The 72,089-nt window shown below is 36.2% G+C and overlaps 3 protein-coding genes across 3 annotated transcripts; all 3 read left to right on the top strand.

Annotated features, from left to right (window-relative positions):
• The first annotated feature begins 4,898 nt into the window (after window positions 1–4,898).
• On the top strand, window positions 4,899–5,945 carry LOC132560722 (uncharacterized). The gene has a single exon (XM_060225400.1). It carries the CDS (start codon window positions 4,899–4,901, stop codon window positions 5,943–5,945), a length of 1,047 nt encoding a protein of 348 aa, XP_060081383.1.
• A 13,047-nt stretch (window positions 5,946–18,992) lies between these two features.
• Window positions 18,993–37,176, top strand: LOC132560732 (calcium-activated chloride channel regulator 1-like). The gene is made up of 13 exons (XM_060225409.1): window positions 18,993–19,151; window positions 24,771–25,059; window positions 26,237–26,366; window positions 26,957–27,119; window positions 27,341–27,479; window positions 28,560–28,684; window positions 29,948–30,172; window positions 30,374–30,652; window positions 34,645–34,866; window positions 35,025–35,295; window positions 35,407–35,574; window positions 35,999–36,208; window positions 36,482–37,176. Exons 1-13 carry the CDS (start codon window positions 18,993–18,995, stop codon window positions 37,174–37,176), a joined length of 3,075 nt encoding a protein of 1,024 aa, XP_060081392.1.
• A 13,805-nt stretch (window positions 37,177–50,981) lies between these two features.
• On the top strand, window positions 50,982–68,038 carry LOC132560712 (sodium-dependent proline transporter-like). Its single transcript, XM_060225387.1, has 17 exons — window positions 50,982–51,012; window positions 51,812–51,946; window positions 54,550–54,678; window positions 55,131–55,440; window positions 56,084–56,227; window positions 57,995–58,154; window positions 58,309–58,441; window positions 58,879–59,013; window positions 60,282–60,385; window positions 61,759–61,883; window positions 62,206–62,318; window positions 62,564–62,692; window positions 65,149–65,248; window positions 65,745–65,845; window positions 66,970–67,143; window positions 67,303–67,473; window positions 67,913–68,038. Exons 1-17 carry the CDS (start codon window positions 50,992–50,994, stop codon window positions 68,036–68,038), a joined length of 2,310 nt encoding a protein of 769 aa, XP_060081370.1. The 5' UTR covers window positions 50,982–50,991.
• The last annotated feature ends 4,051 nt before the right edge of the window (window positions 68,039–72,089 follow it).

The following is a 72,089-nucleotide window of genomic DNA, read 5'->3' as shown; positions in this document are numbered from 1 at the left end:
GTAGCTTACCTGTTGTTCTTGGACATAGTTCAGTGGTTTTCCAAAACTGACAGCCACCATATGCGATATTCTGAAGATGTTAAACAGTTTTGGCGCGTTGGTATGAAACTCTTTAAAGGCAAGTTTCTACGTTTCATGGGCGGATGGAAAAACCAAGGCCAAGAACCTCAAGGAAGACTTGACCCACAGGCATCAAATGTAAACTTTGCAGTTCCTCACAGAAATCAAATCGATGCCAAAAACACACCGGAAGTGCTCAAGAATATTAAACCAAGAATCATACAGGAAATGATAGACTTGGTTAATGCTGATGATGTTGCCCAAAGACAAACATATAAACTGTGCGTCGACGGAAAGAAAATCAATGCCGGGGTCCAAAATCAGTCAATGGGCGATATAAATCTATTTCGAAGGATGGTTACAAAATTTTTCACATCGTGCAGGTCCTTACGGTGAAATTAAAACTTTGAAAGAATCGACAATCAGGGGACCAAGTGAACGAAAAAAACGTTGCTACCCGTACATAAAACAAATAATTGAAATATACTACCGGTACAGTTTCCAATTTAAACAGTGTGAATGAAAATGTCACTTTTTAGCAAAAATATAACCTCTGAAAACACAGTCTATACATATAAGTAAATATTGAATGTTCTGCCACTAATAAACAGTGGTAATCTAGCAGATATACTGAAACAAACTATGTTTTTTCGAGAAACAAAAGTTAACCAACTCGCCCTTTCTGTCGATTCAAGGTGTTTGACAACGATTTTCTCTTACATTTAGATTCTTCAATGAGTGAACGTACACATCATTTGCGTATTACATACTTAAGATTTGATATATAGACGAATATTTCTCCATTAGTTTAAAGCGAACGAGATATAACACACGGGGACTTACCTTGCGTGCGTACCTCGACCTAGTCTCGCTTCGTAAAACATTGACTAGGTTTACGCGTACACTTCCGTTCAGACACTGTGTATTCACGAAATTCAAATCTACACACTTTCTTAGAGATCGTCGTCGCATACAGACCTACACATTATAGCTTACCTGAATTTGATCAGAGATCCATATAGATTGTTGATTATTATAGCTTCATACTTCAAGTATCAAGATGTAGCTAGCCACCACATCAGACGTGATGGTTTGAGTTTCGAACTTGCTTAATAAATACTGACAGAATCCAGAAAGATTGTTGTTTAATCTGTGAAATCTGGGACTGTTACATGTACACAAAAGGAATTTCTTATTGCCTCAGAATATAATTGGTATGGCGTAAGAGGGAAGAAAGAGCTGGATAGGGACCGAAAATCGACGATAGAAAGATGTGTACAACTTTATTACCCCGAGACGACTGAAAAGGCATCCTTTCACGAGAGAGTGGTCCCCAATGAAGGACTTAAACGGCCACAATGGGCGGAGAGGAGGAATAGTTCAACTTCAGGTCAAAGTTCGAACACGATTCTACAGGACATTTTGAACGATATCCCATCGTCAGCTTGGGCGAGATGAGTTCAGAAGCAACTTCAGTTAATTTCATGGAGTTCTCGTGTGTGTTTTTAGGAGGGCGGGGGGGGGGGGGGGGGGGTGAATTTTTTAAAGCCAGTCATTTTTTATGATTCTAATGGACTCCTTCCATATTTGCTGTTTGAAAAATTCAGAATGCTAGTTTTTGTTTCGCCATATAGGTATCATGTTGTCGGCGGCGGCGATGTCCGCGCATAAGTTTTTTTCGCAATAACTTGAGTTCCCTTTGACTTCAAACTTCAGGCAGTGGTACAGGCTTTCTTGGGATTGTTTTTCAGGTCAAAAGGTCAAAGGTATCGTATGCGATAAAAAGCAAGGCTATATATAATGAAAACAAACGAATTAGTACGAAGTCCTTTACACAACCATAATAGAATCTATATAAGTTAGCGTAGAATCAGGCAGAAGGATTTGAACTTGGGATTTCGCAGATCAAAATGCAGGTCCTGTAACCTTTACACCTCAAAAATTATATTATATCATAGCACAATTCCCGCCACCTAGAATCATTTTACTACTGCTTTTGTTTGAATTCATATTGTTTCTTTACATTTCTGATGTCTAAATGCTATTAAGGTCCAGTTTCACTTCTGTAACAATCTAAACCACCTTACAAGTTTATGTCTTCAAATTCTGGTAGACGTCATAATATTATGTATTTGTTATCAATTTTATCTGCGTCATTAAGCCTAATTCACTTTAAAATTAAACATTTCTCTAGACATTGCGATCCCAAATATTTTCTTTCTTTTTTTTCTACATTTTACATAATACGAAAGCATATATACAAGATTAACTAAACATGCTTACATTTACATTGGATTGTCCATATTTTCCCCGCAATTTGCCCACAAAATCGCCGCTGTCTCCGTATCGACTATTAGAATTGGAAATCGGCCTATTACGCACACGAAGAAACAAAGAATTTCTTACTTTAGAAAACCTGCCCATGCAGATACTAGAAAAATACTCAAGCTGGGATGCTTTTGTAGTGCAAGCATGCGCACAGTTTACAAAGTTTCAAACCCGATGTTAGTAGATCAAATTGCCAATTTTTGGTATATGCCGATGCACCATGAGAAATGCAGAAGGCATATCAGCCAATAATTATTTTGTGTCTTAAAATTAATACTTATGTTTTCTACATAAAATTCTTTATGAACGAGATGGATGCACGTTTCAAAATATTACATCGACGGCATGCGCAATACTGTGGCGGTTGTCGACTGAAATGAAAAAATAGGGCAGTACATGTAACTCGGTAAGTAGCCATTTCGCTGCCGTACGCATTGGCTTTACAGAGTAATTTCCCTTTGCGCTAGACATACGTGTGTCTGAAATGTGGAAAACGAAAATATTCCTCACAAACCGAACTTTCCTCGAAACGTTGGTCTAAAATCACATGAAATTCCTCGCATGTCTTACATCTAGGGTACTCTCTCTCTCTCTCTCTCTCTCTCTATCTCTCTCTCTCTCTCTCTCTCTCTCTCTCTCTCTCTCTCTCTCTCTCTCTCTCTCTCTCTCTCTCTCTCTCTCTCTCTCTCTCTCTCTCTCTCTCTCTCTCTCTAAACTTGTTCATTATTGTTTGTTATTATATCATACTGTCACCTTATAAATATAATATGCGTGTATTAATATATTTGGAAAGGGCTTTATATAAGTTGTAAAACTTGTGCCCAATCCTATTTCTACTTATGTGCAATACAATAAGTTTAAATCAAATCAAAATACCATTATGCTGAGATCTCGGTTTAGATCTGTTTAATAAGTCCTATGTACTTCCAAGATCTATGTATTGGACACAAGTTATCACCTTTATTATACAGTCAACTTTCTTTAATCATCCTGATTCTATCGACTCGTCGGTTTAGAACAAAAAACATCAGTTTAATAGTAGTTACAATACATTCATACATGTACATAATCAATACTATTGATTACTTTATACAATACTTAATACAAAATATACCCGGAGAAAGTAACCAATCAGATTAATTGGTTTCTCGTAACATTAGCTGATTTTATGTAGTTGATATTTTTTCTATTTCGTTTGAGGTTCTTAACATTAAATAAACCTATCGTTTTAAACAAACTCGGTTTTTAAAAATAACGTTTTTTTATCTTTCATTTCGCAACGAACCTCATCTTCAACATTATCTAAATACCAACGGTACAAACGCTGAATTTTCTCCGTACATTTTGGTATCGGCATTTTTCTACGGTTACGTTATGGGCTGATAGTCTAATGTTTGTAATTTGTAAAGTAATAAGGAGACTTCAAAGAAAAACGGAAAGAGAAATATAGAAAAACAAAAGAAAAAAGGCATAACTTTAAATCTTTTATCACACAATGATGTGGTACATGTTTTGAGATGTTTACAACGGGTCAGCATTCACGTGGAAACGTCACACGTGATCGATCTTAATTTCTTGTGACGAGTTGTGAAATATCGAGTTTTATATCAACATTGATGCGTTAAACAGTTTGTGATTTGACTTCGGGAGCAATCATCGCGAAAATGAAAAAAAAAAAAATGTAGAATATCCTCTCCAGACCAGATCGCGAAATTCTAATTTATTGAAATCGAATTCTTCCGTTTTAAATGAATGACCTCGACATTGTTGACCTCCAAAAAAACCGTTTATGCAGTATTATCATAGACATGTGTATCTAAATGTAAGTAGGACTGCCTGGCACTTACTTCACGCTCGTGTCATAGCATCTTATCAAAGTTCAGTCAGTCCGGATGATGCAATTATTTTAGTTTCGTAAAAATTGAAATGTATCTAATTTTAACAATTATAATATCATGTACTTTACAAGTCGTTACTCCGAATATAAGATTTCCATTCTAAGGAAACAAACCGTGCAAATGGACACGATCAGCGTATAATTAATGTTAAGTTAAACTCTTACCATAAAAATCAAAGACAAATAACGACGAAGGTCGACCTTGTCTGAGGCCTTAATGAGTGTAAATCGATGTGAAATGTATTATATTCACTTTAATTGACAAATAACTACGTAGAAAGGAAATGTTATCTGGCCTATAACTTACTTCATTTTAACGTTGGGATGCGACCGTTGAGGATCGCTAATTAAACTCATATTTGAGCCGTAAGGCAATGGTCAGAGCGCGCACGGCACAGACCCCCCCCCAACCGCGAGATCGCTGACGAGAAGTTGCTACTTAAAATTTATGGCTGTAGAATTACCTCACACAAAACAATAGACAGGGGCTATCCGAAGGTCACTAAATCCCCAGATTTCGGCCAATCGCTGCCACTTGACCATCCTAGACAGACAGTGAAGCATCTCTCAGTAGCATTGGTCAAAATCTGAAACTTTTGAAGAGTTTACCAAAATGGAGATGGAGCGTGTGAGTCAGGAAGTAAAAAGGGACATTGAGAATGTAAAAATTCCGTTAGAGAAAGACGATTTATCAGATGAAAGTAACGATGACGAGCCTATTGACTTAACGATAGAGTGTATAGGTGTCAAAGAGGAACCAAACTCGGACTCACAGGAAAAGACAGAGAACACGGCTACCCGATACATGAGGAAGAAAGCACGTCAGCTCCGAACTTCTCATCAAAGGTGTATGGTGAGTGAAGAAACCAAGAGGCGGACGGCCAATATCCAGGAACGACATCGTATGCAGAAAATGAGCTCGGCACTTCAACAACTCAAAGACTGTCTACCGGACGAATTCAAATTGTACAATAAGAAACTGTCAAAGATTCGTACACTGCGTGTGGCAATTGGATACATCCGAGCTTTGGAATCCATGTTAAAGTCAGCCCCAACACCTGTAAAACGTGATCACTTTCCTATTGGTACCCCCGGGGTCCCTGGGCCAAATGCAGCCTACCTAGCTGCCCTCGGAACGTGTACCCCGCAACACTGTCCGACTCCCGGAACAAATAGCTCCATGGAAACTCTGAACACCAATCCGGTCATGTACCCGGCCTACTTTCCTGGTTCGCCATATTGGATTACAAATGGTCCACAGACTCCGGCTTCCCGGATAATGTCTCTGCCCTCGTGCTACGAAACGCCTATCTGCCCGACCCCAGGGGTAACACCGGGACCCATCACACCTAAGTTCACACCTATATACGACAAACACACGGTTAATAAACTGGATTCCAGGTTTCATCGACTGTCAAGTGTTGCTAAGAGTCTTGTCCGCTCATCCGTATATTCATCGCCATTAGGGGACAGACGTAATGCTAATGAACTTAACTCGAGTTTCCTCAGTGCCGGAAGTGAGGAGGTGGTGGAACCGGAAGACGATGGTGGTAGGGAGCGGTTTTCCAGCGACTGCTGTTTCGCTATGGACGGTGTGTACCCTCTACCCTCGGACGATAACACACCAGACCAACACCAAATTGGATACGCTGGACATTGAACAGGTAATATAATTGTCTTAGTGTTTATTGAGATAGACACGTCAATATATTAGTATGAATTTGAATAACCTGTCAATTCTACCTTCATTTTTCCAAAAGATGTTACATTTCATACCAGTTTAAATATCTATTATTTTTATCCGTGAATAGGTAGGCGTATTTTTTTTACTTACACTTCCGCATTCTTCATCTGTTCCGAGCATCCGCCCAAACATGCAATTGTTTCACATTCGTTTTTCTGTTACGTTGTGGATGAAAGTTTTCCAACTATTATTAATTGACAGGTTCATTACATCATACATATGTATGTATAATGACCCAACCCATCCCCACGGGTCAACAATTCCCGCAAACCGATATAACTTTTAATTTTCCTTAAACATTTGATTAGATTAAAAAAAAAATGCGTAACAAGCAATCTGTTTTTATTAATCACTCTTAATGGCCTGGTAGGAAGCTCGCGGTCTTACTTAGGTAGGATACATCAGCACTCGGTGGAAAACGCACTTCTTTTGCGGGAATCGAACCGGACGGTTAGGTGATAGACGAGTGCTTTACCATTGCGCCGCTCGATCACGTACACTGTTTTCACGTCAGTGTTTATAATCTTATCCAAAACAGTTTATCAGTATTCTCCTCATTACCTCCAAAAGGAAGAGTACAAAAGAAATGAAACGTGTAATACAAACATTCCGAACATATCACCACGATTACATAATAGACAATACATTTGTACCTTACATACACGTACATACAAAGTATCAGGTTATATAGCATATTTGTTCGCAATAGTCTCCATAAAGTCTTATCTTATTATAATGAGAGTATTAAATCATCTGTTAAGTAGAATATATCTAGAGTACACGCATAGTACGTAGTAAAGATACATCACATTGTAATGTGACTCTGACACCAACTATGTAATTAAACTTAAGCTTGTATCAAAGAGGTGTACTGTTAACAAATCCATGCATATTAATGTATACATCAGATATTGTTTCTTATTTGATAGCATTCTAATCATTATTATCATTCACAAGTTGATGATCGAATTCACTGACCCAAATAATCATAAAGATATGTCACTGACGGTATTAGAATTAAATAGATTAAATATCGACACGATTATTTTATTTATATGGTATTATCGGGACAAAATTTAGAATATATGACAAGTCGTTAATTTAATTATTAATTAATAAAACTTTATATGATACACGAATGTTTTAATTAGACTACAAGTGTATACTACGAGGTGTACATTACCATCAGTTTCGGATGTCAGGTCTGCTTTCCCGCGAGAAATATTCCGCTTGGTGTTTAGTTCCGATTTATGGTACCCAACAAATTTTACACTTGTCCATCTAACTTGGCAACATTTCAGGCAGTGATAGAAAGTGGAGTAGATAACATAAGTATATACATACCTAACTACACATATCATGGAAGGACATTATTTTTAAATCAATAGTATCTCTCCAGATAAATAGAAATTACTTATACTACTTCAGTAATAAAACATATTTTCATTTTACTATGTTTACAAATTATTTAAGTCTTTTCAAATCTGTATTTGGATGATGTTACATGCTAGAGTAGAACACCGATGATTATCCCCAGATATCACTGTTGGTGACAAAATCCTCCCTATTCCTCCTACGCCGACAAGTTCACGTGTCATCCTCTTCTCTTAGTCATGATAACAGCAAATAAAATTCATTTATCATATGACAAACTAGCGGGATTAACTGACGAAATGTGAAAGGTATTCGTCTCATTTGCATTCCATTTCATGGCATATTTATTCACAATACTATAGACAGAATTATCAGGTTATCTTCAAGTTATCAAATTTAAACTTTCTTTATTTTTACAACCTTTGCGAAACAAGCTTTAAACGCCTATGAAATGTGAGTACGTCACCACTGCGCCACCCGACCACTAATAATAGTCAAGTTAGAAGCGTATGTGTTACCGAACAAACAAAAAGAAAGTAAAAAAAAACAATGAAAATACGGGAATATGTTTTATACCATCCTTATCCAATAACGTCTAGGGCTGTCATCTTTTTACCGAGTCAATTCTGGAAAGTGCTTTGTTATTTATCCCGTCAGGTTTTGTGTTATGTTTTTTTCTCTTTATCCAGTTTAGTGTTGTTTGTTTTCTATCCGGTCGTGTGTAGAGTTGTTTATAATTTATCCAGTCAAGTTTAGTGTAGATTACTCTTTATCCGGTCGTGTGTAGAGTTGTTTATAATTTATCCAGTCAAGTTGAATGTAGATTACTCTTTATCCAGTCGTGTGTAGAGTTGTTTATAATTTATCCAGTCAAGTTGAGTGTAGATTAATCTTTATCCAGTCGTGTGTAGAGTTGTTTATAATTTATCCAGTCAAGTTGAGTGTAGATTACTCTTTATCCAGTCGTGTGTAGAGTTGTTTATAATTTATCCAGTCTAGTTGAGTGTAGATTATTCTTTATCCAGTCGTGTGTAGAGTTGTTTATAATTTATCCAGTCAAGTTGTGTGTTGATTACTCTTTATCCAGTCGTGTGTAGAGTTGTTTATAATTTATCCAGTCAAGTTGTGTGTAGATTACTCTTTATCCAGTCGTGTGTAGAGTTGTTTATAATTTATCCAGTCAAGTTGAGTGTAGATTACTCTTTATCCAGTCGTGTGTAGAGTTGTTTATAATTTATCCAGTCAAGTTGAGTGTAGATTATTCTTTATCCAGTCGTGTGTTGAGTTGTTTATAATTTATCCAGTCAAGTTGAGTGTTGTTTGTTTTCTATCCAGTCGTGTGTAGAGTTGTTTATAATTTATCCAGTCAAGTTGAGTGTAGATTACTCTTTATCCAGTCGTGTGTAGAGTTGTTTATAATTTATCCAGTCAAGTTTAGTGTAGATTACTCTTTATCCAGTCGTGTGTAGAGTTGTTTATAATTTATCCAGTCAAGTTGTGTGTAGATTACTCTTTATCCAGTCGTGTGTTGAGTTGTTTATAATTTATCCAGTCAAGTTGAGTGTTGTTTGTTTTCTATCCAGTCGTGTGTAGAGTTGTGTTTTTACAGTCAGGTGTAGAGATTGTTTAATCATTTATGCTATTAATTACACCATGTAGTCCAACGATAAGAAATTTTGTATAAAGTAAATTCTGGCGTTTACTTGGATTAATTTATTTGCAGTGATTTAGCGAAAAAACTAGAAATGAACATTAATTCAAAATGGTCAGAGGATATAAAGTTTTCCAACACAGTATTGTTTAAATTACATCACAATATTGTTTAAATTACAACACAATATTGTTTAAATTACAACACAATATTGTTTAAATTACATCACAATATTGTTTAAATTACATCACAATATTGTTTAAATTACAACACAATATTGTTTAAATTACATCACAATATTGTTTAAATTACATCACAATATTGTTTAAATTACAACACAATATTGTTTAAATTACATCACAATATTGTTTAAATTACATCACAATATTGTTTAAATTACATCACAATATTGTTTAAATTACATCACAATATTGTTTAAATTACATCACAATATTGTTTAAATTACATCACAATATTGTTTAAATTACATCACAATATTGTTTAAATTACATCACAATATTGTTTAAATTACAACACAATATTATTTAAATTACAACACAATATTATTTAAATTACAACACAAAAATATTTTGTTGATAAGTTTAAAATAAAATAGTATTTAAATTACACTGTACCACACAATAGTATTTCAGCTACAACTCAGAAGCATTAGATTACAAAATTATAGTGTTTAAATACATCACAGTAATATTTATATTACAACACAATATTTGAATTACAACTCAACAGAGTTTAGATTACAACACAGTAGTATTTAGATTTTACATTAAGTAAAACTTTTATATTCCCTTTCTATTTTTCGATCTCAATCTATCTTAAATGTTTGTAAGCTCGATGATCCATACCTTATGTATTGCGACAATGAAATATGTATTCATCGAAGTAAAAATAATTTATATAATGTACATGTATCGTTTGTTGGCGTGTCTGGTTATTTATCACTAAAACCTTACGTTGACAAGAGGTCTGTCATTGCGAAATAACACAAATATTTGTATAGTTATTTAGTAATTACACAGTGTGTACTTGACGGACCTTTAAAAAAATACAAAACCAGATCATTTATCAAAAAAAATGAAATTATAACAAAAATCAGTTGGTACCAGAATTCTCCATTATTGATTCATCAAAATAGATTAATTATTTACCTAGAGTCACAGGTATATACTCCAGGTAGGAAATGACAACAGACATCAACATTGTGTCATTACATAATAATGCCGCGTGGGCACGTGTTAACATGGTGTATACCGCCCATGTCATTATATTAATTGTACAATTAAAATGCCGGATTCTAAAAACTGACATGAAGGTAATTGAAATATCCGTTTTTCACTTCTCATCGATATATTTGGTTAAACATATAAAATGGCATGTTGTTGTACACCTGTAATAAAGTTACAATATTAAGTAATATAATATCGATTTTGATTGTCGTAATGTCTCACTGTTGCGTTATACAATGTAACTAACGATGGTATTTGAGAAATTGTGGGTAAATTTTTATTTGATTTTCCTCGAATGATTCTGTGGAATTGTTAACGCAGAGATCTGTACTTATATATTGTGGTTTTCACAGTAATGTGTTCTTAATTCCACAAGCTCTTAAGTAGCTAGATTTAATAGCTTAATTTAATGTAAAGCTTCAACTTATTGTCAAATTAAGGTCTAATCAACAGGACGTCTTGTTTGTCGATAACAGATTTCTCCCCCTCGCCCCTCCCCCTTAAGGTTCCGGCGATATCATTCACACGTACACAAGTGGCGATTAATTAGCGATTTCACGCTAATGGCTCTCCTCACACTACTTTGTGACTATTTCAATCACTGAAGTGAATCCACCCATCTAACCTCCGGTCCCCTGAGATGTCAGGTCTCCTGATTCCGGAATCCTGAAATGATTGTTTAATTAGGGTCATAAAATGATTAAGTTCTCCCCTGTGGGACGGGACGTGTGAGAGATGTTATCCGGTTGTATGACGGTGTGAGAATACACCTAATGAGGGATGATAGACGACAGACAGAAACTTTCAGATCCTTTCTTTACATCCCTTGTCTATATAAATTAGCGAATCGGCGAAAAGAAATGGATTTCTGCTGTCTTTTGTATCAGTGTTCTTTAAAGATTATATCAAACACACCTTTGATAAAACACCGAACCGTTAAACCGTTCTTAGACGTAAAAGCCATTCACTTTCTATTGTTTAAGAATTTAAGAGGGAAGCGAGTTCTTGTATTATTTATAGTTTTATTACACATGTCAAACACATGGCACGGAAAATTTAACACTCTCGTATGCTCTTTGCTTGTCGCTCGTTGCCACCGTGGATGAAATTGTGAGAACGTTCTGCTTCTGACTTTGTCATCGGTAAGCGCCATTCATTTTTGAAAATGGAATGCTTTCTTTGGATAGAATATGTTCCGTTCTTACTTCTCTTATAAAATATATGGCTTAATCCAAAAAACTACGAGTTACCTCCCCTGAACCCCTCAGTGATGACTGCACTATCCGACCCTCAACAATTTCTTATATATTTTCCCAATACCATGGTTACATAAACAATGCATTTGATATATGTTTGAATGTACGTTAATCAATTATCCTTTTCATGGTTTTGTTTACTAGAGTGAGATGTTGGAGACAAGACCATACATGTAGTAAAGTCCTAATGCCATTTCCTATCGGACAAGACATGAACTGATGTACAAAGATTTTGTGACCGGAAGCTGTAGGGTCATTTTCTCCTCCTGAGACGGCAACGTGTTGGAGACCATTTTCCTTTCACATGATCAGCAGCTGTTGTGGTCATTGCTTTTTTTTTCTTTTTTTTTCGACCGGAAGCTATTGGAGAACATTTTTCTGGTCGGAAGTTATTGGAGACCATTCCTGATGACGCAAAGTTGTTGAGGAACATTGCAACAGCATACCGTATCTGTGGCAATGCTATATTTTAGTATACGAGGAGCTGCTAATCAGACTACATCAGGCTACACGAGAAGTCGTTCCTAATGTTAATGTTAATGAATATAAGCTGAACCAAGAGAAATGTTGTTTCTTGTATGTAAAACATTTCATAAGTAATAAAATGTATATGATAATATTGGAAGATCCTCTGTTGCATTTAGAAGCCTTAATGTGTTTAAACCTGATCAATTAGCGTCCTGACGTTGATAGTTAGCAACAATTAGAGTTATTGAAAGTTCGTGTATATTTTATGACACCATTTCGTTTCGTACGACGAAAATTTACAAAACTTTAATATTCATTTACAATTCTCTTATGATATTAGATTTCAAAGTTCATTCCTGTTCATTTCCATAAAAAAAAACACACACACACACAAAATTCTTTGAGTGCAGCAAGTCAGTTTATGACGCATAGTGAAAAAAAACATAGAGACGATGGAGATTACAAACAGATAAAACTGAGATATATAGCTAAAGGCGGTGTTACATTTGAATTACTTCGTTAAACTAACAGTAACATAAAACCTAGGTCTTAAATCTGCAGAGTCAAATTCCTTGTTATAATCTTTATATTCACTAACGACAGAGAAACTGTTTTCTATCTGTGAATCATATGTACATGTATATACATATGTACAATACCTGTTCGCTGTGCCCAATGCCATCAGATAAACTGTTCTTTTAACTTAGTGGTATAGGAAACATGGAACTCTTCAATTGAAGCAATTTCCATTAAAAAGTTAGTCGGGTTCAGTCGTGTCGAGGTTGGAATTTAACTTCCTCAGTGTAATACAGAGCATGTTAATAATATATAATATGTATAGATATTCTTGTGAATTAGCGTGTCCTAGTTCTATAATCTAGCAGGTTTATATTTCCATAACAATGGGCGGTACGGCTTTGACGTCACTATGTCTTGATAAGGCTGGACTATCAAATCAGAGAAAGAAATGCGTGGACATAATTTCAGTGGGAAAAAGTAATGATGTAAAGATCATTTACAATTATATATATATTTTATAATGTTGATAGGTAGAAAATGTGAAAACTTTTAAAAGTATCTCTGGTGTTCGTTTTAAGGAGAGTATAATATAAGACGGTAAGGAGTTATCTCCCTTCCCATGCATGACAAAGTTGTTCTACTTAAACCGGCTATTTCAAATGATCAGCAGTTATAATAAATAGAAAAACGTGTCCAAGACACTTATATATAAATCTAACATCATATTATCAACAGTTAAGATGTATTCAGAATTGCACTTAATGACCTATGTAACCTAATTCAATGGTAAAGTTTCATGTAACGTCACAAAAATCGTACGTAATGTCTATTATTAGGATGGGGCAAGGAAAACCATGACTACACAAACGTGATATATAGAGAATACACGGTCTGTGTCTTAAAATCTAAGCTGTATTTTGGCGAGGATGAAGAAAGACAGAAGTGGCGAGTCAATTTTGTCTTTCTGTCCCGAGTCAAAATACAGCTTATTTTTTAAGACACAGACCATGTACTTTGGTGGAAATTACTACTGTTTGTTTACTTGATTATCTCGCCGGGTTGGGGTGAAGGTTCTATGATGTTACATAAACACGGCTAGTCATCTCCATAAAGTCATATTAGGTATACATTTTTTTTTATTCAAATATATTTTATTTGTCAATCAACAAAAAGGATTGGGCACAAGTTATCGCAACTTAAAAACGCCTTCTCCATAAGATTTCATTATACACAAATGGCATGACAACAATAACAATAACATTTACAAAAGTATATATATATGAGTATAGAAAATAAGTGAAGAAAGGAATGGGGGAGAAAGGAAGAAAAGGGAACGATAGAGACTAAATGGGGTAAGATATGATATAATATACAAAAATGCTACTGATCTTAAAACCTTTACTATTTTTTATGTATGTTTGAACGACAAGAAAAATACTTTCATTATCTTCATCAGACAGGTTTGGAGAACCAGAAAGAATAACATTAAGAGAAACGTTACAGTAACGTGTGATACTGTCAAACATGATTTGTCGTTGTTGTGTATACAGCACACAATCAAAAAAATAATGTATTACATTTTCACACCTATTACCACATGCACATGTAGGATCACTTACAATATTAACTCTATACAAATCATATTTTAAAATACTACAAGAATGACGCAATCGTGTGTGTAAAATATTCAGTTTACGATTTCCAACATCAACATTGTTCATAATGTCCTGGCATACCTTTACAACTGATGTTTTGATATCAAATGATGTGATACAAGACGTCATTATAGCGTCAAAATATAACGTAAATATTATCCAATGAAAGGCCGTCATAAATTTGAATGCACTCGATGGTAAGGACCTCATGATTAACCAGATGGCATTCATATTGACAATGAATACAATCGGATCACCGTCTAAATGTTATATCAACATTTCAGATACTATTCTAAGATATTAACGTGAATTTATATTGAGTGTTATCTGAGGCGACGTGACAAGCGCTGACGTAACAGGTTTACGTGACGCCACCATGACGTCATGTCTACGTTCCAGTGAATACAATCCTAATTAACACAGAGTGATGTGGAAATGTAAGTTACATGTATTATTAAACACAACACACGTCCCTAATGATACACAGTGCGTCAAACAATACACAAGGAGAAAACTAGCTTATATTGTTTTAGTATTCAAGTATTTAATGGTAAACCATTTCCAACCTTTTAAAATTGATCATGGGTTCTATGTTTACTGGTGTATCTAAGCAGTAGGAAATGGGCGAACCAAGGTTCTGGCATTAATTACGTGCATACACTCTCATACAGAACTTCTTTCTTTTGTATGAGATATACTCTTTTGCTATTTCCCCTAAGACTATAGGTTAGAATTTCGATACACAGACTGGAACAAGGCGTTAGTGAGGCAGAACTAACAAGGGGACATAACCAATGTAACACTGACCACATACTGTGAGTGACCTTGAAAAACACAAAGGGTATTATCGTATTGTAGTGAGTTCTCAGCGGATATAAAGCCGAGCTTCGCTTAGGGTGTTATTAAATAAAAAGGTGTTTTTGCTGTATCAGTCGTAACCCTGTTATGACTTGTATAAATTGTAAATAAAGAGGCGATACACGACACAGTTCAATGAAGAGATAATTCCATACCATTGTCAGGAAAATAATATTCATTTATCATAAATAAAAATATTAAACATTTCTTAACCAGTTTGAACCAAATAATAAGTTGTTTGAATAACTCAGGTCCTATACCGATATTTTTCCTCTGCAGAACTTCCGGTCATGGATGGATGAACTTTTAGATTTGTCAAAGACCATAGACGGACGGGAGGTACACACTGGTTTACAATTTTCAAAATTCTTCGGCACGCGCTCTCACAATCCGACCGTTTACATGCTGGATACATTGTCCTACCATTGAATACGTCGTTCAGTAACATGTCTACCATCAAGTATTAATCACACAAATACAAAGATGTACATGTACCAGTTCTGTTGTGATACGATATATAGATCAAATTATTATAGTACTGTTTTCACTGGCGACCTTGTGATAAGGTTGTCCCTATTCTAAGGCATTTATTAAAACAGGCATAAACATGATATATCGCCGGTTTGTGCATTATTTCTAGGTTAATTTGTTATTGTTCCTGTGGTCTTGAATTCTGTCGGTGTCTGTCGGAGTCACTAATGTGGCTGGCAACCACCAATCGGATTCAATATTCAAATGAGAAATTTGCGAATGATATGAATTATATGTACCGTCATATCAGGCTACCATCGAGGTTGTCCAAATTATCAGTAAATAACTGTATAGGCTGTGCGATAATGGGGATATGTTTGGTCTGTTTAGTAAATATTAACCAGCCTGCACGTGAAAGGTGAATACTGTATCTTATTATCACTTGTAAATAATGAGACCTTGGGAAGAGAAAGAGTAAAATTCAGTGCAAAATCAAAATTGGCAAAAAGATACGAATACATACATTTTAAATGACATTTTGACATAAACTAAAATCAAATAGCATGCTATATATAGACATTTACTTTTGTGATCCCCGCCAAGGAATCGGGTGACTAGAACAGGTGTCGCACGATAGTGACACGAAATACGACTGTTCGTGACGTACACCATCAGCTCGTGCACCCTTACCCTAACATCAGAGGGAGGACACTGTTCACAGATGGCGTACATCGCTCTTACCAAACCCTCAGGGTGAGGGTCGGCTAGTACAGGTCACCCCTAACGTGACATCAGAGGGGGGGGGAGACACTATTATCAGATGGCGTACATCGCTTCTACCAAACCCCCTGGGTGAGGGTCGGCTAGTACAGGTCACCCCTAACGTGACATCAGAGGGGAAACACTGTTCACAGATGGTGAACATCGCTCCTACCAAACCCCCAGGGTGAGGGTCGGCTAGTACAGGTCACCCCTAACGTGACATCAGAGGGGGGGGGAGACACTATTCACATATGGCGTACATCGCTCCTACCAAACCCCCAGGGTGAGGGTCGGCTAGTACAGGTCACCCCTAACGTGACATCAGAGGGGAAACACTGTTCACAGATGGTGAACATCGCTCCTACCAAACCCCCAGGGTGAGGGTCGGCTAGTACAGGTCACCCCTAACGTGACATCAGAGGGGGGGAGACACTATTATCAGATGGCGTACATCGCTCCTACCAAACCCCCAGGATGAGGATCGGCTAGTACAGCTCACCCCTAACGTGACATCAGAGGGAGGACACTGTTCACAGATGGCGTACATCGCTCCTACCAAACCCCCTGGGTGAGGATCGGCTAGTACAGGTCACCCCTAACGTGACATCAGAGGGAGGACACTGTTCACAGATGGCGTACATCGCTCCTACCAAACCCCCAGGATGAGGATCGGCTAGTACAGGTCACCCCTAACGTGACATCAGAGGGAGGACACTGTTCACAGATGGCGTACATCGCTCCTACCAAACCCCAAGGATGAGGATCGGCTAGTACAGGTCACCCCTAACGTGACATCAGAGGGGGGACACTGTTCACAGATGGCGTACATCGCTCCTACCAAACCCCAAGGATGAGGATCGGCTAGTACAGGTCACCCCTAACGTGACATCAGAGGGGGGGCACTGTTCACAGATGGCGTACATCGCTCCTACCAAACCCCAAGGATGAGGATCGGCTAGTACAGGTCACCCCTAACGTGACATCAGAGGGGGGACAGTGTTCACAGATGGCGTACATCGCTCCTACCAAACCCACAGGATGAGGGTCGGCTAGTACAGGTCACCCCGAACGTGACATCAGAGGGAGGACACTGTTCACAGATGGCGCACATCGCTCCTACCAAACCCCCTGGGTGAGGGTTGGCTAGTACAGGTCACCCCGAACGTGACATCAGAGTGGGGACACTGTTCACACTGTTGACACTGCTGTGGGGATAGAAGTGACTCGCTGCTATTTGCCAGGACTTGTTAGCTCTGTTGTGACATTTAGTGTGTTATAATCATAAAGCATCACTGAAAGCCTGGTGAAGACCTTAACAAGATAATTTTACGAGTTATTGGATATATAAATGAATATACAGTTATGTGTTGATTATAAAGATAATATAATAAGCAAAATCCTCCATTTTTTCTATAAGGCAGGCAAGTCGACTTTCGGGTAGATGTCGTGACGTCATGGTACGTGTGAATTACGATATTTATTATAGAGATGTGTTACAAATCACTTTTAATAGCGGAAATCTTATGTGAACATATAGATCTAAAAGTGTTTTTTGGTTTAGAAATACATTAAATAGTCTAAGGACTGGAAAACATAGCCCGTGATTTACCTGAATACGTAAACCCGATACGACGGATGGAAGAATAGTTGTTTATCTGTTTAAGTGAAACTATTGACGTTTGTAGTCTTTCACAAAGTTGCGTGTAAGTAACTAGTCCATGTGTATATTTAGGATAATGTTTATAAATTGTACACACATCACCTGTGCCGACTTGGATAAATATAGTTTATTACCAGTAATCGCTTTGCTTAGTTCACCGGCATGAATGACTTCTACTTGATTAACTTTACAACAATACACAATCACAGCTGCATGACGTCCTGTACTATTACCTACACTTTTTTTATGAAGTGAACAATATTCCGAACACTTTCTAAGCCCTGTAACCTAATCAACACATATTGACAGCTCCCCTAAATGACATAGCGTGGCAGTTTTACATTAACTTCCACAGGATGAGTCAACCGATATCTCTCAATTTAGGTTTTTTGTTAAGTTTTATGTTTCAGCCTTACACACTCTACTGTCATCTCCGACCCCTCCCCACACTGGGTGTACGGTCGAACAGAAGATCATGTTGAGCGACCTGCGGTGTCCGCACACCGACCTAGAAGCAGTGAGGCATGTTGGCACGCAATTACGGTACAGGGGCGGAGGGGGCGGTGAGAGCGACCAGGGACTTAGTTCACGTTGCTCGTCATAGAGCTCCAACACGGAATCCGATTTCTGCTATTTAAAGCTCTGGCTCCAATCTGGACAGTCCGATTTCTGTGGACAGAGCAAAAATGTGTCTATATTCAGAAATAATCCGGCGTACGCAGCGAGCCTCCTGTTCAAGTTGAAAAGTGTAAGCTGGATTAAAATGGTTTTGTCATCCGAGAGTATAGAAAACCGCTGAGTTAGCCTCAATTTAATCCAAAGGACTTTTGTCTACATTCTTTCATACACATGTTTGTAAACGGTTGAGATAATGTAAACAAACGTAGCAATAAAGAGATACCCACCTCATACATGGGTGTGACAATCGCCGGGTACTAACTCGGAGGACTGGTAGAACGTGGACAACGAAGGAACAAATAGAAACTTTCGAATAATATGCTGTCAGTAGCTCTTTTAATTTCGTGAACTTTCGTCATTCGAGATGCATGTTATTTCATTATGGATACTGTGTTTACTTTTGGTGTCTCCGGTAATTTCCAAGAAACATGAGATCCAACTCGTGGACAATGGATACACGGGACTGAAGGTAGTAATTTCTGACAAGGTTCCGGAGACTGCTGGACTGGTCGATAGAATAAAGGTAAGACATTACTTGTGCGGACCATTAATTACAACTATATACAGAATAAAACATAGATCAGCACCTACGTCTGGATTAGAGGACCAGAGATCGGCTGTCAAAGAGTATCACTTGTGATGGCAAATTATCTCAATTTTCTAACATGCAATTTAAAGCAGTACACATTACGTACAGGAAGCCACGATTGTCTCTGTTGCTGGTTTAATCGCCCCGTGGGCATCTCTGATCATTTCAAGGCCTGAAATCCTTGCATGCCACCAAGAACGATAAGGTGAAATGGTCGTAGACATAACCATGACAACACAGATTTGTCTGTATCTCAAGTTTTCTTTGAAACACAATCCGCCAAGATAAAGGGACACGTACATATTTAAATGTTCTACTATTTAAGGTAGAATATTGTAGCAATATTATTGCATTTTTAATACTATTGCAAAACCAATACTTTATGTAAAATATACAACAAGCGTCATTATGTTACAGAAACCATGTACAATAAAATTACATAAATGACAATACACATCAACCATTTAATGTCATAACACTTAAACCATGTAATGTTATAACACTTAAACCATATAATGTTATAACACTTAATACATGTAATGTTATAACACATAAAACATATAATGTTATAACACATAAACATGGAATGTTATAACACATAAACATGTAATGTTATAACACATAAACATGTAATGTTATAACACATATAATGTTATAACACATAAACATGAAATGTTATAACACATAAACCATGTAATGTTATAACACATAAACCATGTAATGTTATAACACATAAACCATGAAATGTTATAACACATAAACCATGTAATGTTATAACACAAAAACCATATAATGTTATAACACTTAAACCATGAAATGTTATAACACACAAATCATGTAATCTTATAACACATAAACCATGAAATGTTATAACACTTAAACCATATAATGTTATAACACACAAATCATGTAATCTTATAACACATAAACCATGAAATGTTATCACACATAAACCATGTAATGTTATAACACAAAAACCATATAATGTTATAACACTTAAACCATATAATGTTATAACACATAAACCATGTAATGTTATAACACATAAACATGTAATGTTTAACACTTAAACCATGTAATGTTATAACACATAAAACATGAAATGTTATAACACATAAACCATGTAATGTTATAACACATAAACCATGAAATGTTATAACACATAAACCATGTAATATTATAACACATAAACCATGTAATGTTATAACACATAAACCATGTAATGTTATAACACATAAAACATATAATGTTATAACACATAAACCATATAATGTTATAACACATAAACCATATAATGTTATAACACTTAAATTATAACACATAAATGTTATAACACATAAACCATGTAATGTTATAACACATAAACATGTAATGTTATAACACTTAAACCATGTAATCTTATCACATATAAACCATGTAATGTTATAACACTTTAACCATGTAATGTTATAACACATAAACCATATAATGTTATAACACTTAAACCATGTAATGTTATAACACATAAACCATGTAATGTTTAACACTTAAACCATGAAATGTTATAACACATAAACCATGTAATGTTTTAACACATAAACCATGTAATGTTATAACACATAAACATGTAATGTTATAACACTTAAACCATGTAATGTTATAACACTTAAACCATGTAATGTTTAACACTTAAACCATGAAATGTTATAACACATAAACCATGTAATGTTTTAACACATAAACCATGTAATGTTATAACACATAAACATGTAATGTTATAACACTTAAACCATGTAATGTTATAACACTTAAACCATATAATGTTATAACACATAAACCATGTAATGTTATAACACTTTAACCATGTAATGTTATAACACATAAACCATGTAATGTTATAACACATAAACCATATAATGTTATAACACATAAACCATATAATGTTATAACACTTAAACCATATAATGTTATAACACTTAAACCATGTAATCTTATCACATATAAACCATGTAACGTTATAACACATAAACATGTAATGTTATAACACATAAACATGTAATGTTATAACACTTTAACCATGTAATGTTATAACACTTAAACCATATAATGTTATAACACTTAAACCATGTAATGTTATAACACATAAACCATTTAATGTTATAACACTTAAACCATGTAATGTTATAACACATAAACATGAAATGTTATAACACATAAAACATTTAATGTCATAACACTTAAACCATGTTATGTTATCACACTTAAACCATGTAATGTTATAACACATAAACCATGTAATGTTATAACACATAAACCATGTAATGTTATAGCACTTAAACCATGTAATGTTATAACACATAAACCATGTAATGTTATAACACATAAACATATAATGTTATAACACATAAACATGTAATGTTATAACACATAAACCATATAATGTTATAACACATAAACCATATAATGTTATAACTCATAATGTTATAACAAATACTCCATGCAGCATTTTTCAAATGTAAATTATAATACAAAATATGTATAGTAGAATGCACAAACCACGTAATGTAATACACACCCCATGTAATGTGATACACAAATTACACAATATATTACACAAACCACGTAATGTAATACATGAATCGTGATATATTTTGTTACACAAAAATGTAATATTATAAACAGAATCAATGTGATATGATAATAGAGGATACAGGTACTATTATGATATTCAATTCCCATTATAATACACAAATCATTTTATATTATAACACAGAAACCATGTAATATCATAATACACCTAGAATAACTGTACAATAATGCTACTGTAAATCCATTAAGACCAGGGACATGTTTACAGAACTGTTTAAACTTACTGATATCAAGCTCAGAAACCGCTACAGATTGAAATGAGACAATGACACGCTTTTTATCAATTCTGCCACGACGAAATATCAGAACACTCGATAATCCAAACATTTGCACGTCCCTAAGGCGGTGCGGTTAATTTAGATTTCACTGAATTTTAAAACACATATCTATTTTACAACCAGATGATTTTAATGACGAGTTAAATAGTCCGTTGAGATTTGTGTAACATCTCCGCACTTAGAAACTTCATTCAACACATAAGATTAAGACATGAAAGCTATGAATCTAATTAAGATCATGTCAGAGAACTATTATCCCCAGGTGTACATTAGAACTTGACGCCGTCTTTTAACATCCTGGATCCGGATTTGTGATACCCGTATAATGTTACATGTGTTTGGAAACTTCTCCCCATTTTATGGCTCCGTCCTTCCTTATATAGTTCATGCCCAGAGTTTACTATTCAAGAAATCTCTTAAAACTAAGCCATATATTAGTGGGTTCTGGTATAATCAGTACAAGGATTAGGTTTCTAGCACTGCCCTCTGTTACAATATGTGACGTCACCACTACCTTATATTATATATGTCAGCAATGTTAGAGGGTTGGAATATAAAGTTAATATTATCCCTGCAACTTAAGTTGTACTTAAGTCTGAAAGTGAACAAAAAGCCAGTATGGTCATATACATGTAATATGTGACAGTTCAAAGATTTATAATATAAAAACATTGGCCTTTTACATTATAGTCCGAGCAATAGAATGTGTATTACTGCAGAAAAGATAATAATAAATAAATAAATAAAGAGATAAATAGATAAATAAATAGATAAATAAAAGTTAATTGCGGCTGATTTATACAATGTTCTCATATAAAACCAAAAACCTGACATTTATTTTCTTAAATATTTTCTTTCCGTTGGACGGATGTATATATCTAATATCTCTCTGTTTCATCCTTTAACTCATGCGGATCCATTATTCATTAGACATAAAATAAATATAAGCAAATATTCTAAAATTTGAAAAAAATGAAATCATATTTATTTTTATCATGAATATCACGTTTAAAAACAAGAAAACGCTGTAACGTTAAAATTTTAAAAATATCACAAAACGATAATTTTGAAAAAATAGCGTTGTCGGCTCAGTTTGATTAAACCATTAAAAACTTGTTCTAGATATGTAGAATTTTATATCATATTATTGTAAGAAGTCCGTAACAACGTATTGACATCAACTGTAATGATTACATAGGTCTAATTGTGTTATCCTTAACCCAGATAACACAGACACATCCTGCTATATCGTATATAGAAACCGAGAGGTAAATTTTAACTTTGAGCACACAGCGATATAAACAACGTTATAATCCCGAGACATGTATAAAATGTATACCACATGTAAGTAAAACTCGTAAATATGTTTATTCGACATAATTGATGGATTTTAAAAATTATAATTGTTTTATTAACCACCTGCAGGCCGTGACACATGTATTAGCTAAGGCGAGACGAATCAGATGTTCAGTTGTGGGAGGTTTAAGACGCGGAAATTCTAGTCGTACAATTTTTTCACCTGTGTGATTCAGCTTTTCATTGTAAGCATTTAAAACTTTTTGTTGTCCGAGCTCAAATCAACCTTAACACTCTTAAATTTATAATGCGAACAAGTATTTACAGGGTGATATATATTAATATCATTTAGGATTATCGTGTTATTGTTTTCATGTTACAGGTACACAAATATTTTATGTCTGAACACAGGTCCACTCTTTTAGGTTCAAAAGACTCGGATAGGTTACTTTGTTGCTGCCATGAAAATTCTTTAAATGAATTTTTGTCAAACATATCATTTAAAACAGAAACAGTGGACGATATACATATTCACGACATCTTGAGAAGATGGCTGACAAACTTAGGAAGGTGATATCACCTGATGGCTGACAAACTTAGGGACTTAATATCACCTGATGGCTGACAAACGTAGGAAGGTGATATCACCTGATGGCTGATAAACTTGGGAAGGTGATATCACCTGATAGCTGACAAACTTAGGAAGGTGATATCACCTGATGGCTGGCAAACTTAGGAAGGTGATATTACCTGATAGCTGACAAACTTAGGGACTTAATATCACCTGATGGCTGACAAACGTAGGAAGGTGATATCACCTGATGGCTGATAAACTTGGGAAGGTGATATCATATAGGATATATATATATATATATTGCTTTTACCTCGGCTTTCGTTAATATCACTTTTCATGGGTGGATAGATTATTTTATCAACCTGATTTAATGTCAATATCTGTTTAAAGTCACCCGATGACTTAACCTAGAGAAGGTAATATCACCCGACTACTGACAAACCCATGACTGACCTATATGTGAATTTCGGGCAGGTAACATCAGCTAAAGTCAGTACCCAGATTCTGCCTTGTAGTGATATAAAAGCCTTCTAATATCCGACACATCTGACGTCACATGATAAAGGGACCAATTAAACAGCATAGTACAAAATAAATGTAAGTTGTATGTAGGTAATGGTATACAAAAGTATGTCAATGTAGCTGTGATTGTAGGGTTCGAATTCCTAGCGACAATGATCGATATCCTTGGTTAAACCGTCACCCACAAATGAATACGATGTTTATGGGATACAAAACGTGTTCAGTCCTAATAACCTTGACCTCAATCCTTTGCAGACGGCCTTCACTGACGCGTCCAGTTTACTCTATTCTGCCACCAAGAACTTGGTGTATTTCAAGGAGATAACTATTGTTGTCCCGAAGTCTTGGTCTTCCTCCACCCAGTATACTACCAGTTCTGGGTCAGTATCAAGCAGTATGGACTTTCTGGTGGACACTGCAAAACCAGAAACAGGAAATACGCCATATGTCCATGGACTGACTAAGTGCGGCGGACAAGGCTTGTATGCGCATGTCACACCGGAACTGATGCTTACATCTCAGTCAATAGGATATGGCCCTATTGGTAAGGAAGCGGTGTTCTAGTCAGTGTTGAGGATACCATGTTTAATTTTACCATTGCCTAACGTCTAACGCTCCCATCTCTCCGTGAGGTGCGAACACTACCAATAATGTTGTGTTGGTAATACATTAACGATACATTCCTAAAAAAAAAGTGTGTCCTCAGACTAAATAATTTTGAGATAATCATATTGTTAATGTTATCGCGTCAAGTATCTTATACCCCAGGAAAGTGGACGGTATTGATAATAGGAAATCGTGTAAGTAATGTGTTTCTGTTCCACCCACTGAACTGAAAAATGATACGACAGAGGTAATATTTCTGTATATCGCTGGTAGTACAACATTCCGGATTTGTTTAATGGGCTCTTATTTCCCCATAATTGTAACTTTATATAGTAAAAGGAGTGATGATTTTTTTGTGTGTATGCTGACTTACATGTGAATACTGAGGGTTTGTGAAATGGAGCGAGTAAGCTTGTAAAGCAATTAACATATAGAGAATTATTGATGTGTGTCAGTCATTTTCCACCTAACTTTGACACTTTCATGATCGTTTATTCGGACTCTCTCCTTACAATCCGCTGTCTTCTCCCTCTCTTTGTTATCTGATGTTTCATCCTTCTCTTGTAAAATGAGATTCCCTTCCTCAATCCTCTCTTTGTTATCTGATGTTTCATCCTTCTCTTGTAAAATGAGATTCCCTTCCTCCTTGCAATCCACTGTCTTCTCCCTCCCTTTGTTGTCTGATGTTTCATCTTCTTGTAAAATGAGATTCCCTTCCTCCTTGCAATCCACTGTCTCCTCCCTCCCTTTGTTGTCTGATGTGTCATCCTTCTTTTGTAAAATGAGATTTCCTTCTTCTTTGCAATCCACTGTCTCCTACTCTCTTTGTTATCTGATGTTTCATCGTCGTGAAATCCTCTGATTCACCTTCATTGTCTTGAATGTAGATGTTATTCCTCCCCTTGGTATCTGTTGTTTTTTCTTCAATGGAATGTCCTTCCCCTATAGTCTGTGTTTGCCTGACTAATTTGTTATATGACATTTTCCGTCTCACTTTTACGGGGCATATCTTTCCCCCTCCCCACAGTACGATTTATTAATAATTATTGATATGATAAGCCTTTTTCATCTTCTGTGTGGTATGTATCTCATGCAATGATGATATTTATCTGCAGAAAAGATCTTGGTTCACGAGTGGGCCCACTTAAGATGGGGAGTGTTTGATGAGTACCCATCAGCAGAACAGCCAAATATGGATGAGAATGAGAGATTCTACAACGAGGACGGTACATGGAAACCGGTTATGTAAGAATAATCATTCCGCAAAAAATACCCGACAAAATTCATGTATTTTTATTTGATTGTTATATTAGCTTTTTTTCATGGCGGCAATGCCCTTTTGGTTGCATTTTGGAAACCGATAACATTTTAAGAAGTGCATTTATCACAGTTGTAACTGAGAAATATATCAATTTATCCATTTGGTAAAAAATCGAACTTTTGCAATTTTGACCAATCAGAGCTATGCATTGCAGTCACTGCAATGAAGTTTGTAATCTCGTTCATCCAGCCGTTTGATCACAGTGTGATTCGGGTTTTCTATCATTTGAAATGGCGTCCTCTTGATGTCCAGTGTACATTGGAATGCCTGCCGTGGTATTTATACTCACCGCTAGAGTGCAATAGTTTTATCAAGCGCTGCAGAGAAAAGTTGTACTAAGACAGGTAATCCTGTCAAGAGTAAGGTAAAACTATCCGACGTCAAAGAATGTGATAACATTTTCCAAACTCTTTTGCATACCTTTGAAAATGTCTTTAACGAAACTTACCCGTTAGATGTGACATACATGTGATAGCAGAAGTTCATTAGATATCCTCTATCTATTCCACTTCAGGTGTACTGAGAAGATTCTGGGATCTAATCTACGAGATTGTTCGAACTCTCGATCAAGGTGCTTCGTCGACCCGGACGGTAAACCGGAATCGGACTGCCAATTCTGTGTACAGGTTCCGAACAGCGCTCGTGCCTCCTTAATGGCTTTTCAGTGGATATCATCCGTAAGTTCCGAACATCTTACTCACTGAAACATTGCCTCGTTTACGATTTTTTCCGTGTTACGACTACAGACAGTTGAAGAATCTTGACTGTTAATACTGATTTTAGGTGACAGAAATTCAGAGGAGCGTCTTTCATTCCTGTAGTTATTAGAATACCAATGTTATTCTTTTACCTGTGTACATTAAATATCGATTAATCTATTTGAATTGTGTTTGTTTAGGTTGTCGAGTTTTGTGACGAGAACACGCCGTCAGTAGACGAAGCTTTACGTCATAATTCACGTGCTCCCAACGACCAGAATCGCTATTGTGGTCAGCGAAGTGTTTGGGAGGTGATGAGGACACATTCAGATTTTAATGGTATGGTCACGTGATTAATTCAAACACAGTAAAACTTTTAATGGCCGAGTCATGTGATACAAACGCATTCAATATTTTGAGTTGTAGGGTCATGTGTTGTGGACACATTCATGGTATTAAGCTGCAGTATAATAGCATATGTGATGAAATATAGTTCATAAAAGTGTCAGATATTTGATAAACATAGAAATCACTATGCAAATACATGTATAAAACATTAACAAGCCTTAATTTACGGGACAAAATAAACATGTGTGTTTCCAGTATTGACGAATGTATACTTAAGTCACATTTAGCAAGAAAATTCATGAAATTGGTTTTGATAACCATTGATGTCTGAAACTATATGCCTGCGTGGCATGATTATTTTGACATGCGTCATTGGGCACAATTCAGCATAACGTCAATGTCAGGTAAACAAAGATTAAATAGACCTAACAGACAGTTTCGACAGTGAGAATTTTCAGTAAATGTTGCAGGGAAATAGAATATATGGCCAATGGTTTGGGACAAAAGGACAAAATTCGCTCGCCAAAGGCTCGCCACTTCTGTCTTTCTTCACCCTCGCCAAGATACAGCCTATATTTCCAGACACTGACCGGTATTCTCTGTATATTTCTTTACTTGATCACTAATGCACGTGTTAAAATACAGCTGTTTTCCGCCGTTCCCGAATACAGCAAAAATATATGTTGTAGATATATTTCGACAATGGCAACGCCTGTTGTAGGTACCTATCTATCTGTACTGCATCTCTAATGTGTTTACATATTTTGTAAACAGTGGAACTGTAAAGCACCATAACCATTTATATTTGGTTGACTCCAGTCATAACGGTTATAATCCTAGTACATGAGTGTATCCGATAGTACACCTTACGAGACACTAATAACACCAGGATATTCGATGTTAACATCGATATGTACTATATACTTACTAAAGATAGACCTAGCTTATCTATATACATCAATCAGTAGGACGTGATCTACATTGGATATCGGTTTTATCGATCCATCACCTACACAAGCTGCACACCTAGCTTTATTTTATTTTATTTCAATGAATATGATTACATTACAGCGTCCAACACAGCAGGGACTTCTACAAAGTCGACCACTCCCGAGTTTACTGTGGTCCAGGAAGGGGAGTTAAGACTTGCTCTTGTATTGGATATTTCCAATAGTATGAACGCTAAGATTGTCGGGGTATGTAGTCCTGTAACAAACTAATTTACATATCTCCATTAACCCTCAGAATGTCGGGGTATGTAGCCCTGTAACAAACTAATTTACATATCTACATTAACGCTAAGATTGTCGGGGTATGTAGCCCTGTAACAAACTCATATACATATCTCCATTAACGCTAAGATTGTCGGGGTACGTAGCCCTGTAACAAACTCATATACATATATCCATTAACGCTAAGATTGTCGGGGTATGTAGTCATGTAACAAATTCATATACATATCTCCATTAACGCTAAGATTGTCAGGGTATGTAGCCCGGTAACAAACGCATATACATATCTCCATTAACGCTAAGATTGTCGGAGTATGTAGCCCTGTAACAAACTAATTTACATATCTACATTAAAGCTAAGATTGTCAGGGTATGTAGCCCTGTAACAAACTCATTTGATACATATCTTCATTAACGCAACAAACAAACTCATATACATATATTAACATATCTAACATATACATATCTACATTAACGCTAAGATTGTCAGGGTATGTAGCCCTGTAACAAACTCATTTGATACATATCTTCATTAACGCTAAGATTGTCGGGGTACGTAGCCCTGTAACAAACTCATATACATATCTCCATTAGCGCTAAGATTGTCAGGGTATGTAGCCCTGTAACAAACTCATTTTATACATATTTTCATTAACGCTCAGATTATCGGGGTATGTAGCCCTGTAACAAACTCATATACATATCTCCATTAACGCTAAGATTGTCGGGGTACGTAGCCCTGTAACAAACTCATATACATATCTCCATTAGCGCTAAGATTGTCAGGGTATGTAGCCCTGTAACAAACTCATTTTATACATATTTTCATTAACGCTCAGATTATCGGGGTATGTAGCCCTGTAACAAACTCATATACATATCTCCATTAACGCTAAGATTGTCAGGGTATGTAGCCCTGTAACAAACTCATTTTATACATATCTCCATTAACGCTAAGATTGTCGGGGTATGTAGCCCTGTAACAAACTCATATACATATCTCCATTAACGCTAAGATTGTCGGGGTATGTAGCCCTGTAACAAACTCATATACATATCTCCATTAACGCTAAGATTGTCGGGGTATGTAGCCCTGTAACAAACTCATATACATATCTTCATTAACACTAATTGTACTTAAGATCAATATGACCTTCTCTGATATTATTCTACTGATATAGTACAGTATCATACAATCACATGGTTGTGCCCTATTCTTTATTGTAGCCATCAAGACTACAGTTACTCCAGGACATAGTAGGAAACTTCCTTAAGTACACATTACCAGATAACTCGGATGTTGGAATCGTCACTTTCTCCTCCGGTGCCCAGATCGTCACTTCCATGACTACCGTGACGTCAGACGCTGTACGTGAGAGTCTCGTGCAGGATCTGCCGTCCACGGCATTTGGTTATACAGCTCTTGGAGATGGTCTACTCAAAGGGCTAGAGGTGATGGAACATGTGCATATTGTATATATAATATTAGCTATGTAGTAAACTACACGATTTTATCACAAATAGCATTGCCATGAGGCAATATTTTGTAATTGGTGTGATGTCTGTGTTTATTTTACAATCATACTGACTCCATTGTAAGGTCGACAGTAACCATTTGTGTTTTTGTATCCAATATTTCGTCCTATTTTGCAGGTTCTTAACACAACGGCAAACTTGAATGGGGCTACCATTATATTGTTAACCGACGGGAAGGAAAATAGGCGCCCCCTGGTAGCGGATGTGCTGCCGATTCTTGTAAGTTCCGGTGTCACGGTCCACTCGCTCGCCATTAGTAGCAGCTCAGACGGTCAGCTGACATCCATCTCCCAGGCTACCGGGGGGAGGAGTTTCTTCTATTCTGAGAGCAGTACCTCCACGGCTCTACAAGATGCTTTCGCGGGAATATTGGAAGAGTCTAGCGCTCCAGTACAGGTACATTTTGACGTCTGATTCTGCTGTGTTATACAGAAACTTATTTATAACATATGTTGTGACAAACGTACAGTTTACTGCCCTAATGTTGTGTTATTTCAACTATAAATACCTGGTGTTAACAGTTTTATAATCATTCTGTGATGATGGTTCTGTACTTTATATCTAGTATTAACAGTTTTATAATCATTCTGTGATGGTGGTTCTGTACTTTGTAATGGTGTTTACAATAAGTTTTATAATCATTCTGTGATGATGGTTCTGTACTTTGTATATAGTGTTAACAGTTTTATAATCATTCTGTGATGATGGTTCTGTACTTTGTAACTGAAGTTAACAGTTTTATAATCATTCTGTGATGATGGTTCTGTACTTTGTAACTGAAGTTAACAGTTTTATAATCATTCTGTGATGATGGTTCTGTACTTTGTAACTGGTGTTAACAGTTTTATAATCATTCTGTGATGATGGTTCTGTACTTTGTAATGGTGTTAACAATAAGTTTTATAATCATTCTGTGATGATGGTTCTGTACTTTGTAATGGTGTTAACAATAAGTTTTATAATCATTCTGTGATGATGGTTCTGTACTTTGTATCTGATGTTAACAATAAGTTTTATAATCATTCTGTGATGATGGTTCTGTACTTTGTAACTGGTGTTAACAGTTTTATAATCATTCTGTGATGATGGTTCTGTACTTTGTAACTGGTGTTAACAGTTTTATAATCATTCTGTGATGATGGTTCTGTACTTTGTAACTGGTGTTAACAGTTTTATAATCATTCTGTGATGATGGTTCTGTACTTTGTATCTAGTATTAACAGTTTTATAATCATTCTGTGATGATGGTTCTGTACTTTGTAACTGGTGTTAACAGTTTTATAATCATTCTGTGATGATGGTTCTGTACTTTGTAACTGGTGTTAACAGTTTTATAATCATTCTGTGATGATGGTTCTGTACTTTGTAACTGGTGTTAACAGTTTTATAATCATTCTGTGATGATGGTTCTGTACTTTGTAACTGGTGTTAACAGTTTTATAATCATTCTGTGATGATGGTTCTGCACTTTGTGTCTGATGTTAACAATAAGTTTTATAATCATTCTGTGATGATGGTTCTGTACTTTGTATCTGGTATTAACAGTTTTATAATCATTCTGTGATGATGGTTCTGTACTTTGTAATGGTGTTTACAATAAGTTTTATAATCATTCTGTGATGATGGTTCTGTACTTTGTAACTGGTGTTAACAGTTTTATAATCATTCTGTGATGATGGTTCTGCACTTTGTGTCTGATGTTAACAATAAGTTTTATAATCATTATGTGATGATGGTTCTGTACTTTGTATCTGGTATTAACAGTTTAATCATTCTGTGATGATGGTTCTGTACTTTGTAATGGTGTTTACAATAAGTTTTATAATCATTCTGTGATGATGGTTCTGTACTTTGTGTCTGATGTTAACAATAAGTTTTATAATCATTCTGTGATGATGGTTCTGTACTTTGTATCTGGTATTAACAGTTTTATAATCATTCTGTGATGATGGTTCTGTACTTTGTGTCTGATGTTAACAATAAGTTTTATAATCATTCTGTGATGATGGTTCTGTACTTTGTATCTGGTATTAACAGTTTTATAATCATTCTGTGATGATGGTTCTGTACTTTGTATCTGGTATTAACAGTTTTATAATCATTCTGTGATGATGGTTCTGTACTTTGTAACTGAAGTTAACAGTTTTATAATCATTCTGTGATGATGGTTCTGTACTTTGTGTCTGATGTTAACAATAAGTTTTATAATCATTCTGTGATGATTGTTCTGTACTTTGTGTCTGATGTTAACAATAAGTTTTATAATCATTCTGTGATGATGGTTCTGTACTTTGTATCTGGTATTAACAGTTTTATAATCATTCTGTGATGATGGTTCTGTACTTTGTGTCTGATGTTAACAATAAGTTTTATAATCATTCTGTGATGATGGTTCTGTACTTTGTGTCTGATGTTAACAATAAGTTTTATAATCATTCTGTGATGATGGTTCTGTACTTTGTATCTGATGTTAACAATAAGTTTTATAATCATTCTGTGATGATGGTTCTGTACTTTGTATCTAGTATTAACCGTTTTATAATCATTCTGTGATGATGGTTCTGTACTTTGTATCTGGTATTAACAGTTTTATAATCATTCTGTGATGATGGTTCTGTACTTTGTAATGGTGTTTACAATAAGTTTTATAATCATTCTGTGATGATGGTTCTGTACTTTGTATCTAGTATTAACAGTTTTATAATCATTCTGTGATGATGGTTCTGTACTTTGTAACTGGTGTTAACAGTTTTATAATCATTCTGTGATGATGGTTCTGTACTTTGTAACTGGTGTTAACAGTTTTATAATCATTCTGTGATGATGGTTCTGTACTTTGTAATGGTGTTTACAATAAGTTTTATAATCATTCTGTGATGATGGTTCTGTACTTTGTATCTAGTATTAACAGTTTTATAATCATTCTGTGATGATGGTTCTGTACTTTGTAACTGGTGTTAACAGTTTTATAATCATTCTGTGATGATGGTTCTGTACTTTGTATCTGGTATTAACAGTTTTATAATCATTCTGTGATGATGGTTCTGTACTTTGTAATGGTGTTTACAATAAGTTTTATAATCATTCTGTGATGATGGTTCTGTACTTTGTATCTAGTATTAACAGTTTTATAATCATTCTGTGATGATGGTTCTGTACTTTGTAACTGGTGTTAACAGTTTTATAATCATTCTGTGATGATGGTTCTGTACTTTGTAACTGGTGTTAACAGTTTTATAATCATTCTGTGATGATGGTTCTGTACTTTGTAACTGGTGTTAACAGTTTTATAATCATTCTGTGATGATGGTTCTGTACTTTGTGTCTGATGTTAACAATAAGTTTTATAATCATTCTGTGATGATGGTTCTGTACTTTGTATCTGGTATTAACAGTTTTATAATCATTCTGTGATGATGGTTCTGCACTTTGTGTCTGATGTTAACAATAAGTTTTATAATCATTCTGTGATGATGGTTCTGTACTTTGTATCTGATGTTAACAGTTTTATAATCATTCTGTGATGATGGTTCTGTACTTTGTAATGGTGTTTACAATAAGTTTTATAATCATTCTGTGATGATGGTTCTGTACTTTGTAATGGTGTTTACAATAAGTTTTATAATCATTCTGTGATGATGGTTCTGTACTTTGTATATAGTGTTAACAGTTTTATAATCATTCTGTGATGATGGTTCTGTACTTTGTATATAGTGTTAACAGTTTTATAATCATTCTGTGATGATGGTTCTGTACTTTCTAACTGGTGTTAACAGTTTTATAATCATTCTGTGATGATGGTTCTGTACTTTGTATATAGTGTTAACAGTTTTATAATCATTCTGTGATGATGGTTCTGTACTTTCTAACTGGTGTTAACAGTTTTATAATCATTCTGTGATGATGGTTCTGCACTTTGTGTCTGATGTTAACAATAAGTTTTATAATCATTCTGTGATGATGGTTCTGTACTTTGTATCTGATGTTAACAGTTTTATAATCATTCTGTGATGATGGTTCTGTACTTTGTAATGGTGTTTACAATAAGTTTTATAATCATTCTGTGATGATGGTTCTGTACTTTGTAATGGTGTTTACAATAAGTTTTATAATCATTCTGTGATGATGGTTCTGTACTTTGTAATGGTGTTTACAATAAGTTTTATAATCATTCTGTGATGATTGTTCTGTACTTTGTAATGGTGTTAACAATAAGTTTTATAATCATTCTGTGATGATGGTTCTGTACTTTGTGACTGATGTTAACAATAAGTTTTATAATCATTCTGTGATGATTGTTCTGTACTTTGTAATGGTGTTTACAATAAGTTTTATAATCATTCTGTGATGAGGTTCGTGTACCAAGTGTTTCCTTACGTATTTTTCAGATAGACAGTCAAAGTTTGTCGGTACAGGGTGGAAGTCCGGTGACTGGACAGTTCTACCTTGACTCTACAGTAGGACTGAATACAGTCCTCCAGGTCATAGTCAACGACACGTCAAGTGTGTCCGTCCGAGTTACCGGCCCGGACGGTACAACATACACCGACAGCAGCGGTTCGTCTGTTAACTCTGTTAACCGAAATGTGGCCGTTAGTGGCACTGCTGCGGTAGGTAACTATGGAAACAAGGACCTTAACTCATCTGGCGATGTTGGTGGTGATGATGATGATGATGATGATGAATAACTGCACATGGGCAATTAAGTTCTTCGCAATAACCTATTGAAATAAATTTGAAAACAAAAGTCACTTGTTTTGTGTTACAGGCTGGTCGTTATACATATACAGTTACGTCCGGAACGGACCTGAAAGGAACGTTAATCGTGCAGTCCGGACGGAAGGACAATACCACGGATGGGCTCGTCGTCAGATCATGGACCTCTGAAAAACAGTACAGTTATGGACAAAGTTCGACCTTCACAGTTTATGCTTCCGTGCTCCGGAACAAATCTCCGGTATTGAGGACAACTGTCACAGCCAATTTGGAGAACGAAGATGGCGTGTCGGTAGCGATTGGCCTTAAAGATGATGGTGTCGGTATGTACATATAAGGCATTTGTGTGAATGTTTTGCTTTGTCCCTCCATTAGTTATAATATATAACTTTGTACTCAGCTATGAGACTCTTTTTTTAACTGTTTTATGATAGGGTCTGACCTGAGGGCTGATGACGGTGTGTATTCTGGCACTGTTCTTCCAAGGTACGTGACTCTTGATGGCCGTCTCAGTGTCAAGGTCACAGCTGCAACTACGGACGGAACGGCAAAGGTATTGGCAACTACTTCCGGTAGCGGTGCAGCTCCCCTCAGCGGCAGTGGTATGTGATACACTTGAAAACTCGAATGAATAGTTCGTAGTAATATCACAGACCAAGAATTCTTTACCTCTCAAATACATCGGATATAATTCTACATTCTCTGCTGATTTTATATAGAATTAGTTTATATTACCTAGTCACAACATATTGAAAACATATATCTATAATTATGTACCTATTTGAGGAAGATCTACATAAATGAAGTTTTCTGTTATTAAGTTTCGGCATATTTTTTGGCGGATTATGTATATGTTTTGAACATGTTATATACAGATGATAAAAACTCAAGTTAAACATTGTCTTTCTCTCGCTTCTTTTCTACAGATAGCTCTTTCCAACGAAATTAGAACAGTTAATTAAATCCAAGATGTTGTCTAGAAGTAGATAAGGAAGTTGTCTTAATCAAGGTCTATTTTGGTGACAGGCAACACAGTGACTCTTAGCAACCAGGAGAACTTTCAACGAGTATCCCAGACTGGTGAACTATTGGTTCAGAACTATGTGCCTGGATCACTACCTGACGTCATACCTCCCGCCAAAATCACCACCCTCTCACTTACATCTGTTGACGACACATCCGGTGTGATACAGGTCACGTGGAAAGCTGTTGGTGATGACATTGATGATGGAACAGGTAAATTTATTGATTCTGTAACATTTCAAATAGAGTAAAAACATCTTCCGATACCAAACGAAATGTTTCTTGACCAACTTTACTTTCATTCGTGAAAAGGTTTGATAATATTATAAACTATCATTAAATAGCAAACGCTAAATCACTGCATATCTTCAATAACAACATGTCCGTTATCAACAAATATATCTATCGCAACAGTGTTCAGAGTCAAGTAAATTGCTTCATTTCTCTAAATTGGGTTGTCTGTAATTCATTTCTTTGTACACACAGCTGCTGTTTACGATGTTCGGTTGTCAACTGACATCAACGCCTTGATGACAAACCCAGGAAGTACCACACAATTAACCTCCCAGTTACCTACTCCGAAAGTTTCAGGACAGGTGGAAACATTTACTTTTACCCTTCCGGTCCTTAATCGGGACGGTCGGACATACTACTTGGCAATTCGAGCCATAGACGATAGTCAGAACACTGGAGAGCTATCTAATATCGTTTCATTATCACTCGTGACCGACGTTAATTGGCTCCCAACCACTACCCAAGCCACCCAAACAACCACCCCAACCACTACAGCCATCCCGAGGATAGTCTACAACTCTGACCAGTCCATTTTGATTGGTCTGTCAACAGCAGCAGGTGTGGCTGCGATTGGTCTAATCCTGTTTGGTATAAGCATGTCCTGTTGTTTTGGTAGATGGAAAAGAGTGCCGCCACGAGAAAATTTACCCGATGACGTGGAATCCGGGTACATATCGAGACGACACGTGCGGAAGGGTCACTCGAGACGACAGAGAGGCTATAACAATGATCACGCTGATGAGATACGGGATAATAGACGAAGTCGACATAAACGGGAAGGCTATCTGGACGTGTACTCTATACCAGGTCTGACACCATACGATCATTCTTACTCATATCATGGCTCATCATCTAGTAACAGTATGCCGTACAATATGTACCGATAACAATCTCTTATAGAAATATGTTTAACTTGGCAAAGTGTTCTGCAGCTTGATCTCAGTATAACATGTTCAGAAGAACAGTTGTCAAAAACTTTAGGGTCAAGGAACATGATATGTAAGAAGAATGTTGAAATTATGTGGAGAATTTTAAGGATATTTAGAAGAAAACTTCACTTTAGTTATATATATGTGTGTTAAATATATGTTTTATTAAAGTTTATTTTTGATATGGTATACGAGCGTGTGTGGTATGGTGTGGAGTTAGTTAGTTAGTTATATATATATATAGACATATGTGATGATATGAGTGTTTAACATACATCTAATGTCTTTATTGTCGTATTGTTCATTCAAACAGTGTTATCTGATTTGTCAATATGTTTCCTGTTTATTGTTGAACTTGTAAGCAATAAGCACTGCATGTGCCGCTCAAGTCACCATAAACAACAGTGATGTTTAACAATGGAAAGTGGTGCCTCTAGGTATCAGAGAAGACTTTTGCCAGTATACGACTTCACACGCCCAGCCCTTTACTTTTGCTATTACTTGTTGCTCAATCAAAGCTTGATGTCCACATCGAGCGCTGTGATCATGAAAAGGTCATCCAATGCATTCTTTGATTCTAAAATGATTGTGATAGAACGCATGTTTGATTGGTTAAAATGATTGTGATATAACGTATGTTTTGATTGGTTAAAATGATTGTGATATAACGTATGTTTTGATTGGTTAAAATGATTGTGATAGAACGCATGTTTTGATTGGTTAAAATTATTGTTATAGAACGCATATTTTGATTTGATAATTTTCTTGGTCTAATCACTGGTAAAGTCGAATATCTACACTTGCGTTCCATAGCCTCTAGATGGAGCTTTCTCAACATAGGCAGAATTTTATAACTGGACTGAGGTAATCTCGGAGAGTTTTTTATTGAAAATAAATGATACTATCCAGCTTATTGTATGTATCATTGTTCTTTTCTCGTATTTTATATCTATGTGATTCAAGCGTCTGTATCGAGCGATTTTGCTTATCTGACGTCACATAAGTTTATTGTAAATGAGGAGTCAAATATCGGTATCAGAACTCTCTTATCCGTAAGTGCAGTTGGCGGTCAAATTTCAAAAGTCACTTGTCCGAAAAGGGTTGACAGGTATGTATGCATTTTAAAAATGTTGCAGTGTTAAATCGACGCAGTTTCATGACATTTCAAAACATAATTAAAGTACAAATGCCTGATATTATCAATGTGTCACATCTGAAATCTACTCGGGCACAATGTATATTACAAACTTCGGTAAAAGCCAAAATTAGAAGAAAACAAAAACAAAAAAAATCCCTCAGAACAAAATGAAAAAAATGTAAAACTGCTAAAACTAAATACAATAAAACATGTAAAAAACTTGAGGAGAAACATTGGTCAGAATTTAACTAAAAAATTAGTACCAGGTCGGTCTTAAATACAAACTCGGAAGGTAAAGCATACAAAAAGCAAACATTGTGGCTAAACAATTCTAAAAAGCCAGCAGCAATACCAACTGCACAACAGTTTGTTTAAATAGTATAAAATCACAGGACCAAATGAAAAAGATCTAAACATCCCATTCAGCCTAGAGAAATGAGTCAAAGCGGTTTCCGGAACCATAGATCCGTCCTTGATCCATTTGTTAGGCTATCTTGTGGAATGCCTTAAGTAAAAATCACCATACTTTGGTATTATTCCTAGATTTTAGAAAATGCTTATGGCCTAGTTTGGTATGAGGGTCTCTTACTTTCATAAAAGAAATAGAAATAACAGATAACATATATAAATGCAGGGTTAGATGAGTTAAATTTAGAGAAGGGGCTCCTACACAGTAGGTGATATCTTCCACTTTAACATATACATATTAGATAAACAAATATACTAACTGAGTAAAAAAAGCACCATGTAGGAAAGATAGGATAGTTTGCCGATGACACCAGCATTTGGCACACAAGTTACATCACACAAGGATACAATAATACAGAGAACATTAGATACCGTACAGGAATGGGCTGATAATTGGGAATTAAAACTTTCAAAAGACAGAACAGTAACTATGTCATTATCAAGAAGAACCAAAATACCAGAACTCTACTTAGTCGACTAAAAACGATATTTAGGAATAATATTTGACCAAAAAGTAATCTGTATACCCTATATATATAGCGTCTAAATAAATTGTAAACGAGCTCCTGACACAATCATTTACGTATCGTGAAACAGACTAGGCACTAATAAGATAAACCTTTAAAAGATATATAGTGCATTAATCAGGTCAGCAACACATAATGGATGTCAAATGTATGTCTCAGATGACACCTAAAAACACTAAATATAATACAACACAAAGCACTTAGAATGACAACAGGCGCAATAAAAAACCACACCCACTATAAGTCTACATACGGAAACTAGTGAAATACTAGTAAATCTTAGGGGAGAAAAATTGATAATAAAATACTGGACAAGAACTCAAAATCTAGGACCTGAATTTTCACCTAATGTTGAAGTAGAACAAGATAAGAACATTAGATATAGAGATAAACTAAAACAACAGCAAAAACCACCTTATAATTTTATAGTCATTCAACTACTAACAGAACGAAAGCTGGCCGAAATGGACTGAATTTTCCGAACCCTACACCTCCATTGTACTTAAAGACCACCCATTACCAGTACAGAAATTCTTAACAAAACAAAGAAAAAAGAAAGCCCGGTAGCAGAAAAATATAGCACTTTCAGTCATTAATGATACATATCAGGAAAAGTCGAAGTATTAAGTCCCGAAAATAACACTGTAGGATTAGGTATGTTTTTACCATATAATGACATTTCATTATCAATTAGATTATCAGACACATGTTCAGTATATACTAGTGAATTAATAGCAACATATCCCGAAAAATCACAAGGCGGAGCAGTAACAGACAATCTGTCTTCTAAACAGTCAGTACAAAAATAGCATCAGGCCCTCAATTATTGACTCTATTTTAAATCTGGTAAATTAATTAGACAATTTGGACATCAAAGTCACCTTTAAATATATACCAGCTCTATAGATATTACGGGTAATAATAAGGCTGGTTTAAAATGTTCTAAATTATGACAATATCGATTGAGAGGTTAATCGTTCTAAAGAAGAAGTATATTCGATGCTAAACAAGTCAATACAAGAATCTTGCTTAAATATTGGAAACATATTACTGCAAACAACAGTCTTAGAACAATCATATCAGAACCATCGAAAAACCCAAGATTATACACAAAATTAGTTAGAAGATTATCACTAGACTTGGATCAGGCCACACGATATTAAATCACAATATTTATAAAATCGGTAAAATAAAAACTGTCTTTGTCAAAACTGAAAAAGAAACCACAAACTACGTACTCCTGGATTGTAAGAAACATAATACAGAAAGACTAAAGAATAAAGAAAGATGGATGTGATAACAGGCTGTATAAATACCCTACTAAAACCGAGCGATATAGAAAGATGTGATACCAGGCTGTATAGATATCCTACGAAAACCGAGCGATAAAGATAGATGTGATACCAGGCTGTATAGATATCCTACGAAAACCGAGCGATAAAGAAAGATGTGATACCAGGCTGCATAGATATCCTACGAAAACCGAGCGATAAAGATAGATGTGATACCAGGCTGCATAGATATCCTACGAAAACCGAGCGATAAAGATAGATGTGATACCAGGCTGCATAGATATCCTACTAAAACCGAGCGATAAAGAAAGATGTGATACCAGGTTGTATAAATATCCTACTTAAACCGAGCGATAAAGAAAGATGTGATACCAGGCTGTATAGATACCCTACTAAAACCGAGCGATAAAGATAGATGTGATACCAGGCTGTATAGATATCCTACTAAAACCGAGCGATATAGAAAGATGTGATACCAGGCTGTATAGATATCCTACTAAAACCGAGCGATAAAGAAAGATGTGATACCAGGCTGTATAGATATCCTACTAAAACCGAGCGATAAAGAAAGATGGAGGGAGATAACTCGTATAGATAGGCGGGACTACTTCAGCAACACAAAGGTAGATCAAAGTACTGAAAGTCCTGAGAGGCTAAACGTTTACAAATAATCGCTAAGCTATACTACTTTCCCCATACTCCTACACTTTGGAATGCAAAAATTACTAAAATAAGAGAGCAATAAGTTTTTTTTTCTTAATTTTAAGCAATTTTATATCTTCTTTAATTCTTATTTAAAAATTGACGACAACAATGTGAACAAATCAAAATAGGTAAAAAAAAATACACACAACCATATATTTATCGCCAACAAGCCAAATGATGAATAGCTCTAAGATGAAGTTGACTAAATAAAACCTTTGAAATACCCAAGATGTTGCAATTACTATCCTATCAATATGAGGATTTAAACAAATCGAAAGTTTATACCTACTTCCTTATTTTGAATGTATTGCAAAGTAATAGTCCTTACTTATTGTAATTATATTTGTGGTTGAGGAAAGTAGATAAGGTGTACACAGCATTTCAGATAGTTAAAAGTGTACATAATTACATTAAATGTATTTACATGCCTATCTTCCATGAAGCATCATGGTTAGACTTTTCTTCCAGTAATTATATCTATAAAGACAGAGTTCTATGAGATTAAACCAGACTTCCATATATATTCAAAATTTACAATATTTTCACTATAGCTACTACTATTTCTGATCTCCAATGCATTAGATAATGTCACCATGACACGCAAAATGAATAAATATTTCGTTCTATTTAATTGAAAATTATAAACATGAATATTTTGGGTTTTTTTATACGCGCTTTGTTTGAAGGAATATTTTCATTTCAAGGAACTTTGATACACATTAACAAACCTTGAGAAATCAGCACAATCAACCTTCATCAAATAAAACTAATAAGTTATAACAAAGTCAACATCATAATCAGTACAGTATTAAAAATATGTTATTCATAAATTATGAGCACCAAATGTACCTTGCCTACGAAGCGAAAACTTTTTATCTTCAAAAACTTGAAAAAGTGTCATGGCGGTGGGTGTGAAAAACCTGAAAAAGTGTCATATCGGCGAGTGTGCGCGTAGGACGAACAGTCCAATTTTGTGACGTCTAATGAGGTAAAGTGATGTTATATATTAAGACGACAAGGATTAAAGCAAAATTGATGTTCTGTTTGTAAGTTTTGTTTGTTAATAAGTGCTGTTAGTTGATAATTCAAACCAAGCCCCCAGACTAGTTTCTTATCATGGCGCCAACTCGCACGTACAGTGTTCTGGACGCTTGAGTCATGTCGAGAAGGATTCATAAGCCGCCATACAGTAAATACACTGTAAATCAAGTCATGCAGTTACAATAAACTTTGAAGATACAAGAAAACATTTTTTTTCTTACCTAAGGTAAATATGATTGTTTTCTAGGAATATTCACAGCAGGCGATAAGAATCACGTCAGCTCGATCTTCTTCAACAGCACAGGTCGGGGATGTCCGTGACCAAATTTCGTAAAATATATTGTTCAAAATTATCAACAGCTCAACCACACTGTGCATCTTTTTTTTTAATATATAGTAATCGTATTGTTATTTTCTTTTTAAAATAAACTAATTGTGGATGGTTTTAAAATACCGATTTGAAAGATCGCGGCATTATTTACGCAGAAAATTGCCGCTAAAGGGCTCTAACTCTTTTCGATATTTCAGCCATTGAGAAGGCCAGGATCGGTAAATTTTGTCTGAAAGGCCGTCGCAATAGGCTATTACGTACTGAGTATGTTTAGCCTAATAAAACGGAAAGCTCTAAGGGAGCCAACTCGAATAAAATCAACGCCTAGTTAATGTAACATACACCAACATACCACAATGTGTACACTACAGAAAGGTCTCCTCGTTATGTACATTTCTTAATTATGAGTATTTATCTGTACGTATACTTATAAAATTACACCAACACTTAATGTATTCTACAGCTTTGTCTCCTCGTCAGGAACACACCTTGTAAGTGATGATCTGTACGTATAAAATTACACCAACACTTAATGTATTCTACAGCTTTGTCTCCTCGTCAGGAACACACCTTGTAAGTGATGATCTGTATGTATACCTATAAAATTACACCAACACTTAATGTATTCTACAGCGCTGTCTCCTCGTCAGGAACACACCTTGTAAGTGATGATCTGTACGTATAAAATTACACCAACACTTAATGTATTCTACAGCTTTGTCTCCTCGTCAGGAACACACCTTGTAAGTGATGATCTGTACGTATAAAATTACACCAACACTTAATGTATTCTACAGCTTTGTCTCCTCGTCAGGAACACACCTTGTAAGTGATGATCTGTACGTATAAAAATTACACCAACACTTAATGTATTCTACAGCGCTGTCTCCTCGTCAGGAACACACCTTGTAAGTGATGATCTGTACGTATACCTATAAAATTACACCAACACTGAATGTATTCTACAGCTTTGTCTCCTCGTCAGGAACACACCTTGTAAGTACTGATCTGTATGTACACCTATAAAATTACACCAACACTTAATGTATTCTACAGCTTTGTCTCCTCGTCAGGAACACACCTTGTAAGTGATGATCTGTACGTATAAAATTACACCAACACTTAATGTATTCTACAGCTTTGTCTCCTCGTCAGGAACACACCTTGTAAGTGATGATCTGTACGTATACCTATAAAATTACACCAACACTTAATGTATTCTACAGCTTTGTCTCCTCGTCAGGAACACACCTTGTAAGTGATGATCTGTACGTATAAAATTACACCAACACTTAATGTATTCTACAGCTTTGTCTCCTCGTCAGGAACACACCTTGTAAGTGATGATCTGTACGTATACCTATAAAATTACACCAACACTTAATGTATTCTACAGCTTTGTCTCCTCGTCAGGAACACACCATGTAAGTGATGATCTGTACGTATACCTATAAAATTACACCAACACTTAATGTATTCTACAGCTTTGTCTCCTCGTCAGGAACACACCTTGTAAGTGATGATCTGTACGTATAAAATTACATCAACACTTAATGTATTCTACAACTTTGTCTCCTCGTCAGGAACACACCTTGTAAGTGATGATCTGTACGTATAAAATTACACCAACACTTAATGTATTCTACAGCTTTGTCTCCTCGTCAGGAACACACCTTGTAAGTGATGATCTGTACGTATAAAATTACACCAACACTTAATGTATTCTACAGCTTTGTCTCCTCGTCAGGAACACACCTTGTAAGTGATGATCTGTACGTATACCTATAAAATTACACCAACACTTAATGTATTCTACAGCTTTGTCTCCTCGTCAGGAACACACCTTGTAAGTGATGATCTGTATGTATACCTATAAAATTACACCAACACTTAATGTATTCTACAGCTTTGTCTCCTCGTCAGGAACACACCTTGTAAGTGATGATCTGTACGTATACCTATAAAATTACACCAACACTTAATGTATTCTACAGCTTTGTCTCCTCGTCAGGAACACACCTTGTAAGTGATGATCTGTACGTATAAAATTACATCAACACTTAATGTATTCTACAACTTTGTCTCCTCGTCAGGAACACACCTTGTAAGTGATGATCTGTACGTATAAAATTACACCAACACTTAATGTATTCTACAGCTTTGTCTCCTCGTCAGGAACACACCTTGTAAGTGATGATCTGTACGTATACCTATAAAATTACACCAAACACTTAATGTATTCTACAGCTTTGTCTCCTCGTCAGGAACACACCTTGTAAGTGATGATCTGTACGTATAAAATTACACCAACACTTAATGTATTCTACAGCTTTGTCTCCTCGTCAGGAACACACCTTGTAAGTGATGATCTGTACGTATACCTATAAAATTACACCAACACTTAATGTATTCTACAGCTTTGTCTCCTCGTCAGGAACACACCTTGTAAGTGATGATCTGTACGTATACCTATAAAATTACACCAACACTTAATGTATTCTACAGCTTTGTCTCCTCGTCAGGAACACACCTTGTAAGTAATGATCTGTATGTATAAAATTACACCAACACTTAATGTATTCTACAGCTTTGTCTCCTCGTCAGGAACACACCTTGTAAGTGATGATCTGTACGTATACCTATAAAATTACACCAACACTTAATGTATTCTACAGCTTTGTCTCCTCGTCAGGAACACACCTTGTAAGTGATGATCTGTACGTGTACCTATAAAATTACACCAACACTTAATGTATTCTACAGCTTTGTCTCCTCGTCAGGAACACACCTTGTAAGTAATGATCTGTATGTATAAAATTACACCAACACTTAATGTATTCTACAGCTTTGTCTCCTCGTCAGGAACACACCTTGTAAGTGATGATCTGTACGTATACCTATAAAATTACACCAACACTTAATGTATTCTACAGCTTTGTCTCCTCGTCAGGAACACACCTTGTAAGTGATGATCTGTACGTATACCTATAAAATTACACCAACACTTAATGTATTCTACAGCTTTGTCTCCTCGTCAGGAACACACCTTGTAAGTGATGATCTGTACGTATAAAATTACATCAACACTTAATGTATTCTACAACTTTGTCTCCTCGTCAGGAACACACCTTGTAAGTGATGATCTGTACGTATAAAATTACACCAACACTTAATGTATTCTACAGCTTTGTCTCCTCGTCAGGAACACACCTTGTAAGTGATGATCTGTACGTATAAAATTACACCAACACTTAATGTATTCTACAGCGCTGTCTCCTCGTCAGGAACACACCTTGTAAGTGATGATCTGTACGTATAAAATTACACCAACACTTAATGTATTCTACAGCTTTGTCTCCTCGTCAGAAACACGCCTTGTAAGTAATGATCTGTACGTATACCTATAAAATTACACCAACACTTAATGTATTCTACAGCTTTGTCTCCTCGTCAGGAACACACCTTGTAAGTGATGATCTGTATGTATACCTATAAAATTACACCAACACTTAATGTATTCTACAGCTTTGTCTCCTCGTCAGGAACACACCTTGTAAGTGATGATCTGTACGTATACCTATAAAATTACACCAACACTTAATGTATTCTACAGCTTTGTCTCCTCGTCAGGAACACACCTTGTAAGTGATGATCTGTACGTATACCTATAAAATTACACCAACACTTAATGTATTCTACAGCTTTGTCTCCTCGTCAGGAACACACCTTGTAAGTAATGATCTGTACGTATACCTATAAAATTACACCAACACTTAATGTATTCTACAGCTTTGTCTCCTCGTCAGAAACACGCCATGTAAGTGATGATCTGTACGTATACCTATAAAATTACACCAACACTTAATGTATTCTACAGCTTTGTCTCCTCGTCAGAAACACGCCATGTAAGTGATGATCTGTACGTATACCTATAAAATTACACCAACACTTAATGTATTCTACAGCTTTGTCTCCTCGTCAGGAACACACCTTGTAAGTGATGATCTGTACGTATAAAATTACATCAACACTTAATGTATTCTACAACTTTGTCTCCTCGTCAGGAACACACCTTGTAAGTGATGATCTGTACGTATAAAATTACACCAACACTTAATGTATTCTACAGCTTTGTCTCCTCGTCAGGAACACACCTTGTAAGTGATGATCTGTACGTATAAAATTACACCAACACTTAATGTATTCTACAGCTTTGTCTCCTCGTCAGGAACACACCTTGTAAGTGATGATCTGTACGTATACGTATAAAATTACACCAACACTTAATGTATTCTACAGCGCTGTCTCCTCGTCAGAAACACACCTTGTAAGTGATGATCTGTACGTATAAAATTACACCAACACTTAATGTATTCTACAGCTTTGTCTCCTCGTCAGAAACACGCCTTGTAAGTAATGATCTGTATGTACACCTATAAAATTACACCAACACTTAATGTATTCTACAGCTTTGTCTCCTCGTCAGAAACACGCCATGTAAGTGATGATCTGTACGTATACCTATAAAATTACACCAACACTTAATGTATTCTACAGCTTTGTCTCCTCGTCAGGAACACACCTTGTAAGTAATGATCTGTATGTATAAAATTACACCAACACTTAATGTATTCTACAGCTTTGTCTCCTCGTCAGGAACACACCTTGTAAGTAATGATCTGTACGTATACCTATAAAATTACACCAACACTTAATGTATTCTACAGCTTTGTCTCCTCGTCAGGAACACACCTTGTAAGTGATGATCTGTACGTATAAAATTACACCAACACTTAATGTATTCTACAGCTTTGTCTCCTCGTCAGGAACACACCTTGTAAGTGATGATCTGTACATATAAAATTACACCAACACTTAATGTATTCTACAGCTTTGTCTCCTCGTCAGGAACACACCTTGTAAGTAATGATCTGTATGTATAAAATTACACCAACACTTAATGTATTCTACAGCTTTGTCTCCTCGTCAGGAACACACCTTGTAAGTGATGATCTGTACGTATACCTATAAAATTACACCAACACTTAATGTATTCTACAGCTTTGTCTCCTCGTCAGGAACACACCTTGTAAGTAATGATCTGTACGTATACCTATAAAATTACACCAACACTTAATGTATTCTACAGCTTTGTCTCCTCGTCAGGAACACACCTTGTAAGTGATGATCTGTACGTATACCTATAAAATTACACCAACACTTAATGTATTCTACAGCGCTGTCTCCTCGTCAGGAACACACCTTGTAAGTGATGATCTGTACGTATACCTATAAAATTACACCAACACTTAATGTATTCTACAGCTTTGTCTCCTCGTCAGGAACACACCTTGTAAGTGATGATCTGTACGTATAAAATTACACCAACACTTAATGTATTCTACAGCTTTGTCTCCTCGTCAGGAACACACCTTGTAAGTGATGATCTGTACGTATACCTATAAAATTACACCAACACTTAATGTATTCTACAGCGCTGTCTCCTCGTCAGGAACACACCTTGTAAGTGATGATCTGTACGTATAAAATTACACCAACACTTAATGTATTCTACAGCTTTGTCTCCTCGTCAGGAACACACCTTGTAAGTGATGATCTGTACGTATAAAATTACACCAACACTTAATGTATTCTACAGCTTTGTCTCCTCGTCAGGAACACACCTTGTAAGTGATGATCTGTACGTATAAAATTACACCAACACTTAATGTATTCTACAGCTTTGTCTCCTCGTCAGGAACGCACCTTGTAAGTGATGAGCTGTACGTATAAAATTACACCAACACTTAACTTTCGACTGTTTCACGGACATGTCTTATTTAGGAGCCAGAGGAAACCCTGGATTCTTCAGGCCTGAACAGATTGCTTGGTTGAGAGTTAACGTGTATGTGTTTTATAAATAAAATAAAATAATTAAAATAAATTAATGAATAAATAAATACTCCATCACCCACGTCCAGATATATCTAATGCACAAAATAACACATGACCCGGTGTCTTTTGTTATTTAAATCAGATTCACATCCTTGTCATCATCTTTTTCAATGTCTTTGTGAATTCCATTTAGGTGTTCTTATTCTTGTCGCCTTTAATCCTTTTTTTCATTTAGCTGATTAAAAATGTTCACCATTAAGATACATATACATTTATAGTTACATGTTTAGTTTTGAAAAAAAAATGTCCATCGTTATTCCTTGAAATTTTATGCCATCTCTCTGTTGTTTGACGGCAATAGATATGTTTAATTCAACATGTTAAAGCCTCGTGATAACTTCCACAGTATTAAAGAAGAAAATTAACAAAAGTCTTTGTCCTGTAGTAAGCCTGTTGGAAAGTTGAATTAATCAAATATTGTAAAACCCTGTAAAATCGTGAACATGAAAGAGAATAATTTTTCTCTTTCCAAATTTTATAAACTTATCCTTTACATTTTATTTCATTTGTAATAATTTTCTGCTCGTCATTACAACAACTGGATGGTCGTGATACAGGTAATTTTGCCTGTCTCTTATCTATGGTTCTTTTTCCGTTTATACTATATATATATGGATATTATCCGTAGATAATATATCTAAAACGGGCAGCACTAATTTTACCTGTGAACACCTGAGGAAAGTAAAATATTTAGAGTTATTTCCCCTTTTTTGTTATAATAGATATTCGTGTCTTGTTTGTCTAATGACTTTTCACCAACATATTGACGAGAGGATTGAACACAAGCTGTAATGAAAGGGAAAAGAAAACCCGAATAGCCTATCAAATAAAATTAGTAAACATCGTGGGTTTAAAACAACCAAGAAAATATTGAATATATTCGGAATATACAGTTGTCTAGTATAATTATATTCCTGTATCAATAGCACACAAATAGCACACACTAAGGACTTGTTCCATACTTACACTTAATGAATACGCGTGCAGCATGCATACTTTATTAACACGTTGTCGGTTCTGATGAAATCGAAAGCATCGGTCATGGAAGACCACAATTTGTTGCATTTTTCAGTATTAGATTTTCATGCTGCAAAAAAACCTTACATTTTTCCAATAAAAATTTGTACAATTATGTAGATGTAAATGTACCTCTATCAACAATCCGCAGAAAAGTACGGGGATTTCCCTACAGTTTCTTTATATTGATTGACAGTGAAATTGTATTTTTCATTCACAGTAAGTAAGAAATGAGTCAGAAGTATAATTATAATCTTTAATTAATAAAGACTATATTACAGCAAAATCAAGGTCTTTCTACTATCTTTGATAATATCAAAATAACGAATCACATCTGAACACCAGACAAATTGCCTTTTTGCTCGAGCTACTCTTTGATATTACAACCTTATTAAGTACTTTATAAATACTTAAGACAATACGTTTTTATTGTATTAGTCCTACGCTATAAACCACAGAGGATGGGGAACTCAAATTTTGTCCCTTCAGGTATTTGTGCAAGTGACCACGTTTGGTTTGAATCTGCTCAGCGGTTCTTGAGAAGATAAAAAAAGTGCCACCACACCAACACAACACCACCACCGTCAAACACACACACACCTACCGGTTTGTCTAGCAAGGGAGGTGCACTTTCTTGACTGATTTTCACACCACCAACACCACCATCACACACACAGACATCCACCACCACCACCACTGACTCACACACTAACACATCAGAAAGACCTCCACGTCCTCCACACGACGTTTTACATTATACATACAAGTTCTGTTCCAAATACTTTAAATTTTGATACATAACGCTGGTGTTCCTTTTTAATTTAACCTATATTAGAATCAATAAAAACGAGTAACTATATTTCATATCGAGGTCTCTGATATCTTTATCTTTAGGCCTAAATAGGTACCACTTCGATTAAATTTCTTACATACAGAGACGTATATAACATAAATGTGTTATATACGTCTCTGTTACATATAACAGCATTCGATAAAAAAATCTACTCGGCTCGCATTCATGTGTAGATGTGTGATCAGTCATGCAAATCATGACCAAACACACATTCATTTGACTATTGTGTGTTTGCCCTTGCCTTTAAAGCTCGAGGTGATCTTCTTATTTGTATTCTCTCCGTCACGCTCGAGTTAACATGTACTAAGTTTGTTTTGGAAATACCCCACGCCTACCCGTACCGGAAGTAACACTTGTTGGAACAGTTAGATGGCCGAACATGGCGTAACGGTGTAGCATTAGGTCAGTTTGTACGACAAAAGGGCACGAGAGGTCAACTCAACACAATGTCCAGCGAGGACGAGCACGTATGTATATAAAACAGTTTTGAATGTGGTTTAAATATACCGTTCTACTCGTGTTACTTTAGACGACCTACATCGTATACTGTATATGATTGTGCAGAGTCAGTGTCCTGAAAAAAGGTACGAAAAACTGTACGTTATTGACATATCAAATACAGGTAGAATTCAGGTGATATACAGATATATTGTGATGTTGATTACTACTGGTACCTCTTTAACTTTGAGATGCGGCATCATGTTGTATCAGACACGTACATGTGTTATATACGTCTCTGGTGGTATGATTTCAGTTTAAATAGTAGCTGAAACTGACATTTTGTATAGAAAACTTAATATATTCCTGTCAGCGTTCAGGTGTGGAACCACCGTACCTTGTAAACCACTAACTGCAAGATTTATTGGCTGGTTTTATGTAATATTCCCGACCACAATAGTTATACAACAATGTAAACTCTCTCGATGTTAGAGTTTTATGTTAGAGGCTTTCAATGCAGTAATTGTGGTACATATGCCTTTGTTAGTGTATGACAGTGTATAACACAGTGTAAATATACCCGTGGTGTTTATAATCCACGCTCTTACATGTCAACAGTGTTAGAGTTATAAGATATCTCGTGAAGTTTAGTTATCATTTCTTGTTGTATTTATACTTGTTTTACATAATAAATCCGATTTTGATAGAGACTATCACTTCTGTCAGAACATCGATCCAGCCTTTAGTCAGTACTGTAACAATTCTACTCAAAGCCTTTTTTTTACAATATACGTACAACGTAATCATGAATTCCCCGGTACTTGTTAGGATGACAAGTGGACAGATGATGATGACGTCAAGCCAGGAGATGACCGTATCCCGAATAGGACAGCCAACCTACCGGACTTGGTCGGTATTGACAACCCGGTCATTCTCTCGGGCCGCCACAGAAGTGTTTCTAACGTAAGTTAATTTTAATCACAATCAGATATAGGTGTAGCTTCCATGGTAACCGTTTCACGGTCCGTTTACAACGGTGGTCGCGTGGAGGTCATATCAAGGTTAAACAATGAGATTTATACATTATCTCATTTTTGAAGTACACTGGTGAAGTTCAAGCATTAGTTAGAATGTGTACATGTGTAACATATCAATATTTTGCCTTTAAAATTGATAATAAAGAACCTGTTTCTGGCTACATGTAGTTTTTTCCACTTCCCAATTTAACCTTTATTATGTGTTATTTTAAATACACCAGTAAACTCCTAAGAATGTATGTTTAAAAAGTCCAAACGTCACTTATGGCCTGTACTATGACCTATTTTATGATCCGTGCCATTTGTGTAAGCCACGGTGCACATCTTACCCAAACACTTTTTTAAAAAAAATTCAAAAAATCATTTAATTGGGTCCCATATTTTGAACTCAAATATAAAGCTAAATATTACAAACATGAAAAGTTATGAGAAAAATCATAAGTTTTCATGAAAGTTTCAACAAATTCAAGTCTTGTTCAAATATATGTACTTAAAGTACCGAAAATTTCATCGAATTCGGGGATCGGTAGAACTGTTCTAGGGACAATTCAGATTTCTGTTACTTATTTTCTGTTTCTTTCATTGAGGTATTAGCAATGTGGTTGCATTGGTTTTGGATGTTCCAAATCCACATTATACCCCAAATTATGTATTAATGATGCAACGTGGGCCCACATTCCAGAGATTCTCTTTCCTGCAGGACATAAACAATATTAAACCTTCACAGGATCGTCAGGTTCATCCTCGTCAAACTAAATCCAAACATTATACTTCGTTTGATACCTGTTGGAGAATGAACCTGTCCTCGAATGACCAAAATCTAATAATCACCGTTAACTGTCTTATGTTCCACCATGAAACCAGGTAACTACTTGTACCATATCCACACGAGGGAATGAGATATCAGATGCTGCAAGTTTCGGTCATTCAATTTTAGCTCGGCGTGTCATGTTGTAGACTTCACCAGGTCGCTTTGCCAAACGTCGTTTTTATAGGAGCGAAAGCATTCATTGAGCCATTTTAGTATCTCTTTCCACACGAAGTGGATCCGAAACACATACGGGTCCTCTGAAGGCACGTAGACATGCAGTTACAATGCGAACTAACTTGTCAATAATTTCTGTGAAGTCATTTGATGGAAATTGATATTTGAAAAGTACCCACTTCTAAAGACGTCCATTGTATAGATATACAACTCATCGTGGTTTGGTGCACGAAAGATCACTATTGGCTGTTTGTGAGTCTAACTGTGATTTTCCAGCTGGTAAAATCGACGGCATTCTAGCATCATATCCCAGCTCAGCAAGAAGACGTCCCTGGAACCACGATTCACAATCTCATTGTCGTTTACTACTAGCCAAGATTTCAGGACGTCGAATTTCTCCAAGATGCGTTGTTATGGATACATCATCTACACTGCCGTGATAAGAACCAATTGTGACTAAAACATACCCATCAGGCAGTACAATGGAAATTAACTTTAAATAGTTGTGTTTTTTCTGCCCTTCGTTTGATACCCTTTGAAACTGATGATGTTTGCTTTTGTTGAGACAGATATTGGTACTATCTAAGACAAGAGTGATCTGATCACCATGAAATGGTTTGGTAGATACAGTATTGTGTGTGATAGTTTTTGGTGAGATATATGGGCTGTACCAAGGTATTTAGGGACAACTAAAGTGTTAAATATATCAACAATTTTGTGAAAATATCTTGACAACTTGGCTTTGGAGAAGTAGGTCTTTTGATTCCATGAAAGATTAGTTTTAAGTTTTGCCCCAAAATACAGAAACAGGTCTATTGCACATGCGGTGTCAGTAAAACTGAAACAAGGTCAGATTCTCACAAGCCCTACATGTCCTAAATTGACCCAAGGTCCAGTCAGCCCATACACGACAGTCTGAGTCTGATAAAGTTTCAAATCTTAATTTATCATGTTTGGATGCTTGATATATAATTTCAAAACAATCATTGAGGAAATAAATCCACTCAGTTTACTTTACAGAGAAACATTATGGTTTATACTGATCTTTGTATCAGGATGTAGAATGCTTTCTATTAGAACATACACGAGCATCAGGAGGGTACCGAAGTGAATATTTGTGGATAAGGGAGTAACGGACAGACTTAGTAATGTCTATACAGCTGTCGTTTTACGTTAATGTGAAGAGGAAGCGTACTTCAAATCTATGAAAAGAAGTGGTAGATGTGTAGGATTTCTTTCATTGTCAGTTGGATTATTCTCAGTCTCCTCAAATGAATCGTAGCCCTCCTCAGAAATCGAGATACTCATTACTATCTAGATATGTGAAATTGTTTAATATCTTTATGCTTTATTTCCTTCGTTAGACAGACACGGGAATTATACATAGTACAATTGCCGTGTCTGTCTAACGAAGGAAATAAAGCACCGAGGTTATGTTACTGTTGTAAATAAGCCCATTGCCTTTTCTACCACGTGGATAATTTCTACTATTACATCAAGGGTATCATACGTACTTTTTTCTACCTCTCATTATTTCACCCTAGGACACCGTGAACGAAGCGGATTCCGAGTCCACACCAGTCAATTCCAGGCGCAACTCCAGAGATATCATAACCTCAATGGACCCTGGAGTATACAGACCAAAGCGAGGCTACTCTCGGACGCCATCAAGGGTAGGTTGAAATGTTCGTATAAAGATCATTCACATTAAGTCCTTGTATCGCTGGAGGTCTCCTGTCAGTCACAACATTCAAACATGATTAAAAGTAATATACAAGTGTACAGTCTTCGTTATTGTAGTTCTATCTGTTTCATTTATATCATATGTGATCTCATCGCCATTTTTTTCACTGACCATAATTTGCATGTTTGCTGGTCTGTCTGTCTGGCACGTGAATTTAGTTCTTCCACTTCCTAATGGGGTACAAGAAATTTTGTGCAGAATGTACAACTGTAACTCTTTGTTAGTTGTTGGACAAACATTTGTGTAAATGATAAAGGCCTTGTACGATGCACAGAAGTTACTCATCGACTATATATACATGTAGTGCGTTAAGTATCAAGGACTTAAACTCAGCGAAGCCGCTGTATATCCGACAGTACCCTGTCTCTCACGTCATTTCAGGGTACTATGATGACGGAGGAGACGACTGACAGCCGGAAGCAGATTTTCGGTGTTGATGAGAACGAGGAGCGCGGGAATTGGTCGGGTCGGTTTGACTTCCTTTTATCCTTGCTGGGTTACGCCGTGGGCCTTGGTAACGTTTGGCGCTTCCCCTACTTGTGTTACCGGAACGGAGGCGGAGCCTTCCTCATTCCGTTTGTTGTCATGATGGTGATCATAGGCGTACCTCTCTTCTTCATGGAGGCATGTCTCGGCCAGTTCTGCAGCAGTGGACCCATGACCTGTTGGCGTTTCGCACCTCTCTTCAAAGGTTTTCTTTTTCTTTTTACTCATATCATCACATAAAACTGAATCAGATTTATCCTAGGCTTTTCACGACTTCTCCAAACATATAAATAAATTGAAGGCTACAGAAAGTACATAATTTTGCATACCACTTTTTCATTTGAAACTCTCTAGAATAATTAAGATCTTGCAAAATGTGTATAAGCGTCTGAAGCGTCTGCTAACGTACAAAGAACATTCCAGAAGTAACCGTTCAATATCAAGGTTGACTTCTCCAACAAAACAAGTGGGGACAATAATTTCTAACGTCACATTGTGGAGATTTCTTTACATTGAAATCAATGGCATAACAGTTTGTGTTTATACTCCCGAAAATTTGCGGTTGAGCATATCGTCGCCGCCATGTCTGTCCGTCCTTTCGTGTCCGGAGCATACCTTTGTCTACAGTTAAGCAAGGATCATTAAATTTGGTGTATACATTGATCACACAAAGAAAATGTGCGGTATACCAAATTTGATAACAGAATTATTGCCCATTCTTAAAATTTTGTATCCAACAAAAGTCGTGTTCGGGGACCACTCATCAGTTTCATTCATACTCTTGAATTTTAAAGATTGAAATCAAAGTAAATATCAAGTGTACGATAGACTTTGACTTGACATTTCAGGTGTGGGTATTGCCATGGTGATCGTATCCGCCGGAACCTCTATGTACTACAATATGATTCTAGCCTGGGCATATTTCTATATGTTTGCCTCGTTTACCAGCGAGCTACCATGGCAGGGCTGTAACAACTTCTGGAATAGCAAAGGTAAATATGACGGGTTTGAAAATTCTTGGTACAGCAACATTACATACTGTTATTATTACCTGTGGCAAATTCTGGAATAGGAAAGATAATCATCACAATTGTATTAAAATTTAGAACGTCACATAAGGACAATAGTGGGTTTCCAGCAATGCTAATTTCCCATAGAGGTTGAAGTAAGAGCGTGTCTCAATGGAATCCGAGGACCCATATGTTAGAACATAAGAGCAAGACGCAAAGGATAAGGAGCTGACTGCCAAATTAAGGCGCGTCTTAGTGTTTACAACATCTAAGTTTAGCGTGTGAAAAATGAGCCAGATCTGACCAGAAAGGCCAAGTCACTATTTGTCAAACTAGATGCTACTGCGGATGATTGTGACTTCCAAATGTTAGACGTGGAATGACTTCGGACAATAGCCTGTGGCACCTACCAAATATCACAGGCAGCTGGCTACATAAAAGAGCACCTTGGTGATGATGGTGACTACAAGATCTGGATCTATCGGCACTCACGAGACATTGTACGATGTCAGATCACTCGAGGCATAAGAGCAGTGTAAAGTACAATGTTTGGATCCAGCATGACAGCTATGACGCCATTATTCCAATAAGGGAATAGTATTACTAGTGTCCTAATGGACAGAGAACCACTAGGGTATGTGCCCACGTAGCCGGTATCCTGTACTATTTAGGATAATACATGCAATTATAAACCAATAAGCCTTTGCACCAAAAGTCAAAAGTTTTAAGGCAAGTCTCAAGTTATGTAGATTTCACTACCAACTATCATCTTCAAGGCATTAGGTAGGGACGACGTGGACAATTAGAACTACATCACTGTACGATGTAACCAACACTAACATGGCCAATAAAATTCTAGGACAAAGAAGCCTTATTGGATTCTAGATTAAGTGGTTTAATGTGGAAACCGACTTAAATCTATCATTCAGCATTCTTGTTAGAAAATTGATTCAGCAGTAGTAAAATACATTTACTTTTTGTGGTTATTAGGTACAATGACGGCCATTTTGAAAGTTGAATTTTTACTTTAGTGAGTTATTAGTGTAGGTGACAGTTGTACTAATAAAACCAAGTGTAAACATTTTGTTTCGGTTCACTATACAATACTCCAATCCAAAAGGGAGTTTCCCCTTTGCTCGTTTTCCCTTAAAATACATAGCAATATTGTCAATTTTAATTACTTTGCACAAAACTCGTAATTACTATTTTGGGCAATTTATCTTATACTGTTTGAAGGTTTTTTGTCACATCACTACGAATGGACTCTAATAGGAATTTTTGTTTTTACTTGAACATTTTGAAACATTTGTTTAATGTCAAAGGAGCATGATCTATCTCAAAATCAATCACATTTTTATGTTTTGTGTTTATGTATTTATAACTGTGACTTCTTGCTTTGTATATATGACACATAACATGTTATTACCAGTATGTTCATGCTTAGTATTCTATAAAAAATGAAAAAATCGATATAGTAGCTTTTCCCCCGAAAGCAATACACTTTATTTTCATTTTTGGCACAAATGTGGCACTGTATTCTTGCGAATGTAAATGTTTGGACTTAAATGCCAGATTGTAGAAGTACAACTACAGAGGCTACTTATAAGACATACACTCTATTGATTTGCTTCTTAGACCATTTTGAAACCACACCTTTGGACAAAGTCTGGAGTCGCAAGAGTAATACATTACTGTTAACAATAATGCCATTATATCTGTGATTATTTTATCTCAATTTTCTTTTCACAGACTGCAGTCTCAAACTGCCCTTGGTTAAGTGTGGAGAAGGGGAGAAGCTCTTGAACGGCACATGTCTTGTGAACGGTTTATTTAAAGGACTGTGGAACGACAGCTTGTTTACCAATGCAACAGGCCGGAAGCGGATATCACCTGCGGAGGAATACTTCAAGTGAGTTTAATTTTTTTACTACTCTTAACATGGGTTTTATATTTGATTTTTTTCGATGCTCGTTATCAATGTTTTTTGTAGACTTCCAATATCTGATGAACATTTACGATAATATTTCTATAATTAAGAGTCACAATGATTTCGACGGTTACAGTAATCGAGCGCTGGGTCTGAGTTCCGGCCTTGAAGAATTTGGACAACCTCGCTGGGAACTGGTTCTTTGTCTGTTACTGGCCTGGTTTGTCTGTTTCCTCTGCCTGATCAAGGGTATTAAGACCACAGGAAAAGTGAGTACCTTTGTGAGACCGATGGTTTCTTTTGAGTCACAAACAAGACATGGCTATCTTTCAAACAACAACAAAAATGTTTTTCAAAAATATATATCTATTTGCTGTGTAAGATATTGAGTTATTGTAAACCTGAATTCTAATTTATCGCAACAGTCGTTAAGTTGATGAGGTTGCCGATCGGTAGGAAGATGTGATGACAATGGTTATCGTGCATAACAGAGGAATTACCTCCTGGTTAACGTAATCTGTGTTTTACACACACATATACATATAATATAGATGTTGTACGTCTTCAAGCTATGTACGTGGTGTGTTCTATGATAATGTGGCAGTGCATATAAGCACATTATACGTATTAATAAGAGGACATGACTGGTTTACATCTGATCAATCAGGAGAACTGCATTAGTGTACTGTTATTTGTTTCCAAATAGGTGGTGTACTTCACTGCAATCTTCCCTTACGTTGTTTTGATCATCCTCTTCTTCCGTGGCGTCACGCTGGACGGAGCTGGAAAAGGAGTATATTACTACATCGTACCCGAGTGGGGGAGACTTCTAGACGCCAGGGTATGTAGGTTAGGTATTACTATATCGTGTCCGAGTGGGGGAGACTTCTAGACGTCAGGGTATGTAGGTTAGGTATTACTACATCGTGTCCGAGTTGGGGAGACTTCTAGACGCCAGGGTATGTAGGTTAGGTATTACTACATTCTATCCGAGTTGGGGACCCTCCTATGCGACAGGGTATGTAGGTTAGGTATTACTACATCGTACCCGAGTGGGGGAGACTTCTAGACATCAGGGTATGTAGGTTAGGTATTACTACATCGTATCCGAGTGGGGGAGACTTCTAGACGCCAGGGTATGTAGGTTAGGTATTACTACATCGTGTCCGAGTTGGGGAGACTTCTAGACGTCAGGGTATGTAGGTTAGGTATTACTACATCGTGTCCGAGTTGGGGAGACTTCTAGACGCCAGGGTATGTAGGTTAGGTATTACTACATTCTATCCGAGTTGGGGACCCTCCTATGCGACAGGGTATGTAGGTTAGGTATTACTACATCGTACCCGAGTGGGGTAGACTTCTAGACATCAGGGTATGTAGGTTAGGTATTACTACATCGTACCCGAGTGGGGGAGACTTCTAGACGCCAGGGTATGTAGGTTAGGTATTACTACATCGTGTCCGAGTTGGGGAGACTTCTAGACGTCAGGGTATGTAGGTTAGGTATTACTACATCGTGTCCGAGTTGGGGAGACTTCTAGACGCCAGGGTATGTAGGTTAGGTATTACTACATTCTATCCGAGTTGGGGACCCTCCTATGCGACAGGGTATGTAGGTTAGGTATTACTACATCGTACCCGAGTGGGGGAGACTTCTAGACATCAGGGTATGTAGGTTAGGTATTACTACATCGTACCCGAGTGGGGGAGACTTCTAGACGTCAGGGTATGTAGGTTAGGTATTACTACATCTTGTCCGAGTGGGGGAGATTTCTAGACGCCAGGGTATGTAGGTTAGTTATTACTACTAGCGCCAGAATGCTCGTAGACGCAAAGATACGTCTCTAACTTCAAAATGAGTTAAGCCATAATTACCCGGTCTGGAGCTGAATATAATTTTGTCCAATGCATATATTTTGAAGCTGGTTATGAGAAGTAATACTGTAATTCCAATGTATCTTTGTTTTAATTCCATGGCGATTTTGACTTTTAATAAAGAAGAAATTTTCGACCTGTTGGGGAAAGGTGCCAGGTGAAAATAGACGAAATTTGTTTCTAGACAAGTTGCTCCGTTTTGTGTAACACATATTCACAATTCAATGCCAACAGGTATGGAAAGACGCTGCTGTCCAGATATTTTTCTCCATGTCTATTGCTGGTGGAGGGCTGGTCACATTGTCCAGCTACAACCGGTTCCATAACAATATTCTCAAGTAAGAGTTATCCAAGACATTTGCAACAATATCATGTATGTCACATCAACAATATTATATACGTCACATCAACAATATCATATACGTCACATCAACAATATCATATACGTCACATCAACAATATCATATACGTCACATCAACAATATCATATACGTCACATGAACAATATCATGTACGTCACATCAACAATATCATGTACGTCACATCAACAATATCATGTACGTCACATCAACAATATCATGTACGTCACATCAACAATATCATATACGTCACATCAACAATATCATGTACGTCACATCAACAATATCATATACGTCACATCAACAATATCATGTATGTCACATCAACAATATCATGTATGTCACATCAATATCATATACGTCACATCAACAATATCATATACGTCACATCAACAATATCATGTATGTCACATCAACAATATCATGTACGTCACATCAACAATATCATATACGTCACATCAACAATATCATGTACGTCACATCAACAATATCATGTATGTCACATCAACAATATCATATACGTCACATCAACAATATCATATACGTCACATCAACAATATCATGTATGTCACATCAACAATATCATATACGTCACATCAACAATATCATGTACGTCACATCAACAATATCATGTACGTCACATCAACAATATCATATACGTCACATCAACAATATCATGTACGTCACATCAACAATATCATATACGTCACATCAATAATATCATATACGTCACATCAACAATATCATGTATGTCACATCAACAATATCATATACGTCACATCAACAATATCATATACGTCACATCAACAATATCATGTACGTCACATCAACATTATCATATACGTCACATCAACATTATCATATACGTCACATCAACATTATCATTTACGTCACATCAACATTATCATTTACGTCACATCAACATTATCATATACGTCACATCAACATTATCATATACGTCACATCAACAATATCATGTATGTCACATCAATAATATCATGTACGTCACATCAACAATATCATTTACGTCACATCAACAATATCATACACGTCACATCAACAATATCATTTACGTCACATCAACATTATCACTGAGATACCAGTTTATCGATTCCTTGGTAGCTGCATATTGTTTATGAAGGTGCTGATTGGTTTAGAGGTCTGACCGTCTTTATCACCTCCACCCCTGGGTCACGGCTTCGAGGCCTGAGTGGGACAGTCACCACCTCCCAAACTTGCCATGTCCTTAATTGACCATGGTTGTTTATATGACGTAAAGCCACAGTAAACAAACATTTGTGTATATCATTAGATTTGTAAATATGTAAAACTTTTCCATACTCTACGTACAGGGACTCCGTTATAGTCAGTTTAGGAGACACGCTTACCTGCATCTTTGCTGGGTTTGTTATATTCTCCTACCTGGGTTTCATGGCCGACAAACTCAACGTAGAGGTGAAGGACGTTGCTAAAGACGGTGAGTAGTTCGGTTTATTGGCAGTTCTGTACTGTTTGGTACTAGAGACTAATGGTATAATTTCTTTATTAAGTATTCTGTGTTGTTTACCGTGTTCTTATTTCGGAAATAAACATTACTTAATTCTATTGATCACGATACATATATATTTGTTCATATTTTGCAATATTTTTGTTGAATTTGAGTTTGGATTAAGATTATATTCACATGCTGATATTTTCCCCTCATGTTAATTTAAGTCTGGATTATGATTTTGTTGTCGTTCGTGTTTTCTCTGTTGTTTTAATTACTTGCATTTTAAACCTTACCTACACACGTACAGGTGCTGGTCTAGCGTTTGTGGTGTATCCTGAAGCGGTGACAAGTCTTCCACCTCCTCCACTCTGGTCCATCCTATTCTTCTTTATGTTGATTACGCTAGGACTCGACAGTCAGGTACTTTTCACATATCTGGTGGCATTAACTGTGGTTGTTGTCTCTATTTTATATACATCTGCTTCTTCAACATGTTCTTGGTCTGCTTCAAAGATCGCATCAATGAAAACAGTTTACATGTTTTATAATGTTTGTCTCCATAAATATGCACCAAAAACAATGTTTTTCCTTTTTCTTGTCTGAAACCAAACTTCTGTTTAGCATTTTTTTCCCACCCAGTTATTCGATGTCTCCTTTAATTCCAGTTCGCCATGTTGGAGACCGTGTTGACTGGTGTCCTTGACCAATTTCCACATCTTCGACCAAAGAAGACGTTAGTGATTATGTGTATCTGTATATGTTTTTTCCTCCTAGGACTTCCACTGACCGCTCCGGTAAGTTGATTCACTTAGGTTAATCATTTTAAATCTGTTGTATTAAGGGGGTAGTAGCACCTCCCATCTAGATGTTGACAACTCCTTCGATCGCCTTGGGTTTGACGGGCTTGAAAAGGCCTTTAACATCATTGCCGATCCGAAAAGAACGAAACTGTTGTGCCATGCAGTTGAAATCAGTATGTTTATTTTCTGTATTCTAACCTTAAATTTAAGGGTGTTATTCACTTGTGTGTCTTTTGCACTGTCATACGTAACTAGAAACAACCTGATCATGTAAAGATAGAAATCAATGTTTGATAGGTACCGGTATCACATCAACTTGTACGGGACTTACCAAATAGGGAAATGTTTGTAATATACAGATACGGGACTTAGAGTACCAAATAGAGAAATGTTTGTTATATACAGATACGGGACTTAGAATACCAAATAGGGAAATGCTTGTAATATACAGATACGGGACTTACAGTACCAAATAGGGAAATGTTTGTAATATACAGATACGGGACTTACAGTACCAAATAGAGAAATGTTTGTTATATACAGATACAGGACTTAGAATACAAAATAGGGAAATGTTTGTTATATACAGATACGGGACTTGGACTACCAAATAGGGAAATGCTTGTAATATACAGATACGGGACTTAGAGTACAAAATAGGGAAATGTTTGTTATATACAGATACGGGACTTAGACTACCAAATAGAGAAATGCTTGTAATATACAGATAAGGGACTTAGACTACCAAATAGAGAAATGCTTGTAATATACAGATACGGGACTTAGACTACCAAATAGAGAAATGTTTGTTATATACAGATACGGGACTTAGACTACCAAATAGAGAAATGCTTGTAATATACAGATACGGGACTTAGACTACCAAATAGAGAAATGCTTGTAATATACAGATACGGGACTTAGACTACCAAATAGGGAAATGTTTGTTATATACAGATACGGGACTTAGACTACCAAATAGGGAAATGTTTGTTATATACAGATACGGGACTTAGACTACCAAATAGGGAAATGTTTGTTATATACAGATACGGGACTTAGACTACCAAATAGAGAAATGCTTGTAATATACAGATACGGGACTTACAGTACCAAATAGAGAAATGCTTGTAATATACAGATACGGGACTTAGACTACCAAATAGAGAAATGTTTGTTATATACAGATACGGGACTTAGACTACCAAATAGGGAAATGTTTGTTATATACAGATACGGGACTTAGACTACCAAATAGGGAAACGTTTGTAATATACAGATACGGGACTTAGACTACCAAATAGGGAAATGTTTGTTATATACAGATACGGGACTTAGACTACCAAATAGAGAAATGCTTGTAATATACAGATACGGGACTTACAGTACCAAATAGAGAAATGCTTGTAATATACAGATACGGGACTTAGACTACCAAATAGAGAAATGCTTGTAATATACAGATACGGGACTTAGAGTACAAAATAGGGAAATGTTTGTTATATACAGATACGGGACTTAGACTACCAAATAGAGAAATGCTTGTTATATACAGATACGGGACTCAGAGTACCAAATAGAGAAATGCTTGTTAGATTGAGAGGCGGAGTTTATGTACTGAGTACAAATGTTAATTAATGAGTGGTAGAACTTTAAGTAGTGAAACTAATATGGATCTCTGTCATCTGTATATACCTGAAAGTTTATAAAGATGATTGAACACTATTGATTTAGTTCGTATTTGCATAATTCATCTTTCAAGTTACAGGATTTAATTTTTAAAATGATACTTTTGCCTAGACCAGTATATTGACTTTGATTCTTCTAGAAAGGGAAGCAATATTAATACCCCGACTTTATCAGGACACATGGAACATTTCCATTTAGTCCACTTTGTTGGGAGTGAGTCAGGACATTGTTGACATGGGTCATCAACGTTGTCATTCACTGATGCATTCAAGCTTATATAAGCTGTCGGAGTATCTGAAATGACCCTTTCTGAGGAAAGAAAATGTCTGTAACATAGATTCATAAATGGCAGTGTCTTCAGGGTGCCAAAACTGGACGTGTGTCATTATAGGGTGCAAAACTCATTGTTGTATTGTAAAATAATATTCTAATGTTTGAACTGGACCGTATGTACTTTTATCAAACTATTTCAGGCTCTATGATAAGTGTCGGTGGAATTTTAGCTACCCTTAAGTATGGTATATCTAACTGACATACATATTATACTTGGTCGTTAATATAGTAATGTGTTTGAATCTTTTTTTCACACTGTAACGATTAAAGATTAACGGTGAATTTATTAGATTATCAATTATCTCAGATGTTTGTCTTTGGTCCGTCTCTTGACTTAGTACATGTTATCGTCTCCCTGCTAGTGTTGTCAACACCACATTGTAGGTACTATCAGACGAACGTTAAAGTGTAACTGTTTGACTTTTCAGGGCGGTATGTACCTGTTGCAGCTGATGGATAATTATGTGGGAGGCTGGACCCTCCTTATAATCGGCCTATTTGAGAACATATGTGTAGCCTATGTATATGGTATGTGATGTTATTTCAGATGGTTGTCCTCACATTCTGTCGTTAATTGTCAATATTCACAAGTCTTTGTCATGTCTTTTTAACAGACTGCACCGGAATATAGAAATGTGCTGTGTGATTATCAATATGTCCACATGTAAGCCATATTGTACACCAGTATTTTAATTAATTAACATTAAGCCTATCTGCCCTCTCTTCTGTCAACCTTTCCGCCATGTGATTGGTCATCGCAAGTTCTGTGTTAGTGTAGGCCGTTTCGGTGTGTTCTTTTTACTTGTTTAAATGAAATTTAGGATTTGTTCACGACAAATATTGAGTTAAGGTTTTATGGAAAGTCGAAAGATGATTATCAGCTTTGTCTTTCACCTTTCTGGTTCTAGGATGTACCACAGTTTTGCATTGTCAGTATTTTGGATATCGGTCTTTTTTCGAATTCTGATAAATACTACATATCGTCCAGAAAGCTAAAGAAACATTTTCTGTTTTGATCTTCCAGGGGTAAATCGTTTCCTAAAGGATATTGAGACCATGCTTGGCTTCAGAATGATAATGTGGTGGAAAATCTGCTGGTGGGTCATCAGTCCTCTTACACTTGTAGTAAGTATAAATTAGACACCTGGTGGGTCCTCAGTCCTCTAACGCTTGTGGTAAGTATAAATTAGACACCTGGTGGGTCCTCAGTCCTCTAACGCTTGTGGTAAGTATAAATTAGACAACTGGTGGGTCATTAGTCCTCTAACGCTTGTGGTAAGTATAAATTAGATATCTGGTGGGTCATTAGTCTTCTAACGCTTGTGGTAAGTATAAATTTGACATCTGGTGGGTCATTAGTCCTCTAACGCTTGTGGTAAGTATAAATTAAACATCTGGTTGGTCATTAGTCCTCTAACGCTTGTGGTAAGTATAAATTAGACAACTGGTGGGTCATTAGTCCTCTAACGCTTGTGGTAAGTATAAATTAGACAACTGGTGGGTCCTCAGTCCTCTACCGCTTGTGGTAAGTATAAATTAGACAACTGGTGGGTCATCAGTCCTCTAACGCTTGTGGTAAGTATCAATTTGACACCTGGTGGGTCATCAGTCCTCTAACGCTTGTGGTAAGTATAAATTAGACACCTGGTGGTCATCAGTCCTCTAACGCTGGTGGTAAGTATAAATTTAACACCTGGTGGGTCATCAGTCCTCTAAAGCTTTTGGTAAGTATAAATTAGACACCTGGTGGGTCATTAGTCCTTTTAAGTTTTTAATAAGTTGACAGTTTGTGGATGGTCAATAGTCTGCTTATCTTGTTAAAATGGTGTAAACTCGACAAAACTACACTCCGCTTTCTGATGTTTACTAACATTAATTGTTTAGAAAACTATAATAGATTCAACAAAAGCCGGGATGCATACAACAAAGAGTAGCATAATGTCCACTTAGGATTCCTTCACTTCATTTAAACCTGAGTATTAAGTGCAGCCATTAGAAAGCACAGCTTTGAGTTCTGATTGGTCAGTTCTACAATTTGTATTGCCAATCAATGGCAACGATTGGAGATGTTTAATTTCATCGTTACACTGGTAATATAACTTTGTCTTGGTGTTTGTTATTTTGATGACAAGGATACCGTGAAACAGCATGATACATAAACACTAGAGAAAAGGTCATTGTTATATACCCTATTATTTATCTTACTCGGTTTATCTGAATATAAATCACATGAAAACTTGTACTTTTAGGCCTTGTTCATCTTCACGTTCGTGGATTACTCCCCTTCTGAGTACGGAGATTACAAATATCCGGGCTGGGCTGACGCGTTGGGCTGGGTCATGGCATTCCTCTCTGTATTAGCCATTCCCATTACGATGCTTTACAAGATATCAAGAGAAGACGACGAAGATAGTTTTGTAGAGGTATGACGTCACTTCCGCCGATAAAAATGTATTTAACAGAACAAAAGTTTGAATGCATGTTTCGTGATTTGCTTGAGAGTTCAAATGAAAGTATGGAAATGAAATATAACTGTGTTGGTCAGTAACTTGTAATATTAATTTTATGAATTACCACTGTAGAAAATAAAGCTGTTGGTAACACCGACCCGAGAATGGGGTCCAGCCCTGGTTAAGCATCGCCGTCTCGTGACGTATGTAGAGGGCTGGGTTGTCGACCCTTGGGAAGAACTTGCAACCTATGTCAACAAAGCATTTGCCTCTGACAAAACGAAGTCACAAAGTACACTGTGGGTAAGTCCAAGTAAATAGCAATATGTTGTAATGTCGGTTTGAGACAACCTCTTGTTCATTGATAGATACTCAGATATTGAAATGTCTGTAACGGACGCACCTCGTTATCTCGAAGTCGGCGGAACCATGAGAAAATTTTCGAGTTATTGTATTACTCGAATATGATCGAATGTTTAGTGTAAGGCAATGACATACAGTGTTGAATGTATTGCTATGTTTTTCTGGTAATACAATGTACGATTGTTACGCAAAGTGTGGACAAAATTATGGCCTCGAATTATTTTTTACCAAGCTTGATACATTACTTCTACTGATTTGACTGAAGTATGGCGTCTCGACCAAATAATTTCTAACCATCCTCACATTTCTCTTTGATGATGTTTGTTGTTACAGCACGGCTGACGAACTTTTGTTTGAAACTTTACTATTTTATTTGCAGACATCAGAACCGGTTATCTCCTCTTACTTTTCTCCTCGTAGAAAAAAGGACTTTAGTGATACCGAAAGTTACACTGCCACAGAGGCATCAGAACGGACAGGTGTGTCGTTTGAGTCCTATGTTTGAGTACGGACTTGTTAAAGTATACATAGGTATCCTTCTGTCTGCATCAGCGCGATAACTCCGTGCCTGATCAGAAAAACTCTCACGCCAAAGCTCCGCCCGATCATAGAAATAAACTACTGGAGACAAACAAGACTGAATTATCGGCAGGAAGGCAGAGTTGTTTTTCTTAGTGTGTGAGCTATACAAAGTACTACCGCCTATATAGACCTGTTAAACAAGAGACAGCGGGCTTTATTTTGAAATCCCTATTTGTTTTGATATAAATATTATTTTTGTATCGATACTCATAACTGTGTCACTTTGTGTCACCTTTAACTACAAAAAATAAAATGTCATTGTTACCTGCAAGTACAGATTCCTATCCTATCATAAAATGTCACTAGTAACTACAGATTTATATCTACATTGTACAGGCAGTAGCCGATATAAGACCAAATCATTTTTTATTTATTATATTTGCGTGTGCATTAAGCAATATACAAGTATTTCTATTTTAACATAAAGATACAAAAATCCATGAAGGAGGATTCTCTTGGCGTTTAGCTGCTATTAGGCCCTCATAAATAGTTAAAAGGCAGCGAGAGGCCTGGAGAATCAATCTCTCTAGTTAATTTTTTAATCTTTATATTATCCTGTCAAGCAGATTTTGATTTTTGTAAGTTTTATCATGTTCCTGTTGCATGAAAACTATAATTTACAATTATATGATAAATTAGTCAGGTAGACTCTAGATTTACCTCCCTTTGTACTAATGATATCCATTCCTTTTGTATAATGTATCATTTAATATTTACACGTCGTTACTTCGTCCAAGAAACACATATCGTTATAGTCATATTTAAGGTTATATCCGGGTATAATATGATGTACTCGGGACACAACTATGTTTATCTGTGATGTATCGTTCAAATCCTTTATTTACGAATGGTATATACGGATGAAAAGAAGTGTTGGATGATAGGAAGCGATGAAAGGGAGAAGTAAGAAAGATTCACATTTTTATTAAAAAATAAAAAAGCAATAAGTAACCGGTTGTTTTGTCTTCTTTATAATATTACTTCAAATTCACATGAGATGAAATTAGCCACAATAAGAGACGGAGAAAGATTTACCCAGCTACCAATGAAAACGTACAAGGTAAATAAGACAAACTGTTTTGAAAGGGTTGTCTTCTGTTTCAAAGAAGACATCCGCCATTTAAATCTTGGTTAATACTATTTAGTAGTTTCGCATTCACAATGAATACGACGTTAACACCAACAAAACAACCAGGTATACAAATGAGCACCAAACACGTTCAACTTCATATCACACAACAGAACCACCAGGTATACTAACGAACATCAAACACGCACAACTTCATATTACAAAACAGAATCACCGGGTATACTAACGAGCATCAAACACGTCCAACTTTATATCACACAACAGAACCAACAGGTATACTAACGAGCATCCAACACGTCCAACTTCTTCCTTCGTCATACTTCAAAACACTGTTGTAAATTTATCTGTCAGCTATCTCTTAAACATTAATTTTAAATAATTTCGGTTCCAGAGTAGAATGAAAATAAGTTAGATGAATTACACAGCTTAATGATTTAAAAAAAAGAAAAAATCATTGATATCAAGTAAAACAACACATTATACGCATTTTTCGTGTCCTCAGTGTGTGCTAGAAATATTTTCAGCGGATTTAAGTAAAACTGGGATCCTAACGGCTGTTTTAACCTGTTGTTTGGACATTGATTTACTTTTGGTCTACAAATTGTGAGGAAGGCTTTGAATTACATCACAAGAAAAGAAAGATGCCTGACCTGGTGTCTGTATAATGCAGCTGGGTGAATGTCATACCAATCTGCTTACAGTATGACGTTTCAGAGTAAATATATTGGCCCCATAAAGTAGTTACCCTCTCTCAGTGACCTCAGTATGCTGATAATATGTGTAACATTGTCCCATTGTCGACAGCTGGTTGGTAGTCCCGGTAAATAAATGAGACTGCTTAAAATCAAATATTTGACTTTGAAGTAAAACTAAGTCGCCTCCTAAGTTTCGAAATTTAGGCCCTTAGCATCACTAACAAGTCATAGAAGGACTTAACAGCTGTATCATGTAGCATCACTAACAAGTCATAGAAGGACTAAACAGCTGTATCATGTAGCATCACTGACTAGTCCTAGAAGGACTAAACAGCTGTATCATGTAGCATCACTGACTAGTCCTAGAAGGACCAAACAGCTGTATCATGTAGCATCACTGACTAGTCCTAGAAGGACCAAACAGCTGTATCATGTAGCATCACTGACAAGTCATAGAAGGACTAAACAGCTGTATCATGTAGCATCACTGACTAGTCCTAGAAGGACTAAACAGCTGTATCATGTAGCATCACTGACGAGTCCTAGAAGGACTAAACAGCTGTATCATGTAGCATCACTGACGAGTCCTAGAAGGACTAAACAGCTGTATCATGTAGCATCACTAACAAGTCATAGAAGGACTAAACAGCTGTATCATGTAGCATCACTGACGAGTCCTAGAAGGACTAAACAGCTGTATCATGTAGCATCACTGACAAGTCATAGAAGGACTAAACAGCTGTATCATGTAGCATCACTAACAAGTCATAGAAGGACTAAACAGCTGTATCATGTAGCATCACTGACAAGTCATAGAAGGACTAAACAGCTGTATCATGTAGCATTACTGACGAGTCCTAGAAGGACTAACAACTGTATGATGTAACATCACTGACAAGTCCTACCTAGAAGGACCAAACAGCTGTATGATGTAGCATCACTGACGAGTCCTACCTAGAAGGACCAAACAGCCGTATGATGTAGCATCACTGACGAGTCCTAGAAGGACTAAACAACTGTATGATGTAACATCACTGACAAGTCCTACCTAGAAGGACCAAACAGCCGTATGATGTAGCATCACTGACGAGTCCTAGAAGGCCAAAACAACACTATAGTGGCTTTATCTGATCTAACTCTAAATCTGTAACAACGGTAGGAAGTCATATGTGTGTATGATATTCAGCCCAATCAACAATATCCGTAACAATACGTAGTACTGCTGGAATATTTGGCGAAGGAATCGTATATACAGTTGGGTATTGTAAAACTGGAATCTTCCTGAGAGGAAAGGTTTTTTTTGCCAGTTTGTTTAGATGTATACATATTAACCTGGATTTACGGAGCAGCTTCTCGGAACAGGCAATAAGAAACATGCTATGTGTAACTTTTTGAAACACTGATGACATAGTTACTTCAGTTCACAAGAAAAACTTCTATACATGAACCGCTTTACTTTATCTTTACAGATATGATAAGCCAACTTACCATTATGCAGGTATAAACATCGTATTTATATCTTACTTAGTTTCTCGATAGTAACAGTAATGTTCCCCAACTTTGGGAGATTGCATGTTGCAGCTAAAAACCTGTATAAGAAATTGACTGTCCTAGTGGGGAAACAAAAAAAACCAATCACACTGGCTAGGTCACTTGTCGTCATATCTTAGCCTCGTCGGGAAGCTTTCTATCTATGGACTGGACCAGGATACTTACAATAAATAATGAATCTGAATTTTAGATTGATTCAATCCTTGACACGTGTCATTGAAAATGGAATTTCGGTGTTGGGCGGTGTCTTGGTCTTTATCAGGTATAATGATACCAGTACAGATTTAGTCTATCACTGAAGTTATTCCGGGCAGCGTTCCGCCACTACAGGAACCAAATGTCCGAGTAAAACACATATTTCTTAATTTAAAGATATATAATCCCATTTTATTCGATTCTTTCCCAAATCCCATCGTTCCACTCCGACTTCGGTGTTTCTATTCGTATACATTTAAACTTCTGGTGATTGTAATGTCGCTATGGCGAGGACCTCTTTCTGAGACAATCACCATTTACACATATTAATTACTGTGTTGTCTAGTTACGGTATGTTGTTGTAGATACATCAGCAACATACACTTTATCTGATCTACATTGTAAATATGTGCATATAGTTTATATTTCATTGTATATGATGT

This window comes from Ylistrum balloti, unplaced genomic scaffold (genome assembly GCF_031769215.1).
Source record: "Ylistrum balloti isolate Yb309-2 unplaced genomic scaffold, AGI_CSIRO_Ybal_v1 Utg371104, whole genome shotgun sequence".
Taxonomy (NCBI): Eukaryota; Metazoa; Mollusca; class Bivalvia; order Pectinida; family Pectinidae; genus Ylistrum; species Ylistrum balloti.
The sequence above is the reverse complement of the archived record's forward strand: the minus strand, read 5'-3'. Positions and strand labels throughout refer to the sequence as shown.

Coding starts and splice junctions, on each gene's coding strand:
- LOC132560722 (XM_060225400.1), top strand. CDS start 4,899: ATGGAGATGGAGCGTGTGAGTCAGGAAGTAAAAAGGGACATTGAGAAT.
- LOC132560732 (XM_060225409.1), top strand. CDS start 18,993: ATGCATGTTATTTCATTATGGATACTGTGTTTACTTTTGGTGTCTCCG. Junction 28,685..29,947: donor TGAACGCTAAGATTGTCGGG/GTATGTAGTCCT, acceptor TCTTTATTGTAG/CCATCAAGACTACAGTTACT. Junction 36,209..36,481: donor TGACATTGATGATGGAACAG/GTAAATTTATTG, acceptor TTGTACACACAG/CTGCTGTTTACGATGTTCGG.
- LOC132560712 (XM_060225387.1), top strand. CDS start 50,992: ATGTCCAGCGAGGACGAGCAC. Junction 58,442..58,878: donor GTATTAAGACCACAGGAAAA/GTGAGTACCTTT, acceptor GTTTCCAAATAG/GTGGTGTACTTCACTGCAAT. Junction 65,846..66,969: donor TCAGTCCTCTTACACTTGTA/GTAAGTATAAAT, acceptor TTGTACTTTTAG/GCCTTGTTCATCTTCACGTT.